We start from the raw sequence: 59,663 nt of genomic DNA, 5'->3' as shown, positions 1-59,663 counted from the left end.
GGATATGGGCAGTTTGCTCCTAAGGGCATGGACCCTTTCTGTAGGTCTCTGCATCTCTAGGGCCCTGCACAGGTGTGTGTTGAATGCATGGATGCCTGCACAGCTGAATGCATGAGCAGTTGTGCAATTGAGTTGTTGGCCACGTTACTGGAGATTGCAAAAAATGTAGGCCCACTCAGGATTTCATCAGTGATGGGGCCTTGTGGGAAGAATGCAGGAAGCAAAAAGGAAAGCAGTTCGTTGACCAGGCCTTGTGGGGACAGGGATGTTGTCTTGGAGATGAACTTGAGGAAGCTATGACAACAAGGTCATTATGTCAATTCCCCTGCAGTGGCACCCACCACCCCCTGACCTGGATATCCCCCTTCACGTCCACTCATCCCCTCTGAATCTCTGCTTCTACAGCTCCTACCAATGTCCTCCAGGTCTGTTTGCTCAGGGCTACTGCTCACTGTTACCTCACATTACACTCTGTCCCCTCTCCTGACCTCAGGCATTCTCTGCACAGTTTCAGTTCAAACTTCCTGAGAGAGAAGGTCTGGTTTGTTGTCTCCATCACCCTCCAGTAGAGATCATCCTTGACCAGGGTGTGGATCTGCACCACTAGTGCTTTTTGGTCTGGGGCCGGCCCTGGACTGCTCAGCTCTGCCCACACCCATGGGGTACAGCAGATCAACCCACATCTCACCCTTCAGAAGGGCACTGTTGGAAGGGCAGTCTTCTGAAGTAGGTCCTCGTAACTGCAGGCCCTGCCCAGAGCTTCACCAGGTCAGTTTAGGAGGTGACAGACTGAATGAGGGAGTGGACGGTTAGCTCAGGATCAGTGAACATGGTCCTGTCCGTTCAGTCCTTGTGGCCAGCAGCTTCCTCTGTACATTAGCACCAGGAATAAAAAGAAAGGCAAGTATGCTAGTGACCAGAGGTTTTTCTATTAGACTGTGGGCTCGTAGGGGTCTGATCAAGGTCAGATTCATTTTCATGGTCCCCTAGAGAGTGCTTGGCAATGACACTAGATGGACGGACAGATGGATCTTTGCAAGGTCGAAGTGGACATCAGCCTTCGGTGACCTGTGGATTGTATCTTTGAACTCTATAGTAATAATAGTAACTAAAAATTATTGAATATTTATTACATGCTTTCATAATAATGTACTTTTTGTATTAATTCAAATAATTTTCACAGTACATTTATTAGACTGACACAAGGCCAAGGAAACTCAACTAACAAGTGACAGAGAAGACCAGCCTCATCCTTGACTGTGCAAAATAGAAATGTGTGATTTGCATTATTTTGTTGTGCGGAATAAAATAACCTCTCATTTCAAAAATTATTAATATTATCAAGGTGGTGACAGCAGAGCGTTAAAGCCGCCGTGGAGCCTGGAGGCCTTCTGAGAACCAGGCTCTGTGTCATTGCACCTGTCCCACGCACATGAAGCAGGCCCGGGAGGCAGAGCTGGGATACGAACTTCGGCAGTCTGCTTGAAGAATGTAAGTTCTTAATTGCAAAGCAATCCTTCCTTCCTACACAGGACATTGTTTAACATCCTTATCTGGACTTTTCCTCATCTCCATCTTCATCTCTTGATTTTGGCCAAAGGAACATATCTGGCTGAGAATTCTCTGTTGCCCTCTTGTGGGCAGTGTCCACGTAGCCACAGCTGCTTCAGGGATGGAGCCAGGACTGCAACCCCAAGACAAGACTCCCCACAATGTCCCAAAATACTGGTGACAATGCCTGAGCTGACACATCCAGGAGCAGCATTCAGACTGGTCCCCTGGCTCTTGCAGCCTCTAGATGCTATCCATGCAGGGGGTGCTTGGTGGGAGGTTCCAGAATTTCACTCCTTGCTTCAAATTGAGATTAAAAGCCTTCTGGCCCAGGTGGTCTCCCCAACATCTAAGACAGAACTAAACCAATGCCTGGCACCTCAGAAAGTGCTCAGGAAGCTCCACTCACATAGCATTGCAATGCAAAGCATCTAAATTTGTCTCTCACCTGGGCTGGTCTAAGACTCCAAACTAGTCTCCCTGTCACTATACTCCACCTTACAGAGCCAGAGTGATGCATCTTAACGGCCACAACTGTTTTCACCTCTCTATATATGTACCCTTTGCTAAGCGATTCTGCAAGTTCACTCTTTCAGAGTCCAGGCTGGCCTCTTGACTTGCTTTGACAGTAAAATACAGCAGAAGCGATGGTCTGCCAGTTCTCAGCTCAGGACTCAAGAGGCCATGCACGTGTCCACACGTTCTCTTGAGTCCACGTGACGCTTAAGTGAACAAGCCCTGGCTAGCCTGCTGGAGAAAGAGATACCACATGGAAGGTTCCAGGACAGGCTATGAAAGGCCAGCCACCTCCAGCTGACCCACAGATGTAGACACATGGGTGAGCCTGATCAACATCAGCTGAGCCTGGTCCAGATGAGCAGAACTGTGGGAGACAGGTGGTCCACAGTTTCATGAGCTGCACATATGGTTATTGTTTAAGACCTAGGGTGATTTGTTACCCAGCAATCACTCCCTGATACACTATATAACAACCAAGTACTATCACATCACTGTACCAATTGAACACTTACAACCTACGCCCCAGGGCCCCTGGAAAAACTACTATATCCTTATCCCAGCATAGAAAGTCTCTCGTCTTCTGGTTTACTTTCCTCTATAGCTGGTCCACTTGAACCCTGCAAATTTCTGCAGTTCCTTGTAATGCTTGTACTACTTCATGCCTCCGTACTCTCACTTTTGCTATCTCATAACCTGGAATTTCCCTCATGATTCAGCTCAAGGGCCACCTGTTATGGGAACCCGTTCTGATGTCCCTAGGTGGGTTCTGTGCATGATTTCTCTGCCAGGCTGTGATATGGCCTTGTCACATCCATCTCTGTATCCCAACCATCCACTGAGGGCCTAGGATGTGCCAAATACTCATCTAGACACCTGAGACATAAAGAGAAGAAAGTGGTTGTGCCTCCTTTCCCAAGTTGCTGGCCCCACGAAAGATCATGACAATAAACTCTGGTAAGTGTGGTAACAGAGAAAGGTTAGGAAAGGCTTTTTTTAGAGGTGACGTCTTAAGGGACAGATAGCATTTTTCAAGTTTCAGAGAGAGAAGGAATGGCCCAGGGATGAGGCCCAGGGGGACAGGGTGTGCTTGGGGACACACCTGTAGCTAGTCTAGAGTGATTGGAGCAGAGAGGTGGGGTGAGATGAGGACGGGGAGGCTGAGGTACTTGGATTCACAGTGAAGGCAATGGAGAGCCACTGGAGGGCTTCAAATAAGCATGCAGTAGGTGCTCAATTTATGTTCCCTGCTCAGCATACCAGCTGTCTCCCCCATCAGACTGACAGTTCTCTGAGGTCACAGTTATTTGATCTTTATATTCTCTAGCTCCTTCCTGGTACATAGCAGGATTGGGTATGACTCTGATCATTGAATGATTGAATGAGTGAGTGAATCCATCCAAGATACAACAGTACAAAATCAAATAGATCTTTTATTCAGACAAGAACCACTTTTTATCCCCTGGTTTATCCCCTGGTTCAGTGTTGAGGGTTCAAATAGGCTCTGAGACTGGTCCAGAGACAAAAATCCTTAGTCCTTCTGTCTGCCCTCAGCGTCTGCTGTCAGCAAGAGCCTGTGTTGGTGCCAATTGGGTACCACAGTGCCCATGTTCTATTTTAATCAGCTTCCGCCATTTTAAGGTGCCCTGTCAAGCCAGAGAAGGAGAGAGGGAACCTGGAATGGGGAGAAATGCTCTGCTCAAAGACATAGCCAACCACTCAGCCAGCTTAGAGGTGCATCTGTCAATGCCAACCCTAGGTCTGGCTGTCCTCACCCTGGAAGATCGACTCCTGAGTCCCCATAACTTGAGCGCAAGAGAATAATGATCTCAGCCCATGGGACAGAGAAGCCCTTATCTATGGCTGCTCAGACCATGGTGCTTTCCACAACACCCCTCCCCACCTTTCTCAGCAGATGATAGAATCCAGGGTGAGGAAGCCATAGGGAAGGAGGCAATGAGCAGCATCCTCCCTATATCCTTCTTCTCTTCTTCCTAAGAGACCCAGATTCTGTCCAGAGAAGCAACGTACTCAGGTACAAATTCTTGCCCTGCCCACCAGACTCCATTACAGCTAGAAGTTACCAGGTTATGTGGATATGGCCAATGAAATGTAGGCAGACATCTGGGTGGGGTTCTAGAAAAGTCTCTCCTTCTCCAGAGTAAAGAGGCACAGAGTGGCTTCTGCCTTTTGCCCTCTTCTTTTTTTCCCTTCCTCCTGCCTGAAAGGTTGGCAAGATGTCCGCGGGGGGATTAGCCATTTTTTCTCCGTGAGCATGAGAACCGCATGTTATGGATGGTGGAACAGGAAGCTAGAAGGAGTTCAAATCTTTGATGACTTTCTTAAACATCTCCAGAGCCTTCCCTGGTTTTTGGGCATGTCCATGTGAAGAAAGTTCAATTCTGGAAGTAAGGATTCTTCTCCCTCTTCTCCCTCTGAAAAACGTCTCTCTCCCTGACCCATTGCCTCTTTGTTACAAGAGAATAAGAAAACCCCATTTGTTAAGAGACCATAGTTAGATGTGTCACATGAAGCCATTCGTCCTCCTAGAGAATAAGAAAACCCCATTTGTTAAGAGACCATAGTTAGATGTGTCACATGAAGCCATTAGTCCTCCTAACACGTATACACTGTATGATAATCTTTTTGCTTCTTGGTAATGTGCCCAGATGGAACCTGTATCTGGCATAAAGAACCAGAGAACATGAGCCTGGGAGTGCTTGGAGAAAGCCAGCAAAGGTATTTTCCCCAGGAGACAGGAGACTCTGTTCACAATGACTTCTCTCTTACTATGTGACCTGGGGAACCTATTTCTTCCAAGCACATTTCAGGCACTAAAATATATATGTATTCATGTATAAATTATATATACTTAAGTATGTACATTCATATAAATTACATATATCTGTACATTTACATATATGTGTACATACATACATATATATTTATACTTATGTGTATTGTTTGTATTATTTGTAATGAAAATGGTTTTGGGATCCTAGTTAACGACCCATGTCCCTACAATCTGGACCACGTTATTCCTGTACGGCTGAGGACCAGGGGAGATTGCATATCAGAGTGGTTAAGAGCACAGACTGCAGCCCAACTTCCTGTGTTCAAACCCCACTCTCACCACAGTAATTCATTTCATCTCATTATGCCTCAGTTTCCCTGACTTGTAAATGGGGTTAATAATACTACTTCATAGACTCATTAGGAGCATTCAATAAGCTGCAATTTATAAAGCATTAAGTAGCGTAACCAGCACAGGATAAGCCAACCTGTTTACTAATTAAAGGTCAGGTCAGTGCATTGGCCTCGTCCATGGTCTGATGCTCCTAAGGTCTCAGTCCTCCTGGGAATCCATGGCTTGTGAGTCTGGGATGGACCCTTTCTCTCTTTTAACAAAGCCAGGAACTCCTTGTGCCATGTTTCCCTTCCAATTCCAAAATTCGGGTGGGGACCTCTACAAATTTAATTTCCCAGCTAATAATTCTAATCTTGGCTCTGTATCTGACTCTGCATCTCATTTGAAATATCAGAGTTGCAAGGTCCTTCCTTATCTCAAATATTGGCCCTGCCCTCTCAGAACCCCTATCCATTGGTGGAGTATTGTTAGTACTAAGTGACTGGAGATGGGGGTCAGCGTTCAATGGCAACTTCCAGGGGAGTTTGCGAGTTTGTTGTATAAGAATGAAATTTAGCTGGGAACTGGGAATGAGCTCCAGGTGGGCAGCCGGCAGGTATCTTCTTGTTGGGCTGAATATGGTCTTCACGTCTGCACAGGCCCACTGTGGCCAGGGGCTGGGCTTGCTCCAGGCCCCTCCTCTTCTGTCTCTGAGTCAGCTATTCCTATGTTGGGACTCTGGACTGGAGCCTGAAGCTGCAGGAGGTGTGGGGCCTGCTGCCTGTGTAACAGTCTTTCTCTGCTGCAGAAACAATGCATCTGTGGTTCCTGGTTGTATCCATGCCTTGGCCCTTGCTAGGGCCTTCTCTCGAGACAGAGATGGTCCACCTTGATTTCTTTAAGCCCAACCCCTTACCTTCAGAAGCTGCTGGTCTGTCCCAGCACAGCCACTCCCGGGCCTGAGGCTGACAGAGCCAGTAGCAGATAAGCAGGACACCAGAAGACAGTTAGTTGCCAGCTATTTCAGGATGCTCTGGTCACCACACTTCTGACTTGAACATTCATGGATTTTGGTATCTGCAAGGGGCATGGAACCCATCCCGCATGGATACCATGGGATGATTATATTTGGGTAGATTTTTCTAAATTGTCCCCAAAGGAAGTGTGCTAGTTTATCTCCCACATCAGTTGTGAAAGTTCCTGTTTTTCAATACTCTTTCCAATACTTGGCATGACCACTGAAACAGTAGTGGTACAAGTCCTTGCCAATTTAATAGGGGCAATTTGAGTGTCTGGTTTGACTTTGCACATCTTGATGTTCACGCTTATTGTCATGTTGAAGTGACATTTCATATGTGTGTAGTGGGAAAGGCCCTTGGAACCTGAGAGATGGAATGGGGTCTGTGGACTGACTCATCCTCCCACGCACACTCCTGTGCCCTCCCCAATGTGCTCCCAACCTGCTTCCACAGAAGGACATGTAGGACAGAACAGACAATGACTGGGGGATGTCAGAGGGGTACAACTTCCCTGTGGCTTCTGTGAGCACCTAAAGTGAGAACTGAGGGGCAGCATCAATGGATGCTAGGATTTGGAAACCTTAGTGCAGTTCAGCTCTTTGGAGATGCTTATGTTATTATTCTTGCTGAGGCCTGTGGGAGCCCAAAGGCCAAGCTTCACATGCAGAGAACTCAGCCATATTTGGAGAGGAGAGCTCACCTTCCACCCTCCCAGTGAGTGCTTGGCTGGTTGCTTTTCAGAGTAACCCTCTTGGCCTCTCTAATGGTTTGCCTGCTTCTGCCAGCTTCTACTTTCAGAAATGCCCTTTTATCTTGTCATTCCCTGGATTAAGAATGTTAATGGCCCTGCATTGTCCAGGGTGAAAGCCGGGTCTCCTTCACTTGACATTCAAGCCCTCCATCCTATATTTACACTTCCAGCCCAAATCACGTCTCCAAGAGGTCTCCAAACACACCTTGCACCATTGCTAATGCCCTGTCTTCTCTGCTCCTTCAAATCTTGTTCGCCTGTTAATGCCCAGTATAATCAGGAGAAGTCATGGATGGTTCAGGACATTAATATATATATAAACTTTCAGGATAAGAAAACACACAAAACACTTCTCTATTTGAGGTAACTGTATTCACCCAGAGGTCTATAATAAAATGTATAATAGTAATTTGAGTTTGCTGAGCCCTTTCCAGAATATGATTCTATTTTAACTTTTCTGGGCCTGAATTTTTAGGTGTCTTTCTGATTTACCCATTTACCACTTTTATTCATTAAAGGTTGAAGGAAACCTTCATATTTAGCCCTAGCAATCAGGGACTGGGTTTAACTCAGGTGCTTGGAATTTAAATCAAAGCAATACAAAAGCTTGTTGTTTACCAAAGTGTAGTACACTTCTTCTCAAAGTTAAGCAAGATCATTTTAGACGGTGTGCAAACAAACTTTAAAGCATTTATATAATGGTCATGCATTTATATTGCCATGTATTAGGAAAAAAATCCTAATATCAAACCTCTAGTTTAATGGATGTTATTTGTGGCAGAAATTGCTATCTGTACGTTAAATTTTCTCCTACCTTCTTTGACGCACAACCAGACCACATTTCCAAGCCATGCATGCAATCAGATTGGCCGTGTGGCTAAGTTCTTTCCAGTGGAATGTGAGTGATAGTGAGGAGTGCCACATCCCGGGATGGTCCACAATGCCCCCCTGCACCATGTTCACTTCATTCTCCTCCCCACTGTAGCTGACTGGAGTCAACACCCGTAATAACGTTAGAGACCATGAGTGAAAATGGCAAAGCCACCATGGTCTAGACCAGCGATCTGCAAACTCAGCTCTGTGGGCCAAATTTGGCCCGCCATCTGTTTTAAAATAAAATTTTATTGAAACACGGCCATGCCCATTTGCCTAGGCATTGTCTATGCTGCTTTTGCTACAACAGCAGAGCTGAGTAGTTGCCACAGAGACAATAGGACCCAGAAAGCCTAAAATATTTTCTATCTGGCCCTTTAAATAACAAGTTTGCTGACCCTTTGGTTATATACCTGAATGGCCATATGGAGAACAACCACTTTGTTGACCTGAATAGCACCCTAGTTCATTACATAAGCAAGGAATAAGACCCTGAAATTCTGGGCCTATTTGCTACCATCATTTCCCCTACCCTCACAATACATTCTTACTCAGCAGGAGCTAAACTAGTCAGTGCCACATGATTGACCAATGTAGATGGCCTGATCACCAGTTGGTAGTGCCATGCAGGATGACCACTATGCTGATGGCGCAGTACTTCCCCCCAGGACTCACCCTCAGGCCATAATTTCCCACAGGTGCTCTCTCTTACTCAGTCCTCTGAACAAATTGAGCCCAGGGAGTCTGACCACCTAATTACAGCTCAGCATCAAGGGCCTTGAGAGGTGTGAACATAATGAAATTTCTCCCCTGCAATCTGAATGTAAAGAGAAGGTCTCTGAAACTCAGGGTAATGGCTGCAGGAACAGTGACCCTCAATGAAGCCAGTTCCTGGTGAATTACCTGCTGGTAATGATCGTGGACAAGGTTGTCTCTGCCCTTATGAAACTAACTGACCATCATTGGTCTACTTTTCCCATTGAGTGACTTATTTTTCGGGTATACACTTCTGTAAATCAATGAGAGGAGACATTCCTTATATTTTCTAATTGACTTTTTAATTTTGCCATCATTTTAATTTTTAAAAATACAACGTCACATTTTCCATGCTTAGCTTTAATTCATGGCAAGTTTTTCAGGTCTTCCATTTACGAAAATGGTGTAAAATTTCCTTTTTAAATGAGTGTGTTAAAGTAAAGGATTAACTCATTTAAGAAAACTGACAATAATAATACAGATGGTATGCTGATATGGCAAAAACTTGATGTTATAATGAGAATAACCTAGGTTCCAGAAACACTACCTATGTCTAGGCTGCATTGGAAAATGTCATAGCATTCTGTATTCACAGGACATTGATCCAGGTTGGATGGTGCATTAGAGGTTACCTCACCCTAAGACACCCCTGCATCTCACCTCCTTGTATTCAGAAAGGATCCCTGAATGTGACCCAATGGGGTTCCCAGACTTCTGGTGTCCCAGTGCCATGTTCCCCACCATGAAGTTTCTGCCTCACCAATCCCGTGATTAATAGACCAAGTCAAGTGAAGGGCCCAGTAGGACAGGGGCTCCTACTAGTTCAGAGATTGTTCTAGCATGTGCTCTCCATGTATCTGTTGAGTAAACTGACGGAGATGGAGAGGTTTGGGGGGCTAATTTGGAGCCCCCAGAGGCGTCTTCTCTCCTGAGACCTGCACAACCACTTGGGAGTTAAGGCCAGTTCCTAGGAGTTTACTCTTCAGACCATGTAGTTCCACACGGGAAACCTCAGGGAGTTCCCCAAGGGAACAGCGATAATCCCAGTCAACTGCCACTGAAACGAGAAGAGCTGGATCTCTTACAGCTAATGTGACGCAGGGAGATTGTACATGTTAAGTAAAACTGAGGTCTGGCTTTAGGCTTCATGGACTCCAGCCTCACCCGTCACTTCTGCAGAGTCATCATGAGCCAGGAAGGGGCTTCCAGGCTGCAGCCAGACACGGCGAGGTCAGGGAGTGGCTGCCTGTGTTTCCAAAATGGGTTGATATCACAAGCGGGCATGTGATTGGACAAGGGATTGGGAGAATAATTCGTCTCTGCCGTTTATATTGTGTTAAGCTGGCACCCTACAATCTTCACAGGCTAAGAGCCAGGTCTGTGTTCCCAGGTTGCAAAGATCAGCGGGCCAGGGCATGAGACAGGATGGTTATGCCTTAACAGGCGTGTCTGTGTGTGTGTGTGTGTGTGTGTGTGTGTGTGTGTGTGGTGTTCTAAGTTATTAGAAACAGCCTTGTTGTCTGCTGTGAGACCACCCTGATTGCCCCAAGTGGATAAAGATAGGGGTGCTCTTTATTAGGCCTAATATTAACCCTCTTTATGACCCATGTTTCTTTCCTGGAGAAAAGGGAAGATGCCGAGGCCAGGTTAGTCTTTGCAGAAGCAATCACCTCTGGTACCGACACTAATGCTGTCACAATGTCCTCACCCCTCCACAGGGCTCCCCCTCACCCACCTGCCACACTGTCTAGAATTTCTGTAAATGAGCACCGCTTTTTGAATTTTGAGTCTCCAGAAGCTTGATCCAGCTATAACCTATGGCCTTGGCCAAGATCCCAAGAGCTTTTCTAAGATTGTCATGTGTCTTATGGCTTCCGGTGGCACAGTTCTCCCTGATGTCAATATTGGTCTGGCCTGGACAAAGGCAGGCTTTCCAATGACACTGAGAAAACAGTGTGAGCGTGGAGAAGGCGCAGCTGCCTCTTTACTGCCCTGGCCTGGAGACAACCCTGCTTCACATCTGTCCCCTCTGCACTGACAAGAACAAATCTCATGACTCCAGCTAATTTGATGGGGTCTGGGGCATGTGTTCCTGGCTGGGCAGCACCTTCTCAGTGAGAAGTCCACACTGGGAGAGGGGACCATGAAGTGAGAGCCATCAGCACACATCTCCACCACCTGGTCACTACCTCTCCCAGGAGCCCCAGCACCCCTGTTTCCAATCCTCCTTCCAGGCAGCCTGAGGATCCAGGAGGGGTCAGCAGGAAGGTGCGGCATGTTGAAGGGGCTGATTGGAGGAGAAGCCAGGAGAGAGGCCACCTGAGCTCACCCACAGGGGAACCAGGCATGGGCTTAGGGCACAAGGAAAGTCAGTTTGTCAGAAAGTTTTTGACATCACAGCAGCGTGGTTGTGAGTATGGGCTGTAATGTTATGCAGCTTTTGTTCAATCCTCAGCTCTTCCTCATACTTGCTGTGTGACTGAGAGCCAGTTGCTTAACCACACTGAGCCCTGAGAGATAACAGTTTCAATTAATGGGTTTATTTTGAGCACTAAGTGAGATCCTGCAAACAAAATACTCAGCACAGTGTCTGCCACACAGTGAGCTCTCAGTAAATATTTGTCAAATGAATGTCTGAATGGATAAAAGTGGAAAATACTAATAACTATAAACACTCACAATACTACAGCCTGGAAATGGCAGTTTTAATACCAATTAGATATATAACCTTTCAGAATTTTTCCTATGTGAATAAAGATATATATTTTTACTAAAGTGGAATATTATAGATGACTGGATTTTTTTAAAAAAGCGTTTTTTATTTCACTGAAATATAATTCACATACAATAAAATTCACCTTTGTGAAGTATAATTCAGTGGTTTGACTATGTTCACAAATTTGTGTAATCATCAGAGCTATCTAATCCCAGAACATTTCCATCACTCCAAAAAAAATCTCATGCCCATTAGCAGTCCTTCCTCATTCTCGTTTCCCCTAGCCCTTAGCAACCTCTAGTCAACTTTCTGTCTCTACTGATATCCTTACCCGGAACATTTCTCATAAATAGAATCATGCCTTCTGTGGCATTTTTGTATCTGGCTTCTTTCATTGGCATAATATTTTCGAGGTTCATTGACGTTGTAACAAGTATCCATTACCTCATTTCTTTTTTGTGGCTGAATAATATTCCATTGTATGGATAGGTCACATTTTACCTCTCCATGCATCAGTTCGTGGACATTGGTTTTTTTCCACTTTTGACTATTACAAATAGTGTGGCTATTTGCATACAAGTTTTTGTATAGACATGTTTTCAATTACCTTGGGTAATTACATAGGAGTGGAATTGCTGTGAAACGTGGTAACCTTGGGTTTAATTTTTGAGGAAATGCCACACTGTTTCCCAAAGCAGCTGTAACTATTTTATAACTTGTTTTTTGTCCCTTAACAATAGATCATGACTGTCTTTTCTTATCATAAATAGAGGTGTGCATCACTCGTTTGAGTGAATGTATAGTATTTCTTAGCCAGCTGTACCAGAGCGTCTTTAACAAATTTCCTGTTATTGGACATAGAATGACTCTATGAAACAAGCTTTGAGCATCTTTCTCGTGTCCCCAGCAGGTAAAGGACACTTTCCCAGGTACACCCGGAGCATTTTGCATCCCTCTAATTTTGGTGCTTGAACATTGCATTGCAATACAAACCCCCCACTCCCACCCCATCTGTCTTATCTACTACGTGGTGAGCTCCTTGAAGAGACAGAACATGTCTTGATTTCATCTTTATATTATACTACCTAGCCTACGGCCAGGCATTTGGTAAATGGTTGGAGAATGAATGAATCAATAGAATAATGAATAAATGGAAGGATGGTTTGATGGGAGAGTGAATAAATAGAGTCGTGGACTGTGGAGGAATGCAGTTCCTTGCTGTAAGAACATTCTGGCCAAAGAACCCTGCCTCTAGAGGTAGTGAGTTCCCCGACCCTGGAGGAGTGGGACAAAAAAGTGAGTCACTTGACAGGAATATTGTAAAGTCAATTTTGGCATCAGAAGGGAGACTGGATGAAATTTAAGATGATTCCAAACTTGGCAACATGGAGCTCTATGAAGTAGAGCCCAGGGAATCTGAGAGATTTGTCTTCAGTTTCCCAGCTGAGCAGCTGCGGGGCTGGGAGCTGCTCTAACAGTTTTCAAGCTGGTTCTGGGAACCTCACCAAAACCTCTGCAAAGACTTGTCTGAAGGCTTTTGTTTCTTGTGCCTGCCTCTGGGAAGTTCACAGTGCACTAAGGTTAGAGTCTAGGAAGGAAGAAGCCCTTATGTAACAAGAGTCTGTGACTGTCTTAACTGGAGAGTTTAGTCCCTGCTGTTCAGATAAAAGGGGGTAAACTCTGGGAAGTGTGGCTTAGAGGCTCAGACAAAGCCCACAGTGATCTTTGGAAGGGAGAGAACTTTTATCCCTGATTAGGCTATTGGCTGGGGTTTGGGAGCTGGGGGCGGGGTGGGAGCTGGGGCTCTGGGGCCTGACTGCACAGCCCCTCCCAGAGGCTCTGAGACCTACAGGCCCAGGAGCTGCTGTCCTTCCACCATGTGGCACTTCACTCTGGTCCTGGTCTCCCTGACCACTTCCACAGCTTGGGGTGAGTCCTTCTGAAATATAAATTGTGGGGGCACATTTGGAAATCCTTGTCCAGGGACAAATTGAGAGAGTTGTTTATGGGTCAGAGGCGTCAGAGGTCCGGTTCCACAGCAGGCCACCATCCAGTCTTGGAGTGCCCAGCCCCGACAGCCCCATCTGGGGGAGGATAAACACCTGAGACCTCAGCTGCCTCAGCCACGCACAGGAGGGCACCAGCTAACCTCATGCCTCCAGATGAGGTCTTGGAAGAACTCAGTTTATTTCCCCTTGATGTCAGTCCAGATAGGCCAAATCCTGGAGAGCGGCTTAACAGAATATAAATATCAACTCTGGTTCCAGAGTGTGCACGTTCAAGTCCCAGCTCAGTACTTAACTAGCTCTGTGTCCTTAGGCAAGGCATTTCACTTTTCTGTGCCTTGGTTTCCCCCTCTAAAATGTGGATGACAGCAGTACCTACCACACCGGGCTGTTGTGAGGAGGAAATGTAAAGAGCATATTTCCTGCCATGGAGTGCAAATTCAGGGTTCATTAAGAAAAGTGGATGTTTTAAAACATAGTATATTAATAGAAGTTTGAGGCATGGTAAGACCAACAGAGCAGGAGTAGACTGCCATTGGAAGATAGTCTGTTACTCACAGTTCCCAAGGGGAGGGGGCATGTCACCACCGTGGTGGGTCACAAGGTGATGCACCAGTGGTTCAGAATGCAGAGGGAGGAGGAGGAATTGTGGGCAAGAGTCTTTTTCATGGTTGCTGTGGGAGGAAGGGGTAAGCAAGTATTGGGTTGGCAAACTGAACAATTTCAATGAGCTCTGGGGCCTCGGGGCTGTCTGCAGTTGTCAGGTACCTGGCCTTGTGTGATTAGGGCAGAAGCCTGATAAAGAGGGTGATTGGAGTTTGGGCTGTGGCATGCTGGAAGGACAACCTGATTCCCATCTCTAGCAATGGCTGCCTCTGGGAGAGGCAGTCCCTCCAGTGTCGGCAAGGCCCCAGATGTCCAAGCATCAAGCACAGATACTAAAAGACATGGTTAATACAAGGGTGCAGCAGGGGCCCTCTGTGCCATTTGATGGATGGAGAAACTGAGACTCAGACAGGGAAATGGCCTTGTCCAAGGTCAACTGGAAAATCACACTCTGGACTTTCTCTGTGACTCCTGAGTCCAGAGCCAGTGCTCTGGCCATCAATGTCCTGACAGCCCAGGCCCATCTGGAGTCTATCTTCTTTCTAGTGGTATCACAGTGTGAGAGGCCAGGAACTGAGTGTAAGGGCAGAGTAAGAACCAAATTAGAGGGATAAGTCCTTTACCAATGGTTCCCCCTTGCAAGACCATTCCATTTCCATCTTCATAAAGTCCACACTGGCTGCTTCCATTACCTCAGCTTCCTTGTCAGTAAAATGGGCATATGAACAGCTCCCTAGCCAGGCGTTTGAGGAGATTAATTTAAATGACCTGGAATGCACATCCAGCACATAGGAAGTGCTCAGTATACAAACATTACCTATAACATACATGGTAACTGCTGCTCTCACCATTATTGCTGATGTCTCTACCCCATCACCCACTATTCCACTCTTGACAATCTGGCCTCTGTCCACTTCATCTCCCTTGAAGGTTAGCATTGGATATTCTTCTATAGGAACAAATCTGTGGGTATTCTTTCTGTTCTGGCCACACACTTAGAGGGAAATGTTGACCTTATATCTACATATAAAGGAGAGCAATTGGGAGGATGAGAAACTAGAAATCATTTCCTATGAGGAAAGCTTAAAGAAACTGAGGATGGACCAGAGAAGACCTGAGGGATGGGGGGCACGAGGAAGTGTCTGAAAGGCCGCCTGCCCCACGACAGCTCAGGATGGTCCCACAGCAGGTAGAACCAGGGCTGATAGGGAACCTGTAGGGAGGTGAATTTCAGCTCAGTGAGGAAGCACTGTCTGCTCCACAAGAATGGAACAGAGAGGAAGCTGAGCCCCCGTCTCGCCTGCTCTGGATGACCCTGCTCAGAGCCACCAGAAGAACCCTCTTCAAGCTGATTGTGTCACTCTCCCGCACTCCAGAACTGTCCTCTGCTGCTCATTCACCCACTAAATAAAGCCCAAACCCTTAGCCTGGCAATTGAGGTCCTCCCAGACATGAACCTCTCTCACCCCAGGATTCTTTTCCCCTCCCCACAGACTCCCTCTGGCTCAAATGGTCCATCACTCTTCCTCGGGCAGGCCTTGCATTTTGCTGTCTCAGAGCCTCAGCACATTCTCTTCTCTGCTTTATACCCCCTCTTCCGTCTCCCCTTGCTCAGTCCTCCCCCTGCTGCAAGTCCCAGCTCCAAGGTCACCTTCTCCATGATAGCACCAATAGAAGCCCTCGCTCCCTCTTCTAACTCCTATAGGACCTTACTGGTGCCTCTCTCAGGACACTGACCACTTTCTTTCCAGAAGGAGGTTCAAGTATGTATGTGGTTCATTCTTCCTACAAGGTTCAGAGCTTCTGAGGAGAGGGGCCGCCTCTTGTTCGTCCTCCCATCCAGCATGCAGCTCAGAGCCAGGATCCTAGTGGATAATTGTTTCCAGAGGCTCCTGAGAGTGGAAACCCAGTGACTGTTCACTCCCAGCAGCTCTCGTTCTTGCATTTACTTTTCACTGGATGCTATGTTACCTCCTATTCCAATTTGCTCATTTAGATAGCCTTATGATGTAGGAAGGACAGTTAACATCATCTCTCTTTTACATAAGAAGAAACTGAGACCTAGAGAGTTGAGGTCACTCATTCAAGGTCACATGGCGAAAGTGGCAAGACCCACCTGGAATCTAGGTCAAACCTTTCACCTCTGATCTGTCCTCATTTCCTCTCCATGTCGAGCAGGACACCCATCCTCGCCGCCTGTTGTGGACACCGTGCAGGGCAAGGTCCTGGGAAAGTACGTCAGCTTAGAAGGATTTGCACAGCCCATGGCCTTCTTCCTGGGCGTCCCTTTTGCCAAGCCCCCTCTTGGACCCCTGAGGTTCGCTCCGCCGCAGCCTGCAGAACCATGGCACGTTGTGAAGAACACCACCTCCTACCCTCCGATGTAAGCCGGGGGGGGTGCTTTGGCATCTTTCAGTGGGGTGTTTGCCTCAAAGTGATGCAGGAAGGATCCAAGGCTATCCTCTGAGTGGCTAATAATTTGCTCTGGAATTCTCAAGATACTGTAGATCCTTAAAGACATTCCAGAACTCTAGCAACATTCTGGAGCCCTTTATTCCACACGTAGTGATTGATAACCTACTGTGTGCCAGGCATTTCCTCAGTTCCTGGGATCGATTAGTGAACAGAACAAAGATCCCATCTTCATGGAGCTTGCATTTTAAGAGGCGAGACCGATAATAAACAACATGCAAATTAAGATATGAATTATGTAATGTGTTAGAATATGAAAAGTGCTGTGGAAAAAATTAAAAGTTGGGTAAATGTGACTAATCAGGAGTAGTGGTTCTGTTTTCTGCTGTCCTGAACTTTGCCATAGTTGGTGAGTGGGGTGGGCCAGGAAGTGTTGTGTGGGGAGTCCTATGGAGTGTTAACCAGGCAAGTTTTCTACTCCCAGGTCTGCCTAGACACCTAGTCACTTACAACACAGGGGTTGATGTGTCCTTTTCACTCTGGCAATTGGGCAAAGAAGCCCCACAGGACCCCCCAAGACCTCTGGATGCCGTCATGCATCCATTCAGACCTTATTCATCTCAGCAAGGCATTTCCGGAAATTTTCAGGATCCCGCCTCCTGTTGCCTTCTTTTTGTTTGTTTGTTTTTTAATTTCCTCTTCTCTACTCTTCCCCCTTCCTTTCTTCCTTCCTTTAAAAATAATATTCACTTTTTATTTCTTGATTGCAAGTGTAATACATACTTATTACATAAGAGTGAGGAAGCACAGGTAAGGAAAGGTGTGAAAATGAAAAACACATATGATTTCACTCTGGAAAGAACTGCTACTCATGTTTTAGATACTGTTTTTCTAGTCTTTTATCTGTTGCATATTTTCTCTCTAAATAATCACAAATTATTCTGCACCCACTTCAACATGTGTGCATGTGTTTTTTTCCATACCAAAAAGGAAATTCTCAGACACCAACTGGGTGTCCTACGACTCAACTCAATCCTAACACTATTTACCAGGAGATGGTATCAGATACCACAGGTTAAGAGCTTAATCCCAAAAGACTGCCCTCTGCTTCAGATGCCCATCACAAGTCCAGGTTGCTACCTGTGCTGCTGACCGACCAGCTATATATCAGATGTTCCCATGACCCCCTTCTTGGGTTCCATTGATTTTCTAAAGTGGCTCACAGACTCAGGAAATAGTTTACTCACTAGGTTACTGGTTTATTATGAAGGATATAAAAGGATATGAATCAACAGCAAATGAAGAGATTCATAGAGTGAGGTTCTGAAGAAAAGAGCTTCTGTCCTTGTGGAGTTGGGGCCTGTCAGAGTGGCACGTGGAAGCATTCTAGTTCACCAACTGGGAAGCTCTCCAAAGCCCTGTCCTTTTTTTTAATGGAGGTTCATTACATAGGCACGATTGATTTAATCATTGATCATTGACCGTTGATTCAACCTCCAGCCCCTCTCCCTTCCCAAGAGGTCGGGGGAGTGAGACTGAAAGTTCCAACCCTCTAATCACTGGTTGGTTTCCTGGCAAACAGCCCACACCCTTAGCTGAGGGTCAAAAGTCACCTCATTAATATAACAAACACAGCTCTATGGTTCTCATCTCTTAGGAAGTTCCAGGGGTTTTAGGAGTCCTGTGCCAGACACTGGACAAAGAACAAACAGGTATTTCTTATTATAATCACAATATCCCATCACTCTGTACAGATAGCTCGGATGTCTCCTTTGCACATTTATAGCTATATGATGAACATCATTCTATGTCATTAAATATCACAGCCTGACATTTAATAGCTGCATTACCTTGAGTATTGAATCATAATTTAATTACCTGATCTCTTATTTGGGGTCATACTTGTTGTTCTCAATGTTATTGATAATATATATAGCACTCTCATGAACAATCTATAGCTAAATCTTTATGTGCACTCATGAACATTATTGGAGAGTTTCAAAGAAATGACATTTCTGAGTCAAAGAATGTACACATTTCATTAAATTTCCCTCCAGAAGTTTTCCAATTACACTCCTTCCATTAATATTTGAAGACCTCCATTCTCTAGACCTTTGGCAATTCTTGGGGTTTTTAAAATATGTTTTTTTGACAAATGGCTAGGCAAAACAATAGAGACTACTATTATTATTAAAAATGTGTGTATATATACATTTGCTATTTATTTTGCATTCATTTGAATACGAGCAATGTTCCCTCTTTTCCCCTTTTTCTGACATTTGAATTTTTTATTTTATGAATATTGTGCCCCTTGCTCTTGGTTATCTGGGGAATGTTCCTCAAGAATGGAGATCAGCAAGTTGTCTTTGCAGGCTCTAACTCTGACACTTGACAGCTGTGCCATCCAAGCACGTTATCGTCTCTGTTTCCTCATCTACACACTGGAGGCAGTGACGCCTGCCATCTGAGTACATTGAAATCAGAAAATGTGGCTTATGATATCCTTGGAAACATAAGCACTCCATAGTATGGATCTTTCTGGCTGTGTGAAGGAAGGATTTCTAACCTCTCTTTGTCTCAATTTTCTTGTCTATAAAATCTTGATAATAATAGAATCTATGTCGTGGGGCTGATTTGAGGATTAAATGAGTTAATACACCAGGAGTACAACACCCGACATGCTGGGAGGACTCAGGAAATGTTACCAATTATAATCTATCTTGGATCTTTAAGATATAAGTTATTAGAGCAACAAGTAGTGCTTGCCTGGTATGGTGGATGATAGAATATTAATATGTCAGGGCTGCAAGACACTTACAGAAATCACTCCCTCACCTAGACCTGGGAGATTGAATCCTGGAGCAGGGAAAGCATTACCCAAAGGCCACACAGCAAGTTACTGGCTGTGGCAGGACTACAACACAGTTCTTTTAATGTTGCCCCACAAGTATTTCATCCCTGACCTGTTGTATACCCTAAATGCCTGCCAGTTGAGTGACTTCTCATGATTTATGGAAGTCTCCCCTTGACTAGAACTCCTGGTTTACCTGATGGAGGAACACGGTCACACTGCAGCTCACCTACAGATCCCAGTGGAGAGCCAGGCTGTGTCCATGACATGAAGCAACTGGTCCTCTCCCAGGTGTATATGCAGCCTCTTCTCCTTGACCCAGGGCATCCCGAATGCTCTGGGAAGAGGACAGGTACCAGGCCTCCTCCCTATACACAGTCCTGGAAGACGTTAGTGAGCCCCACAGACCCCACCCGGATCCCCAGGCAGCCTCCTACCAATTCCAGTGTCTCAGGTATGGTAAGAGCAACTCTATTACAGGCCTAACGCTCCCAGTTGAAGGTCCAGCCTGATCATAACAGACATCTCCTTGCTTACTTCTGATTGACCATCAGGAGTTGTTCTTTCTCCCTGCTGCTCCCAGGTGCTCCCAGGAGCCAGTGGCGGGGCAGATGCTCTCAGAGCTCTTTACCAACAGAAAGGAGAACATTACCCTCAAGTTTTCTGAAGACTGTCTTTACCTAAATGTTTACACTCCCGCTGACTTGACGAAGAAAAGCAGGCGGCCGGTAAGCAGGGGGACGCACTGGTCACAGCTGGTGAGTTCCAGCCTTCAGGATCTTCTGGTGGAGACTGGAAGAGGATGAAGGCAGTTTTGGGTGGGGACATCACCAGCTAAGGCTGTTTCAGGGGCCTCAGGGGTTTCTTTATCCACCACAGCCAGACCACTTGACCACAGGAAACTGCAGGGGATGAAAATTTTTCCTTTCTTCCCTTCTAGGTTCTTTGGCTGGCCTAATAATTCAATTGACGTAAGATAGATTAACAGGAGAAATACAAATTTAGTTTCGTATATACAGGAGCTTACAAAAATTTGAACATCAAAGAAGTGAGCAAAGCAAGCAGCATTTATACCTTTGAGACAAAGAAACAATTATTTTTGAAGATTTGACAAAGCGTAGGGGTTTGGGTTGGAGTAGAAAGTTAAAGAGGAAGTAACAAAGTTTGTTTATACAGCCTTCTCAGCCTTGAACTTCCTAACTGTGGTGATAAGGATGTCTTTTACCCTCCAGGTTCAGGGAGGGTACCCTTCTCTTGGGAGATTTATTTCTTGCTTTCAGGGGAACAAAAGTAGGTTAGAGTGTCCTCCTCACACTGGTTGTTTCCTAGGAATTTTTCTTAAGTATGTTTATTTCAAAATAATCGGTATACCAAAATGACGTATTTTGAGGTGGCTTATCCTGCTCCCCTTCAACCTCAGTTTCCCCGGTGACAGACATAGGATCTTTTGGGGAGTTTGCTGTACATCTGAAATGTACCTTTCAATTTTTCCAAGTTTTCCTATGCTAATAGAGGAAACATGATTACTCTTGGTTGCCAGATTGGGACTCTGACACCCAGGGTAGCTAAGACATAATTTCTAACAAGGTTAGAGCTGAAGGAATCTTACAGGTAAGCCAACAACCCAACCCTACCTTTACAGGTAGAGAAACTGAGGCCCAGAGAGTGGAAACCAAGGTCACACCTAGGGTTGGCAGAATGAAAGCCCGAGTCATCTGATTTTCAAACCAGTGCTCTTTGACGCAGACTAGGAAATTGTGCCTGTGTGTGGTTTTTCCTCAGCACACAAAGATCAGTCTATGATGTTGTCCTTTGATGGAAATCTGGGGGCAGAATGTGGGTCAATACAAGAAGCACTTTCCTTTGCTTTTGCCCAAGTATCTAGGATTATGTTGTAGCTTATTTCCCCCCCTAATTGTCTTTGGCCTGGGCTGATGACACAGTGAATCAGCATTTCGTGAATAAAGGGAGGCCCAGAGATGGGGCAGGCTTCCGGACCATGCTGGAGGGTGGGGAGGGTCTGCTGGAAAATGAGGGGATCCCGGCGGTGGAGAAGGGAGGGGTGTGAGCACCCAGCCATCTCCCAGGACAAAGCTGGCATGATGCCCAGGAGTGGAGGAGGCATCTGTGAACTTGTGACTAGAAGCGGCATTGCACATACTTGGCCCAAAGAGGTAGGGGCAGGGGTTTACGCATTCATTCACTCATTCGTTCATTTTTCCATTATGTACTCAGTGCCCCATATACATAGCTAGACTTGGGTGTTAGAAGAAAAGAGGAACATAAAACCATTACCAAGCAGTCCCTACCTTTAAGGATCTTACCATCTGGGCTGCACAGACAGAGACTAACTTCAGCAAATCACTGCTGACCTGACCTTGGCTCAGCCTTCACTCTGAGATGACTCACATTCAGGGATCAGAAGTGTGGGAGGAACAAGGATGCTGGGAACCTGGAGGCAGGAGAACCTCTAGTTACGACACAGGTTCTGGAAATACATGGTCTCGTTATAAATCCTGGTTTTGCCATTTGCTCTCTAAGAGACCTGGGTCTATTTCCTCACAACTGCAATAATCACATATGAGTATTCAATTGGGAATATCAAGCTTTAACTCAGTGCCTGACAAAGTATACCACCAAGTGTTCCCGACACACCACTTAGAGTTGAAGGGAAGATCTTACTCCTTCTCTAGCAGCCAACCAAGTGCACTTTGGACATCGGCTGCAGTGCGCTAGGCAGCTCAACAGGTGGACTCTGGGTCCACATGACATGGGCTCAATTCCTGCTTCCACCGCTCATTAGCTGTTGCGACCTCAGGCAGGTTAAGTGCCTCAGTTTTCCTGGCTGTTAAATGAACAATAGTAGTCCCTACCTCATGGATGGTTTACTTTTAAATGCTTAGAACAGTACTTGGCACATAGTTTGTGCTGTGAGTTCTTTTTTTTATTAGCAAAATTATTACAGTGTTTTTATTTTAGCCACTCTCACTTCCCTGCTATGCAAGATATTTAAATGCAAGAGCCATGTGTTATAAATTGTTATGTCCACTCTCATCCTTGATTCTTATCACATTCTCTGGCATATAGTAGGTTCTCAGATCACGTTAGTCAAGTGACTGAGGACTTCTTAGAGGAGGGGCCTTTAAGGCTGGGCTTGGGAGGATGGGTAGAATTTGGGGATGCAGTGGAATCAGGAGGAGGCAGAGGGAAGGCATATTAGGAAGACATAACACTGCGGGCATGTGTGCTTCTGGAGATAATCATTCACACGTGAGAGAAGTTTAATTCAGCGCATAAGAGGTGACTAAGGTAAAGCTGAAATACAAGGGTGCAGCATGCAGAGTATGCTGAGCTGGGGGAGGATGACATGAGGATGGTGGGAATGTTGGGGAGATGACACCCTTAGCCTTGAATGTGTCAGTGATGGTGTTCTCAGCATGAAGAGGCCTGGGAAGAGGTGGCATTGAGGCCAGGAAAACAGGCAGGGGCAACCAGGGGTGGTAGCCTGAGCCCCAGCTGACAGAGTGGGGGAGGAGAGAAATTGCCTGCTCCAAATTTAGGGGCACTGGTGGACTTTGTGTAATGGCCTCCTTGGGTCATTGCTAAGAGGTAGGCAACCAAACCAGATGACCTCTTGAGGTCCTTCTCAGATCTGCTTCCTATAACCAGTGATGTTGCTTCCCTCCCTGTCCAGGTGATGGTGTGGATCCACGGAGGTAGTCTGGTTATGGGTGGAGCATCCACCTATGATGGGCTGCCCCTCTCTGCCCATGAAAACGTGGTGGTGGTGACCATTCAGTACCGCCTGGGCATCTGGGGATTCTTCAGGTAAGACATCGGACTCTTCTCACTGCACACTGGTTCCTAAAGCAAGGATGCTAGGTGCCCACTCAGGTCTTGTCGGCCCTCAAGAGGATCTTTGCTAAATTCCCTAGTAAGTCAACCAATTCCTTCATAATTGGGCTCCATCTACCTTCTCCTTCCCCAGCCACACTGGTCCACTTTCTTCTGAGCTTTTGCATGTGCTGTTCCCTAGCCTGGAATGCTCATTCTACCTGACACACTTTTATTCATCCTGCAAGATCCTACTCAAATGTTTGTTGTTAGTGCTGTTGAGTCAATTCTGACTCCTAGCAACCATGTGAGGAAGACTGGAACCCTACTCTGTCTCTTTGCATCATCCTCTCATCTTTTGGCACTGTACCGGACTGTGCTCTGCTTCTATTTATGGGGTTTTCATGGACCATTTTTCCAGAACTGGATGGCTCGGGTTTTTTTCTTGGTCAGCTTTGGTCTGGAAGCTTCGCCGAAAACTGTCCAACATAGGTGACCCTGCTGGTATTTGAAATACTGGTGGCATAGCTTTCAGCATCACAACAACATGCAGCCGCCACAGTATGACAACCAACAGATGGGTGTTGTGGTTCCCTGACCAGGAAACAAGCCTGGGCTGCAATGGTGACAGCACTGAATCTTAACGCCTAGACCACCAGGGCTGGCTAACTCAAATGTTATCTTCTCTGAAATGCTCATCTCCTTTTCACCTGTGCTGCCCCAGCTCATTGCAACCTCTAAAATGCCAGTTAGCATGCAGCACAGCAGTCAGAGGCTTACGGATCTTACCTTGCGGGAAAGTAAGGAAGCAGCAGACTCATGGCAGTGAATGCTTGTGGATGAAGAAAGGGGTGGCTGGAGCTGGGAGGTTGTTGTAGAATCTGATCCCAGTGGACAACCCTCCCAGGAATGTCAGGTCCACTCATCCCATTTCCTTCTGCATCTGGCATATTCATAAGTCAAGGCTAGAGAATTCTCCATCTCCTCTCCGTGGAAACAGGACCAGGTTTCCTGAAGGACAGTTACTATGAGCCTTTTCTGAATGCACCAGCCCCAGGACCTCTGACCCTAGGATTCCTGATGTGTGGAATGGGGGAGGAGTGGGCTCCTCACTGGAAAGACCTATGGAGCTGGGGGATATAACCCCAAGTGAGTCATGTCCCAGGATGTATGTCTTCATTGAGACTGCCATCATTTTTACAAACGGCCCGGTTCTCTGCTCCCTGTTACAGTTAAACAGCTACATTAGGGATCCCCGCCCCTCTCCTCCCAGTCTATCCTCAAACCTATGTCAATCAGGTTTTCACTCCAACCATGCCACCAGACTATTCCGGCTGAGGTCACCAATGACCCCTCAGCTCATGGCCCAACCTTGGCAAACATCCACACACCATCTGGGCAGCATCCACAGACAATTGCTCACACGTTTTTGAAATGCTTCCTTCTCTTGGCTCCTGGCCACCTCCTACCGCGTGGATTGCTCCGTCTCAACCCCTTCAGTGTACCTTCCTGGTCCCCATCCAAGGGCTTCTGTGTATGTCTCCCTCTCCATCTTCACTCCTGCCCTGAGTGACCTCAGAGGTACTTTCATAGCTGCCTATGTTGGCCCCAACTTCTCCTTTGAAACCCAGAAGCACATCATTGTCTACCTCCTTCTACCTCCAGCTGTCACCATGGGATGTCTAAAGGGCACCTCACATTTCACTTGGATAAATATAACCCTTGACTCCCACTGCCCCTCTCCCCAAAACACTCCGAATTTCCCCACAGTGCCCCCTGCTCAGCTGTTGGCAGCTCCATCCTTCCGGTTGCTCAGGATAAAGTCCCTTGTCAGCCTTGACTCTCTTCTTTGTCTCACAACCCACATCCAGTAGGTCAGCAAATCCTCTTGGCTCCACCTTTAGAGAATATTCAGAATCCAGCCCCTTCTCACCTCCTCCCTTGCAGCAACCCTAATCAAAGCCTTCTGTGTCTCTCTCCTGGATTACTATAATAACCTTCACTTTTATAATCCTGCTACTTTTATACTCTCTATGATCCACACAGTAGTCAGAGTGATCATTTAAGACATAAACAGACTCTTGTCCTTCCCCTGCAGTGGCTTCTCTCCTTGCTTACAGTGACATTGACACCCTTACCAAGGCGCATATGGTCCTCTCTAGCTGCATGTCCTATACTCATACTTTGTTCACTGGACTCCAGGGCCTTTGCACTTCCTGTTTCTTCCACCCGGAATTCCTTTCTTTGGATATTTGCAAGGCTCTGCACTCATTCATTCAGGTCTCTACTCAACTACCATAGCCTCAAAGAGGCCTTCCCTGGTCATGTCATCTGAGATAGGACTCCACTGCCACACCTCTGCCTTTCCCCTTACCAAGTTTTATTGTTCCTGGAAGCACTTTCACTACCTGACATTATATTCTATACTTATCTGTTTCTTTGTTTATGATCCATAGTGTGAGCTCTGTGTACTCAGAGGTTTGCCTGTTTTGTTCTCAGATGGGTTCCTGGCTCTTAGAACAGTGTTTGCACATAGTAGATGCTCAATAGATAGATGCGGATGAAGGACTGTAGAGCCCACAACAGAACAATGCTGCAGGAGAGGAAGGCAGGTGAAGACCCCTGGGTTAGGGCTGTGGAAGCCCCGTCTTATTCCAGAAGGCTCACCTATAGCGCCATCTATGGTCCTGAGAGCCCTGCCATGATGTCTCTGCTCCCATCCCACCCTGTTCCCTTACTCATAGCACAGGGGACAAACACAGCCAGGGACACTGGGGTCACTTGGACCAGGTGGCCGCACTGCGCTGGGTCCAGGAGAACATTGCCAACTTTGGAGGTGACCCAGGCTCCGTGACCATCTTTGGAGAGTCAGCGAGAGGTCTAAGTGTTTCTGTTCTTGTAAGTGTTCCTGGATGTGATGTGGCTATTGATGGGACACCATGGAGACCAGCCAAATCTAGCCATGGGCACCTGTATTTGCAAGATCAGGATTCTAGGCTGATGCTCTTCTGCACAGTATCAGATTGTGGAGAGCTAGTGGCCAAACTCTCTTTATCCCCTAGGAAGCTCAGAGCTCACCTAGCATCCCGGGGCCGTAAAAATATTCAGCCACAGCTGCAACATTGCGCCTCTTCTAACTTGGTTGAGCTCTCTCTCTCCTTCCTAATCATTTTAACATTAGGACTTACCTCACTCTCTTGGGACGTAGGGGTGGGTATAAATTATGAATAACAGGAGGCAACATTGAGGGTTGTGCAGAGTGTCATAGTTTGGCTTGTAGCCATATACATGTCAATGGGACATGAGCACTTAGATCAGGTCAGGGGCCTCCTCTGAGATAGTTTGAATGTTTGTCCACGCCCAGGAAGGAGGGTAGCACTCTCTGGGATGTCTTGCTAGTGGGAATGGGGCTGAGGGAGACTCTGAGGGGAGCAAAGATGGAAAACCAGCTTAGAAGGTGCTGCAATCTGTAAGGAATCCTCCAGCTGCCTCATCGTTGAGCAGAGGGTTGGCTCTTTAACAGTATTATTAAAACATGTGTTGGCTTCAAAGTTGAATACTCAAGGGAGATTGTTTTCATATTTTATAAAGTGAAGAAAAAGGAAAAGTACAAATAACCTTAAAGAAGAAAAAAGTCATCCATAATTCCACTAGCCAGGTATACTCACCATGGACATTTTGACACATATTTTTCTAGGCTTTTTTCCATGACACTCCCTATATATCTACTTATCAGTCTATCTAATCATCTATCATCTATTTATCTTTACGTCTATCTATCTATCTATCTATCTTCTATCTGTCTGTCTGTCTGCTTATCTATCTATCTAGGATTTTTTTAAACAAACAAAAAAAAAACTTTAGCATTATAACAGAACATGAATATTTCCCTAAACATTAAGTACTCTTCCATAATTTTATTTTTGATAGTTGTGTAGTGTTTCACGGTAAGAATGAAAAATAGCATACTTGCCAAATGTCATAATATTGAAAATTGTGTTGTTTGCTACTTTTACTTTTATAAACAGCATGAGCATTCGTAGAAATAATTGTGTGCCTCCATGATCATTTTTCTTAGGATATATTCTGAGAAACTGAAATGCAGAATAGGATCTGTGTCTTTAAAGTGTTGTTAGGAATTTCTTAGCATATTTCAGATACTTTCGATTTTTATAAAACGCACATACCACACACTTCCTGTTCTGTCCCTCGCTCTGTGCTCCTGGTTCCCTCCAGCTGAGGGAGGTTTTCTTGGAGAAGCTGGGTCTCAGAGTCAGCCTAGGGAACAGGCCAGGCCAGGAGAGGACCTGTCATGTCCACTGAGCCACAGGGTCTCCAGGGGAATGGTGCAGGGCAGAGCTGTGGATGGGGCTAGCCCTTGAAGGGCCCTCCCTGTGAGCGAAAAATCTCTTCCTCTCCCTTCCCTCTCAGGTGTTATCTCCACTGGCCAAGAACCTCTTCCACCGGGCCATCTCTGAGAGTGGAGTGGCCCTCGTTGCTGCCCTGGTCAAGAAGGACTCGAAGGCCGCAGCGCAGGTAGGTCTCACACTGGACCACCCCTGAACCCTTTGCTCTGCTCTCCTGGAGTCTTCAGGGGCCTTTCCTGCCATGGGGTCCAGCTGGCAACCTCAAAGAATCACAGAAGTGAGAGTGGCTGAGCGAGAAGGACAAGGAGACCCCTCACCCAACCTCCCAGTTATCCAGCTGAGCAAACTGGGCAGAGAGTGGAGGCAGCTTGTCAAGGTCAGAGAGTGATCAGGGCAGAGCTGGGCCTCAAGCTCATGATTCTGTACTGTCAGCACAGGGCACTGTCCACTGATCACACTGCCCAACGTGTGCCAACGTGGGGGCCGGGCCAGACAGTGGGCAGTGGAGTGTCACCAAGTATTGTCTCTCTCAGGGTCTGAGTTCTGGTGAACCCACTTGCAGGTTGTGGGCCCCATGTGGTCCCTCTCTGAGGACCTTGTGACTGGGGGTCGTTCCTGGAGAATTCATTCATTGATTCATTTATTCATCAATGAATAATTTTGATATATCCAATATCTAGCAACTTTATGAAGTTTCCGTTCTAATTTAGGAGACAGATTAAGGATTACATAATCAAACACATTCTAAAATGTCAACTGTGACAAAAGCAAAAAAGCAGAGGTACCTGATGTCATAACAGAATCCAAAAGGAGCAGTCAGTATGGTGTGCAGCAGGAGGTTATCAAGAAAGACTTACTGGAAAAAAGTGATCAACGAGTTGAGATCAAAAGGATGAGCGGTAATTTACTTGGTGAGAAAAGAATATTCCGGAAAGAGGGAACAATATGTGCAAATGTCCTGATCAGGAGGAATTATCTCCAGTGAGAGAGAATGAGAAAGGCTGATGCAGCCGGAACAGAATAAACACAGGGAACATGGAGTGAGGTGAGGATGGGGACACTGCAGGGGCCGTGCTGCACAGGACCCTGTGATGACTTTGTCTTTATCTGGAGGCTGTTAGGAAGCCAAGGAAGAGTGAGCAACAGACACTCTGCTGAGGAGCACCCACTGGAGTGGGTGTTGTGGAGCATTTTGGTGGCGCTGTGAGTGCTGTTTTTGTGGAGTGGTGGGGGCAGCAGCCAGACATAGAGGGACTGGTAAGCAGGAGAGGAAAGGAAGACACCAGGAAGTTTTAGAACTTTGGAGACTGTTTTTCAGAATTCTTTGGTTACAAACAAGAGAAGCCCACTTGACCAGTCTTACGCGAGAAGGGAGAATTTATTTAAAGGAAAAACGTGGCGGAGATGGGGCTGGATTTTGCTATCAAACAGGAAGCAGAAACAGGGAAAATGAAGAGAATCTAAGACTCTCGTTCTTGCTCTTTCTCTCTCTCTTTATCATTCTCTTTCTCTCCCCTCTACTTCTCTCTGTGCCTTTTTATTTATTCAACAAATACATCCTGAGAGCATTGATTCTGTGTCAGACACTGTACTAGGCTCTGGGGAGCCCTACACACTCTCCATGGCCCCACATTGATGGAGCCTGCCTTCTCTCCATCTGCGTCTTCTCCTCTAGTCACTTTGTAAGTGACCTACCTGAGGCCAAATGGCTAGTAAGTAGATGAGCGAATATTTGAAACCAGATGTGATTTGTAAAATACATTAATTTGTTTCACACTGTGAAACAGTGTAATTCTGGACTCCATGCTCTTACGCCACGCTCCATGCGGTCTCTCCTTAGATGTTCAGCTCTGAGATAACTGTGCCCCTTTTACCACAGACAAGTAACAGAGACAGAGGTTGTGTAATTGGCACGACTGGGACCAGGACCCACAGCTGCTGGTCGGGAGTATTTTCTGCCACCCCCCTGCTACCTTTAGAAATTGAGGTTGGGACAGAACATCTCTTTATTGACTGAGGGAAGGGATGTGGATCTTGCATTCTGCTCTCGCCTGTGATCTCTACAGCAAATTGCGCTGTTTGCTGGGTGTAAAACCACCACCTCAGCTGTCCTTGTTCACTGCCTGTGCCAGAAGACAGAGGAGGAGCTCCTGGAGATGTTGCAGAGGATGGTAGGTGCATCCACTCTCCTGGCCACGCAAGACCCCACCCTGTAAACTTGGCCACAGGTTCACCATTCGGCTGTCCCCTTGCCCCAGAAAAACTACCTGGGACAGTGTCTTGCCTCTCAGGAGAAATGTCAGCCTCTGCATCTGAATGGGGAATTTCTTTTTTTCTTTTCTATTATGAAGTATCTCAATCACAGGAAAGTCAAAAAATAACATAGTGAACAATTGTATAATAATCCCCCAGCTCTATCAAAACTTACTATTTTGCATATCTTATTTTCAGATATATTTTACAAATTAAACATTACATATTCCCAGAGGTAACTACCTTACTGAATTTTGGGGATGGGGCTATTAAGAACAAAGATTTTCAGAAAGGTTGCCACAATGCATTTGGCTAATTTAGAAACTACCTTAATTATAAGGCCCAATCGAGGTAGCTCAAATGAGGTGGCTCAATTTTCCAGATTTTCTAGACTCTACCTCAATTGTGATTCTAGGATAACTACACATCCATCCATTCATCCATCCATTTATTGATTCATCTTCTTATTTTCCATCTATCCATCCACCAATGTATGCAATTCATCAATATCATTTTATCAATTTCATATCAATCTATCTATAACTTTCATTCATGTATTATCAATCATCCATGCATCATCCAGCCACCATATATCTTCACACCATCACCCATCTCTCTAAAATCAATGAGCCACCCATCTCCTATATGCAAGTTATCATCCATATAAGCACTTATCCATCCAATTCACCAATACTCCATGTAGTAACAAACTCCATCCATCCATCCATCTGTCCGTCTATCCATCTACCTGTACTAAATGTGTGGCTGGATAACAGGGAGGGTGATGCACCCATGAATTTGATATAGTCCCTGATCAGAGGAAACTATTCAACGAGAAAAACACTCATATACACCCTGGGATAAGTGTGTTGGGAGTACAGAGATAGGAAGCATTCATTATAGTCACAAGCATACTTCACAGAGAAGATAAAATTTGAGGATTGATGGATGGCTATGGCAGTGGGTCATCACAGGGAAGGTACAACAGGACAGACGCCCAGAGAATACAGCATCTAGGGACAACAGGTACTATTTCCTTCGTGAGAGAAGTGTGTGAATGTGAGCTCAGGAGTAGCCTGAGCCTCTGGACTCCCTGTCTGGACCCTGGGCTCCTGAGAACACTCCTGGACCCCCACGGACAGGCCTCTAGCACTGGACTCTGCTCTATTTCCATGGGTTGAGTCCACCGTGACCCTAAAATTGGATCCTGGGTTTTCAGGCTCAAATGAGGTGAAAAATGTGTTCAAAGAATTAAAACAGAACTTTTTTCTCATGCCTGGAAAGAGGCAAATTTATTACAGCAATTCTCCATGTGGCACAAGAGGACCTAGCATTTAAGGGGAGAATTGGTGACACTGGGAAAATCCAGAGAACCTGAGAGAACATGTTATCCTTCTTGGATTTTCTGATTATGTGGAAGTGTTTCCATGATTATCCATTCTCCCCAGCACACATACACACACATACATATACACACCCAGGGATAGTAGGGCTACAACCCATAACAGAGGGACCCTTTTCAGTCACTTCCTGCATACTGCTCAGACCTGTTGGCTAGAGTGTTCAATCAGTGCAACCTTGTTGAACACACAACATAGAGAAGTGTAAGCTAGGGTCGTTTTCTATGAGCTTGAGTGAGTCAGGACTTTCTATTGCAATATGAGAAAGTTCATCTCAAAGTGCCTAGAGCAGAAAAAGAAATATAACAGCCTCTTCAGGTAGCTAACTGAAAACTAAGCTACAGTTCAGGAGTTGATGGCCTCAGGCATGGCTGAATCCAGAAGCACATATGATACTATTAAGAATCTATCTCCATGCCTCAGCTTTTTACCTCTCAATGTTGGCTTCGCTCTAAGGCAAGTTATTCCACTGAGGAGGTTAAAGGCAAGAGCAGCACTCTAGACTTACATCCTATCTGCTTAGAAACCCTCTTTCCCAATAATTCCTGCAAAAGTTTTGGTAAACTCCATTGGACTGACATGAACATATGTTCACTCCTGAACTAATCTCCATGGTCAGGAAAACAGGTCACATACAGATGCCTGGATTCATGGACAGAGAGTGGAGAAGAGGGAGGTCCCTCAAAGGAAAATTAGGATGTTGTTACCCGGGGAATAAGAAGGGGAAGTGGATGGAGGGTGGGGCAGGCACAACCACAGACACCCTCTCCACAGCTCCCCTCCCCGTCCTACACCCACACCCCGTGCTCGGGCCCAGGGGAGCCAGTATCCAGCTTTTCTCCCAGGGAGCTTCTCACCCACATCCTCTGCTTTTGTCTTCACAGAAATTTCTCACTCTTGATTTACTTGCAGATGCCAGAGAGGTAAGGACCTTTGGTTTCTTGATTAAAAGACTTAGTCTTGACACTTCTAAGCTCCAGTTAAATATGAATGAAAGGATTCTCCCTGTGGACTCAGAGTAACTTCTTGTGTTTATGTTGCTGAGGCCCAGAGAGGGGCAGTGACTTGTCTGCAGAACACAGCCAGAAGGACCAGATGTAGAATGGAACACGTTCCCCTGACTCCCAGTCCAGTGTTCACAGTCATCAACTCTGTGTCCCCTCAGCCTAGCCAGCCTCTTCTTGTTTACATTTCCCGCTACCAAAAATGCCCCCTTTAGAGAAGGCTGGACTGAAACTTCCACTATGGAGAGGTGGGGATAACTGGATAAGAGGTTACTTCAGGAGCCTACATTGAGGAGCCCCAATCGTCTCCTGGAGGCTGCAGGGTTGATTGGCTGTACAAGCTGCACTGTCTGCAGGGCCGTCAGGAAGGGAGCCCAGAATCTCAGTCCTGAGGATACCACCCTCCTCCCAGCTGTGCAGGAAACTCCAGAGGCTTCCTCCCCATCTCTTTCCTCCTCCCCTCCTACCTTCCATCACATTTCCACGTTCCAGTAGCATTAGCATCTTACACTCCTGTTCTCTCTGCTCTTTCCCTGGGGATAGTAGCACTTATCTTGAAAGGTGTTGTGAGGATTAAATGAGATTCATTCCATCAGTCAGCAAAGATTTAATTAGCACTTGCTATGTGCCAGGGCCTGATTCAGGAGCCGGGGATACAGCAGCCAAACAGGCTAAACAGAGGCCATCCCTGCCTCCTGGAGTGAGGGAAGGGTCAATAAACAGACAAGTAAAATACGTAGTGTGTGTTGACAGTCAGCATTAGGGAGAAAAAGTAATTGGGAAATGGGGCTAGAGTTTGCCAGTGGTTTGAATTTACATGGCAGGGTCGGGAATGGTCTGTGAGAAGGTGACATTTGAGATGAGTTCTGGAGGAGGAGAGGAAGCCAGCCATCAGGAACACTGCAGGAAGAGTGTTCCAGGCAGAGGGAAGAGAAACCGCGAAGGCCCTGAGGCAGGAGGCTAGTGTGGCTGGAGTGGAGGCAGTGAGGAACAGGCCTAGGGCTGAAAAGGGAATGGAAGGGGGGAGTGGTCCTTTAAGGACTTGGATTTTGATTCCAAGTGTGATGGGAAATCTTGCGAGGGTTTTGAACTGAGGAATGAGTGCCCTTGGATTTCACAAACAGGCACTTTGACTGCTGTGGTGAAATTGAAGATGGGGAAGGAGACGAGTAGATGCTTGGATAGCAGTGGGTATCTATTGGGCTTCAATAATCCAGGGAAAAGATCATGGCGGCTTGGACTAGCCCACAGCAGAGGGGGTGGTGAGAAGGGGTTGGTGCCTGGATATTCTTGAAGTGACAGCTGACAGGATTTGCTAATGGACAGGATGTGGGGTGTAAGGAAAAGAGAAGGGGTGAAGCAGGCCCCTGGGCTTTTTGACCTGAGCCAGGTGATGCACGAGGCCCCAAGGGGCAGCAACTGGCACCCACTCTGAACAGCGGCGACTCCTGCCATTCTCACTGTTGCTGGTGTCACTCAGCCCCCACTGGACGCAGCTCTGATCGGGCCCTCGTCGTCTCTCTCCTGGACTTTCACCATCTTCCACCTCTACTGTCCCTCCCACTCCTGTGCCCCACGGTGCTGCCAGACTCACCCTTATTGACCCAGGTCAGGGCATGTAGCCCCTTCTTAAAAGGCTGACCTTCCTGACAAGACGAACCCCCTCACCTCCGTGGAGTTACCCTTCAAAACACATCTGAGTCCCTGCTCTGTGCAGACACTGTGCAGAGAATGTGCTGCACCATCTGCTCTCTCTCTAGTCCACGCCCCAGTGCTTCTTCCAAGACCAGGACTCTCGGGGTCTGAGGTTCCTGGGATTAGTGCTGCACAGTGAAACCTCTGTCTCTCTGTTCATGCTGTTCCCACTCTCTGGAACACTGTTCATTCCCCAGAGCCCACGGGATGGTAGACACCTCCTCCATGTGGCCTTCCCTGTGTCCTCCTTCCAGAAGCAATAGCTCCTTTTGCTGGCTTCCTGCAGCCTCCCTTTCTGAACTGCACAGCCTCTGGAAGAGAGCAGCCATGTCACCGCCATCCTTTGCCCTTGTTGTCAGCTATATTGCATTAGGATTTAGGCCCTTGTCCTGCTGAGTCAGATCACTTGAGAGAACTTCTCCTGTGCAGCCAGAACAGGCCAGTCATTCACTGACCTTGCAGAGCAGATGTAGGTCCTGGGAGCCATAGAATATTAAAACCTGGGGATTGTGCAGTTTCACCTGCCATCGAGGTGGGGAATATGGCACATGGAGCTGGTGTCCATGTGAGGGATCTGTAACAGCACTGCTAGTGAACAATATCCAGTGTGTATCCAACCCTTTCCACATACCAGGTACTGTGCTGAGTATTTTACCTGTGTTTAGTCATTTAATCCCCACAACAACCCTGAGGCACAAACAGGTGAAATTACTTTCCCAGGTTACCAGCTAGTAACTGGTAGACCCAGGTCTCAAGACCGGATTGTCTGGCTCCAAAACCCATGCTCTTAACAATTTCTGTGACCAAATATGAAACATAACTACCCAGAACCAGCTTCCCAGATGGTGACATGTGAATCTGCTGAATCTATGACATGTAAACATTTTTCATCACAGGTAAAGCCTAAAATTAAGACATTTATCAACATGATGTTATCCCATCCCTGGTTTTTTTACTCCTACTCTTCCTCTTGGATAGGGAGCCAAGTCTCAGTTTAAAGCACCTGGAGTGATGAGGAGCTCAGTACTTGCTTAAAGTGAACCACTCATCAAAAATAGCTCATGTTTAAATGTAGATACATAGATACAGTCAATTGTAATTAGTCATGATTCTGTATTTGTGAATTCACCTACTCACTGAAGTTTATTTGTTACCCAAAGTCAATACTCGGGGCACTTTTGTGGTCATTTGGGGACGTGCACAGAGGGACAGAAAGTTTGAGTCACCTGATGACGCATGCGTTCCCATCTGAGATCAAACACAACAATGCGCTGTCTTCTTATTTCCACTCTCAGACTATTAACAAGTGTCCCTTTAATGGTCTAGTTAGTGCCACGTTTTTCACACTTTTGTGCTTTCTGTTGGTGGTTTTGCATTTAAAATGGCCCCCAGCACAGTGCTGAAGTGCTGTCTAGTGTTCCTCAGCACAATAATGCTGCGATGTGCCCAACATGTGAGAAATACGTGTATTAGATGAGCTTCATCCAGATGTGGGTTACAGCGCTGTTAGCTGTGAGTTCAGTGTTAATGCATCAACTGTGCAGCACATCCAGAAAACGGGTAGGAAATTTGCCCTGAGGCCCCTCTGGAAATGCTGAAGTAACGTCTGTAGTTGTGATGAGGCTGTGGAAAAGCGGCTATAGTTGTGGTTTCGTGAGATGATGATGATAAAAATCACAGTGGATGGCACTGTCATGAGGCTGAAGGACATGAATTCACAGTCACATTACCCGAGGCTGGAAAGTGTAAGCCCTTCTCAGCTGGTGTTTTCTTATAAATAAGAACTACAAATAACTAATTATTTGTAAGGAATGTTTATTATATTAGGTGTCTTTAAACACACATAAAACAGGGCTGTTGAAAATGTGACCAGAGTCCCCCAGTACCCTAACCCTGTATTTCCAATGGGGACAGTGGCACAGTTTGACTAATTCAAAGTAACAGTGACTTTATAGAGCTAAACCACCATGAATAATGAGAAGTGATTGTAGAGAGAGAGATACATGTAGATATACATGTGCTTTAATTTGAAATATATGTAAATGTGTAGATATATATCTCAATTATTAAATCTAAACATATATTTATATATTTATACAAATATGAATATATATAAATACATTTGTATGTATATATGTACATATATATATCCCCATTTGAGGGATACCTGCCCCCATCACCTTATGTTTCTAGCCCCTGGTCAAAGTTCTGCCCTCTGGGGTCACAGAGACTTAGCCTCCTTTGTTGGGATCCTGAGTTCTGTGGTCACCATCATGAGTACACAGTCCTGTGGCGCTGGCCTTGAGCTCATCAGGCAGTAAGGAGAGGTGGGTGTTTGCTCTAGAGAGGAAGCAGATACTATCCTCCATATTCCCTAGAACCAGCCTTACCTGCCCACTGTGGTTGATGGAGTGCTGCTGCCAAAGATGCCTGAAGAGATTCTGCTGAAAAGACATTCAACACTGTTCCCTACATCGTCGGAATCAACAAGCAAGAGTTTGGCTGGATAACTCCAAAGGTTTGTGTTGGAATCTTAGACTCACCTCCCCTGCCGTTCATATCATCCTTCCCATCTCTGCTCACAGGAGCTCCTACTTCTCCAGACCCCCTTCAGGGTCCAGGGCGGCTGTCCCCTTCACACAAGTTGACATTTCCGTGGAAACCTTCTCAGCGATGGCCCAACTGTCAACTTGGTGAGCAGCCCTGGTGAGCAGCAAAATACTCTCTAATTGTTTTCCAATTCAAGAATCCTAAAATGTGGATGCTGGGGGGCCTGTAGAGATAATCCTTGGGCAGATGAGAAAGCTGAGGCCTGGAAAGGGGAAGGAGCTTGGGTGTTAAGGAGAGTGAGGTCTTGGGCCCTGCAGCCTCTCCCCTTGGGCTTGGTGCTTTCGTAGATTCTCCATAAATCCCACGTGCGCTCCTAGTCATCTCTAAGTGGAAAGATTCAGAGGAGCTAGCTTTCCATTGGCTTAAAATTGACTGCTAAAAGCTAGGAAGGGCTTTCTCTTCTGCCAAAGATAGACAAAGCTGGCACTAGTTGAAGTGGTGAGGACGGGTTTTATTCAGTTAACCACTGCAGTAGGGAAGAGTCCAGTGTGAACTGAACTCAAGTCCCTGAAACAGCAGGCTGGGTCTTATTTAAAGGTTGGGTGCTCTCAGGGAAAGGCTGTTGTGGAAGCTGGGAGGGGTGTTTGTCCATGTGACTGGTCCACCTGGATTAGGGAATTGGTGCTTATTGGAGGAGAAGCAAACTCTCTTGTCTTTTTTTTTTGGTCTGGAAGACTGTCCCTGAGCTAAGATCTGTGCCAGTTATCCTCTCTTTTTGTATGTGTGACGCCACCACAGCATGGCTGGAAGGGCAGTGTGTAGGTCCATGCCCAGGATCTGAACCAGGGAACCCCAGGCCGCCAAAGCAGAGCAGGGGAACTTAATCGCTAGGCAACCGGTCAGGCCCCAAAGCTCTCTTGTCTTTATGACAGGAGACAGAGGTATAAGTTGGAGCAAGGTTCCCAAAGAAGTTAGGATTCTACACTCCCACAGGGACTGAGAGAGAGCAAGAGTCATCAACTGAATGTCTGCATTTCAAAGAGATGGCTCTCAGGTCATTGAGGAAACAATTTGGGGAGGTGTATTTACATCTCAAGGGCAGAGAAAAGACCTGTAATTACAATATTTCTAAAGTAGCTGCTCTAAGACAGGGTTCAGGGACTACCTACCTGTCACCAGGTTCTGGCTGAACAAACAGTGAATTCTCCTGGCAGCAGGGAGCTTTCTCAGACAGGCATTTTAAGGGAAGCTGGGTCCTCCTAAAGACAGGGCCTTAAGCTGCTAGAAGGCTGATTAGAGTTTGGTTGAGTCCCTTAGCGCAGCTTTGGATGGAGCTGTTATGTGCTGAGTTCTGCAATTCTCACTTCAGAACAATTTCAGAAAGTGAAGGACCAAAGCCATCATGGCAAGATTTGGGGCTTCCTCAGTCAGCTGAAAGAGGGAGGGTATTTGTGAGGTCGGTGTGCTCTGCACAGAGCCCTCCACTTGAACACTAGCCTGGCTTAAGCCAACTCTCTACGTCTTGATGAGCATTGGGGGGACTGTAGCCTGACATATATATACACATACATCCTGCAAGCAACTGAGACAGCTTCTCTTAACATTTACTTTACCCTCTTTGAACTTCTTGAGTTTCTGGATATAATAGTCTATTTGATTAATTAATTTAGCCCAACTCTTCAAAGACCCTGACTGTCAAGACATGACAAGGTGACCTTCAGCCTGCATTGATTTGATCAGTGGGTCAGTTTGGTTCTTCCTGCTAAATCCCAATGATTCACAATTGCTTAACTATTGTTTTAACAGATGATGGGCTTCCCCCTCTCTGAAGGCAAGCTGGACCAGAAGGTAGCCACATCACTCTTACAGAAGTTCTGCCCCATCCTGGTAAGAGTCTAGGGAATCACAGGAACTGGGTGAGAGCCAAAGAGGGGAGGAGTTGGCCCCAAATTGCAGACCAATTAAATTGCAGAATGAAGACTGGGGCCAGAGAATTCTACCCCCATTTTTCTACATTTCTCACCCACCACATAGGGTGGGGAGTGGTTGCACAGGAATCAAGAGGTCTACCATTAACACGAGAAAAGAGCTGTGTCACTCACCAGAGGGTGGTGGTAACTTTCACTCTTGATTCATTTCAGAACATCCCTGAAGAACTGAGTCCAGTGGCCACTGAGAACTATTTAGGAGGCACTGATGACCCTGTCAAAAAGAAAGACCTGTTCCTGGACTTGATGGGAGATGTAATGTTAGGTGTCCCATCTGTGACTTTGGCCCGTCTCCACAGAGGTGAGTCCCAGAGGTTAGGGAAGAAAGGGACACCGAGCCCACCAGCTATACTATCTGTCCTGCCCTCCCTTCAGCATAGACAGATGTGTGGAAAGAGCAGAGTGTCTGTCCTCCCAGGCTGATTTCATCTGGCCCTAGAGTGGGGTATTGTCTTATTTTGGTTTCTTCTGGAAGCTGACTCTGGGAAAAGGATCCAAATGCAAGTGGTGTATTTGGGAGGTGTTCCTGGAAAACACTGGTAAAGGAGTGGAGAAATGACACGGGAAAGAGAAGGAAGCTAATCCATGCTGCCCTGTGAAGCAAGTATCCACAGTGGACAAATGGAGCTGAGGAGCTCTGGGAAACCTGCAGAAGACATGTCTCAGAGTTATAATGAGTAAGCGGTATGGGAGCTGGGGTATTTATTTTCCAACTCGCATGAGTCATTGGTTCAAGGCTGTTCTCAAGGAGTTGTTGATTCTCTGGCGCTCTGACCTGCTGCACAGAGGGGCAGAGTGGTCTCTGGTGTCCAAAGACCTCAGGCAAAGATGCCATAGGTGGAAGTCAGGCTGGCATGCCCCTGAGCTCTAGATATGGTGAGGCATTGATAACGTCTGCTACAACGACTCACCACCTGATGTTTTTGTGTTCTGTGGGAGTAAATAGGAAATCTTAGAAGATGTGTCATAGCAGGTTTCTAAGGTCCAGAGCTAGCTTCAAACTAATTTGCTAACTAGTGTAGCTGAGGGTAGAATAAAGCCAAGCAGAAGATCAGAGGGCTGTCCGGGACCAAGTAAGCTGAGAGAAATGAGTAGTGGGAGATATAAGGCAGGTGGTCTGGAGAACGTCCGTGTCTACAGCTGGCTATTGTCCATTCTGGTATGTGCTGTCTACCATATGACCTTCCAACATTGACCCAAGGCTGTGTCAGTAGGATGTGAGGTCAGGGTGGATGAGCTCAACTAGAGAGGAGGTGTCCCTTCTGGGTGCCTTTTTGAGGTCCTCATAAGACTCTTGCTTTTCTAGGAGCCCTCTTTCACCTAGTCTGCAAGCCAGGCAATGGTTCTCCATTCCAGACCTTTCTCTCTAACTGTGCTGGAAGGGTTGTAAATTCAGGATGTTGTAAGCATGATAAAAGGTATCTACACCTGACCTACTATGTGCCCAAGCACTCAGGACAGTAACATACGGGTGCTGGTTACTATTTCCTCCTCCCGAGGGTCTTGATGAAACTCTTCAGCCAGGGGCTGCCTGGGGTCAATTCTGTTCTTTAATAAACTTGGTCTTGCCTCTTCCTACCTGTCTGCTTTGTGGTACCGCTTTCTGCATCGTCTGCTGGTCCCAGCTGTGCAGACTTGTTTTCGTCTGATATCTCATGATTTTGTGTTCAAGGTCTTTTGACAAGAATACACAGATTTTGTCAATGGTGTTCTTTCATTTTTGTATTTTTCTCACTGTCTTCTTGAGAAAAAAGAACTCTTCTGGATATAAAATTGACATATAATAATATATAACGTCTTACAGTTGTAGAAAGTTTTGAAAATATGGGAACACATAAAGAAGAAACTAGATATCACTCATAACTCCTCCACCTAGAAATGTCTGCTATAAATTTTTGATGTGTTTTCTTCTAATAATCTTTCCATGTCTTACATATAATTTAAAAATTAATTTGTATTGTGTTTTTGTTCATAGAATAATATATTGTTGACGTTTCCTCAATGTTAGTAAAAACTCATCAAAAACATCCATCATTTCATGGATTAGAATTTATTTTAGTATTCCTGTCCTAGTGAATATTTAGGCAGGCTGCTCATATTTTGATGCCAGAAAAACATTCTGCCCAGCCTTATTTGCATAAATCTTTAATCTAGTCTGTAATAATTTTCTTACAATTTGTCTTTAAAAGTGAAATTACGAGGCTGGGATATAGGAGCATTTTAAAGATCTTGATACAGATTGTGAAGTTGGTTTCCAGTGTATAAGAGTGTGGCTTTCTTAATTCTCTCACCTTGGACACTCAGACTAAAAATAAAAATAACACTGCCAATTTCATAAGCCCTTCCTCACACACGCACACACAAAAAAGCATCACTCTGTTTTAATTTGCGTATTTTTGATTACTAGCTGTCTCTTTCCTTCTGCTTCTCTTGTTGTTCCTAATGGTTATTATCCAAATCTCTTCGCTACTTAACTTTGAAGACTTGTGTTGAATTGGTTGTAGGAATTTTATAAATCTTGGTGGTTTAAGGCAGAAAGTTAAAAAGAAGAAAAAAAGAATAACTTTTGGACAGCATTGTGCCAAAAATAAGTTCTCTCATTCACAGAAGTTCTTTCCTCTCTGCTTGTGTTGTGAACTCCTTTCTAAGACCTTTGAGTGGCAGAGACCAGATGAAACACCCCACTTGTAGTGAGTTCTGCTTGACCTTGAAGCAGCTGTTTAACATGTGGATTATGGAACCAGAGAGGACTGCTTCTTCCAAAGAAATCCTCTTGCTAAGCCAAGGGTGCAATGATGGGAGTGAAGGAGGCAATTAAATAAAATATTCTACTTCTTTATGTCAGGATGGAATATATTGTTAAATCATTTTGTGGATGAATATGTAATGATGTGAAGAAATGATTGTAATTTTTACATAATAATATATACAATATTGTCCCAATTTTATATACATTAAAGTGATATGTGCTAAAATAGTACCAGGTTTCTCTGAGTGGTGAGATTATAAGTGATCTTCTTGTTCATTTTCCTTTCTTCTGCATTTTTCAAATCTTTTTCCTAGATCCAAAGGGAAAAAATGTTGTAAAGTGTCTCCACCAACTGACTTGAGGCCTGACCCCTCCCATGTTGGTGTCACTCACTGTGGGCCTCATGATTCATGCAAAGTGCCGATCTCCATGGCCGGGTGGCCCAGGAGTTAGCCCTGAAGGAGCAGCAATGGCAGCTCTGGACAAGCATCAACAGGAAAGCTGACATCTCTGGGGCTTGGAGTGGAAGTGGTGAGAGAGGAGGCAAGGGAGAGGAGGAGAGAGAAGAGAGGCAGCTTTTTCCTTCCTCAGCCCCTCTTCTCTCTTCACTACCTCAACACTCCCCAGGCCAAGCAGGAGGCAAGACTTGTGAGGTGACAGAGAAATAGGAAACACTGAGTTTGTGGTTTCTTGAGACAGAAGAGACCGGTTGTTCCATACTGCATGTATTTGTATTTAAATATTCGCAGTTTCAGACCAGAAACTTGGATTGGCTTCATTCTTCTCAGAAAAGGTGAGAAAAACACTGGAAACACTCAAAACTGTTCACAATAGAGGACATGAACTTGGCTCCAGGGATCCCCCAAAGGAATGAAAACTAGCCTGTTATCAATGAAATACAGTAGTGTACACTGTATGTATGTAGATGTTCTTGAGTGTGAATGCATCAGTAGGCAAAGGGGTTTATGTGAATTGACCTGATGTTCTTATAATGATAGTTATTTTGAGTGGATCTCTCCAGTGTCTCAACAGTCATTCATTCCTTCATTTAATCTTCATTCATTCAACAAACACCTGGCTCAAATCCCATTCCACCTCCACCAGCTATGCGCCCTTAAGCAAGTCACAGAACTTTTCCAAAATACTACTGTTCTATTATGCTGATAACCAGGGGTTTCTGGAAGGGCCACACAGTGTCCAGCACACAGTTGACACTCACAATGGACAGCTGTTATTAATGTTGTTGTTGTGTACTCAGGACCTAGATGTGTCAGCAATTCCCTGAGTGCTCAGGGCCCCCGGAGACCTTGATACCCTCCAGGTGTGTGTCAGGTAAAATGAACTGTGCGTGAACCCATGTCTTCTCAGATGCCAGAGCCTCCACCTACATGTATGAGTTTGAGTATCGCCCAAGCTTCTCATCAGACATGAGACCCAAGACGGTGAAAGGGGACCACGGGGATGGGCTCTACTCAGTCTTCGGGGCCCCATTTCTAAGAGGTGATTGCCCTTTGGTGATTACAAACTTGGGATTAGGAGACCTAGGTTCAAGTCTCAGTTTGGTCACCTTGGGCAAGTTCCTCTTTCTCTCCGGGATTTAGTTTCCCAAATTCTCCATAACAAGGTTGAACTACAAACGTTCCCAACCTTTCTCTTATTCTGACATGCGTGATAGAGATTGTGTATCCATGTGCCCTCATTCACGATCACTACAAGAACCCAAATGTAGGCATTAATGTAACAGGTGGTAGGTGACCTGTCAGGTCCGGCTCAAGGGCTAGGATGCCGCCACCCACTTCCACTCACATGAGCATATCAGGTTGAGTGAGAGTAAGGTTAGAATGGATGTTGACCTTGAGTCACAGCTAATATGTGTCTATTCATCCATCCAACCACCCATCTATCTACAACTCTTGTCTTTTTTAACTTAATATATTTATTAAATATGTTTTTTAAATATCATGTATTTAATATGATACTTTAAAGAAAACCTTTCACAGATGTCTTCAGTGCCTTAACTATCAGCAGTTACAGAGGACTTGCATGTGACCCACTTCAGGGCTGTTTGTGACACTCCAGTGCCTCTGGGCATTCCCTGGTTGGGTGACTCTTTAGAAGCATTGCAGGTCTGTTATTTTTCAGATTCTACGTACATGTGGGTGAGTGAAGGAGATTGAGGAAAGACCCAAAGAAGAGAAATCTTAGAAGGTAGGGTTGTTGTAGTGGAAAACCTGGGGCATGGCATTGTGACTCTGAAGAGGGAGGACGGTGAGGGTGGGCACAAAAGACAAAGGCCACCCACTCATGGATTGACTGCAGCAATTTACTGTGTCCTACATCAGTACCTCTCAAGCTTGAAGTGCTCATACGTTACCTAGGATCTTCTTAAAATGCAGCTTTTGACTCAGTCATTATGGAATAAGCGATTAGATTCTGAATTTGTCATAAGCTCTCAAGAGATGCTGCTGCTGCTGGCCCAAGAACCTCACTTTGAGTAGTAAAGTCTTTTTGTCTCATTCCTACAGAGGGTGCCTCAGAAGAGGAGATCAAACTCAGCAAGATGGTGATGAAATTCTGGGCCAACTTTGCTCGCAATGGGTGAGCCTCATGGCAAAGATGGAGCAAGGATGGGAAGGGGTAGGGCAGCTCTGTTGGGAAGAGGTGTCCTCTAATGTTTCATGGTCAAATTCCTGGCCTTGTGTCCTCTGACATGAGAGCTCTCTAAAAATTGCCAGGCTGCTCAGGAGGTGGTGAGCTCCTTGTCTCAGGAGGCATACGAGCCTCTTGGCAGAGATGACACCAGAAGTCCCTGAAATCTCAGAAGATTGTTGGGGCCACACAGTACCTTTGTGGAATATCCATTTGATTCTGTTCCCAGGAACCCCAATGGGGAGGGGCTTCCCCATTGGCCAGCATATGACCAGAATGAAGGGTACCTGCAGATTGGTATAACCACCCAGGCATCCCAGAAGCTGAAAGATAAGGCAGTGACCTTCTGGACCAAGCTTCTGGCCAAGGAGACAGCAGGGAAGGGACAACAGACAGAACATGTTGAGCTTTGAGTGGTCAGCTGAGACTGTCTCGAAGGCCTAGGGGAACCCAGATGGTCAGATGGTGTATTCTCTAGAAGGCGTTTCTGGGCGAATGAGGCATCTTATTGTGGAGGCTGGGGAATTGTGTGGTGGAAGTGGGCCGAGGCCAGGGAGGGGTTCACTGTCTGTGGCCTCAATTTGAGGAATAAATCTTCTTTTGGAGACCAAGTCAGTGTCTGTGTCTTCAACTGGAGATTAAGCCATCATCCTTAGAAAGAGAAGAATGAAAAGAGAGGGTACTATGTGCAGGAAGGGTCCTCTCACAGTCTGGATTGGCCTCTGGACAAGCAGTGTCCAATTGGCTCGGCCCTGGGACACTCTGCATCTGCTCCTTGTCTCTAGGCCCTCAACAACTTCCAACAACAGGTTGTGGCGTGACCAGATTTCAGTGTCCCTGTCCTCCCTATGCAACTACCTGTAGAGATGGAGGAGGCTCAGACTGAGGATGCACCTGGAGTGGCGGGTCGGGGCGGAAGGGGAACTGCTGAGGTGACCCTGTGGCACTGTTGTGTGGCCCTTACTGACACTTCCACAGGTCTACAATTCTTTCCTCAACATGCACAGTATCCTCTCAGGCCCCTCCCTGAGGTCATCTCTTCCAATACCTTGTCTGAGCCCCTTCTGTAGCCTGGACCATGTCAGTCCAAGATGTGACCACCTTAGAGTGAGTCCCTAATCTGTCACTCTACAACTGCCTCTTGTAGAATCCCTGGGGTGACTTCCGGCTTCTGCTGGGACGGAGAAAGTTCTAAGGAGTGTCACTTCCACCCAACAGCAAGGAACAGCTGGATTATCCTCAAAATCATGACTTTTCCTGAACTATTCGAAGAGCCGAGGCTACAGGTGAACAACTACCCTGAAGTCTCAGGAAGACAGGCACTTTGTAGGAGAGATGGCATGTGGAGGCTGACTTACCATCTTCTCCAAGTGGAAGATGAAATCACCATAGATGTGGGTAGAATGACTCTAAAAGTTCTAATCAAGTGGTAAAGGCCAAGCATTGGCTAGTATGAGAGTATAAAGTGCTCGGGAGCTACTGACCCCCAGAGGAGTTTACACAGACTCTTCTCTCTGGACCTCCAGCAGAGGCTCATGAGAAAGATCGGGAGCAGGTAGTAAAACGAGAGAAAGTCCACTTCAGGGGTGCAGGCATGAAGCCCTGCTAAGACACTTCTCCCTTAAGCCACAAAATCCCTAAACCGTTGGGTAAAGTGCAGCAAACCCACATCCCTCAGGGCTTTGTGGAAGACCTATTGTGGCTGAGAAAAAAGAAAACTTAAAAACTCTTTTCCCTTGGGAGAGGGACAGGAGACCATCCTGAGTCCTGGTTCTTAGAGGTCTGTTACTGCTGGGGAGGGCCAGAATCACTGAGAAAGCCCCCTTTCCAGGACCAAGGGACATAGGGTCTTCCTAAGGCTGACACTGGACCAGGACAAGAGAAATCACCCCTGGAGGCCACCTCGAGTTAGCACACACCAAGTACTGAGCAGCAGAAATGTACCACTGGGAGAGGAGAAAGCTTGGAGAGAGACCTTCTCTGAGGGGTGGGTGCATAGGGCAGGGCTAAAGCTGAAGTTGGAACAGGAACATTGAGGGAAACCTTTCAGCAGCTCTCGCCCTAAGCACAAGGTAGCACTAGAAGAATGTGAATCAGGTGGTGCACTGAAGATGACCATGGCTACATGGAAACCCAAGCCCTGCCCAACTCCTGATGCATTAACTCAATTCTCCCAACACACGCACTCAGACACACACGTTGTCAGTCTAGCCGAAGAGCAATGTCCATTTCCAGTCATAAATACTGTTTAATTCATTTTCTGCTCTCTTACATACACTACCGAGGGTGACTCTGGATCCCTCATCCCAAATTAAAAACAAACAAGAGGAAAAAAATGCCCACTAACACAAGACAAAACAATCAATAGTACCAGAGTCAGAGATAGCCAAGTTGTTAGAAATAACAAACTAGGAATCTAATAAACCATATAGAAAACTTCCATCAATGGATCGATAATTTCAGCTGAAAGAAGCAAATGGAAATGTCAGAAATTTTTAAAAATAGTAACAGAGTGAAGAAAACCTGTAATGGGTTGATTAGTACACTGGACACGGCCGAGGAAAGAATGAGCGAACTTGAAGAGACATCGATATAAATTACCCAACTTAAATAAAAAGAGATGTGGGACAATATGTCATGGTACAACATATGTGTAACTAGAATCCTAGAAGGAGAAGAGAGAAAGAATGAGCAGGAAAAATATTTGAAAGGATAATGGCTGAGAAGTTTCCAAAATAATGAAAGACATCAAAGCACAGATCCAGAGAGGGAACCAGAGGAAAAAGACATGACATAGAAGGGCACCAGGGAGGGGACTCCACCACCCCTACATGTGGACAAAGGGAGGCCCAGAGAGGGGAAGGAACCAGCTCAAAGTCACCCAGAGGACATTGACAAACTATTGGAGTCAAACTGGGGCCTCCTTGCCCCTAAGCTGCTGTCTTTCAGCTGCACTGCCTGGCCACCCCCAGACTGACCCCCTCCACACAGGAATGGCATTTTCCTCTTGACCACACTCTCCACTCCTTGCCCCTCTGCATCTGCCTACAGCTGCTCCCCCTCCTTACCCAGCTCCAAGGCATGAAACTGACGGTGTCAAACACACTTTGCCCCCACATTCAGGGCAACTGTGAGAGGCCTGAGGCTATGAAATTTCCAACAATGGACAATTCCCTTAAATAATTATGACTAACTCATCTCTGGGGAAAATGGTGGCATGAGCTGTCGCCTAGTCTAGACCAAGTCATGAACTAAAATAGAGACAGAGCAAGCAGAAAAAGAAAGGAGAAAAAAACCTTGAAAAAGAAAGACTGGAGATGAATAAAAAATGGAGGAAGGCTTAAAGAAACAAGAACCTGCAGAGGCTGAAAGAAATCCATTAGATGAGAGGTTCTCCATCCTGGCTGCCCATTGGAATCACCTGAGCAAACTTTAAAAAATGCCATTGTGCCGGCCCCGTGGCTTAGTGGTTAAGTGTGCGCACTCCGCTACTGGTGGCCCGGGTTCGGATCCCGGGCACGCACCGACACACCACTTCTCCGGCCATGCTGAGGCCACTTCCCACATACAGCAACTAGAAGAATGTGCAACTATGACATACAACTATCTACTTGGGCTTTGGTGAAAAAAAAAAAATTCCATTGCCCAGGCCCCCTCCTGATTCTGATTCCCTTTACCTGGGGAGACGCCTGGGTATAAGGATTTTTAAAAGCTCCTTATACGAAGTTGGTGTCCAAACAGGGTTTAGAATCACTGATGGTCAATTTGTTCCTGAGGGCACGGATCCTTTTTATACGTCTCTGCATCTCCAAGGTCCTGCACAGAGTGTGTGATGAATGCATGCATTCATGGCTGAATGCATGAGCAGATGAGTAAACAAGTTGTTTTTCAGGTTCATGGAGATTGCAAAAGTGTAGGCCCACCCAGGATTTCTTCAGGGGTTGCAGGATTGTGGTAAGAATGCAGGAAGCAAGAAGGAAAGCAATTCATTGAACAGGCCTTGTGAAGACAGGAATGTTGTCTTTGAGATGAATCCAAGGAAGCTATGACTACAGAGCCATTGTGTGAATTCCCCTGCAGTGGCCCCCACCACCCCCTGACCTGGATATCCCCCTTTACGTCCACTCAGCCCCTCTGAGCCTCTGCTTCTACAGGTCCTGCCAATGTCCTCTGGGTCTGTTTGCTCAGGGCTTCTGCTCACTGTTACCTCGCATTACACTCTGTCCCCTCTCCTGACCTCGGGTTTTCTCTGCACAGTTTCAGTTCAAACTTCCTGAGAGAGATGGTCTGATGGGTTGTCTCAGTCACCCTCCAGTAGAGATCATCCCTGACCAGGGTGTGGATCTGCACCCACTAGTCCTTCTTGGTCTGGGGCCTGCCCTGGACTGCTCAGTTGTGCCCACACCCACGGGGTACAGCAGATCAACCCACATCTCACCCTTCAGAAGGGCACTGTGGGAAGGGCAGCCTTCTGAGGTTGGTCCCTTGTATATGCAGGCCCTGCCCAGAGCTTCCCTTGCTCGGTTCAGGAGGTGAGAGACTGAATGAGGGAGTGGACGGTTAGCCCAGGATCAGCAAACATGGTCCTGTTCATTCAGTCCTTGTGGCCATCAGCTCATTTGTGTTCATTGGTACACAGGCACCAAGAATAAATATGAAGGCAAGACAGCTAGTGACCAGACGTTTTTCTATTAGACTGTGGGCTCGTAGGGGTGAGAACCAAGGTCAGATTCATTTTATGGTCCCCTAGCAAGTGCTTGGTAATGGCACTAGATGGACGGACTGACAGGTGGCCAGACAGATGGATCTTTACAAGGTGGAAGTGGACATCAGCATTCAGTGACCTGTTGACTATATGCTTGAACTCTACAGTAATCATAGTAACTAAAAATTATCGAATATTTATGTGCTTTCATAATAGTGTACTTTTTGTAATAATTCAAATGATCTTCACAGAAACTTTATGAGACCGAGACAAGGCCCAAGGAAACTCAACTAGCAAGTGACAGAGAAGACCAGCTACAGACTTGACTGTGCAAAATAGAAATGTGTAATTTGCATTATTTTGTTGTGCAGAATAAAATAACCCCTCATTTCAAAAATTATTAATGTTATCAAGATGGTGGCAGCAGAGCGTTAAAGCCGCCGTGGAGCCTGGAGGCCTTCTGAGAACCAGGCTCTGTGTGACCGCACAGGTCTCACGCCCATGAAGCAGGCCCTGGTGACAGAGCTAGATATGAAACTCAGCAGTCTGGTTGCAGAATCTGAGTTCTTAAGTGCAAAGCAACCCTTCATTCCTACACAAGACATTGTTTAACATCCTTATCTGGGCTTGTCCTCATCTATACCTTCATCAACTGATTCTGGCCAAGGGAACGTATCTGGCTGAGAATTCTCTGCTGCCCTCCTGTGGGCAGTGTCCATGTAGCCACACCTGCTTCAGGGATGGAGCCATGACTGCAACCCCAGGACAAGACTCCCCACAATGTCCCCAAATAGGGGTGACAGTGCCTGAGCTGACACATCTAGGAACAGCATTCAGACTGGTCACTTGGCTCTTGCAGCTTCTAGATCCTATCCATGCAGGGGGTGCTTGGTGGGAGGTTCCTGAAGCTTACTCCTCCTTCAAACTGAGATTAAATGCCTTCTGGCCCAGGTGGTCTCCCCAGCCTCGAAGACAGAACTCATCCAGATCTTGGCACCTCGGAAGTGCTCAGGAAGCTCCACTCACATAACATTTCTCTGCAAAGGATCTATCATTTGCCTCTCACCTGGGCTTGTCTAAGACTCCAAACTAGTCTCCCTGCCACTATTCTCCACCTTAAAGAGCCAAGTGATGCATCTGAATGGCCACAATTGTTTTCTTCTCTCTATACATGGACCCTTTGTCAAATGACTCTGCTGGTCCACTCATTCAGAGACTGGGCTGGCCTATTGACTTGCCTTGACAGTAAAATACAATAGAGGTGATGGTGTGCCAGTTCTGAGGTCAGCATTTAAGAGGGCTTGCACGTGTCCACTCACTTTCTTGAGTCCATGTGACTGCCACGTGAACAAGTCCCAGCCAGCCTGCTGGAGAATGAGACACTACATGGAAGGGAGCCATCCCAGAACAGGCTACCAAAGGCCAGCCAGCCCCCATATGACCCTCAGCTGCATACACATGGGTGAGCCTGATCCACATCAGTTGAGCCTGGTCCAGAGGAGCAGAACGGTGGGAGACAAGTGGTCCACAGACTCATGAGATGCACATATGGTTATTGTTTTAAGACCTGCGGTGGTTTGTTTCCCAGCAATCGCTCGCTGATACACTATATAACACCCAAGTATGATCACATCACTGCACCAACCTAAATCTTACAATCAACTTCCCAGGGCCCCTGGAAATAGTTCTATCTCCTTATCCCAGCGTAGGAGGGCCCTCATCTTCTGGTTTACTTTCCTCTACAGCCTGTCCATTCTAACCCTGCAAGTTTCTGCAGATTCTTGTAGTGCCTGTACTACTTCAAGCCTCTGTGCTGGCGCTTTTGCTATCTCATGACCAAGAATTTCCCTTGTGATTCAGCTCAAGGGCCACATGTTATGGGAACCCACTCTGATGTCCCTAGGTGGGTTCTGTGCATGATTTCTCTGCCAGGCCGTGAGATGGCCTTGTCACATTCACGTCTGTATTCCAACCATCCACTGGGGTCCAACCATGTGCCACATACTCATCTAGGCACTGGAGATATAAAGAGAAGTAAGTGGTTGTGCCTCCTGTCCCAAAATTTGCTGACCCCACGAAAGGTCATGGCAGTAAACTCTGGCAAGTGTGGTAACAGGGGACTGTTAGGAAAGGCTTTTTTTAGGGGTGACGTCTTGAGGGACAGATAGGACTTTTCCGGTTTCAGAGAGACAGGGAAAGGCCCAGAGATGAGGCCCAGGGGTCCAGGGTGTGCTTGGGGCCACATCTGCAGCTGGTGTAGGGTGATTGGAGCAGAGAGGTGGGGTGAGATGAGGACGGGGAGGCTGAGGAACTTGAATTTATATTGAAGGCAAAGGGGAGCCGCTGGAACACTTCAAATAAGCATGCAGTAGGTGCTCAATATACGTTTCCTGAGCAGCACATCAGCTGTCTCCTCCATCAGACTGAGAGTTCTTTGAGAACAGGGTTATTTTATCTTTGTGTTCTCTAGTTCTTTCCTGGTACATAGTAGGAATGGATATGACTCTAATCAATAAATGAATTAATGAATGAATGAGTGAATCCATCCAAAATACAACAGTATGAAACCAAATAAATCTCTTATTCAGACAAGAACCACATTGCACCCCCTGGTTCAGGGAAGTGTTGAGGGTTTAAATAGGCTCTGAGACTGGTCCAGACACAAAGACCCTTAGCCCTTCTGTCTGCCCTCAGCCTCTGCTTGGCAGCAGGAGCCTGTGTTGGTGCCCCCTGGCAGTCACAGTGCCATATTCTGTTTTAATCAGTTTCCACCGTTGTTAAGGTGCCCTGTCAGGCCAGAGAAGGGGACAGGGAACCTGGAATGGGAAGAAATGCTCTGCGCAAAGACATAGCCACCCACTCAGCCAGCTTAGAGGTGCCTCTGTCAATGTCAACCCCAGGTCTGTCTGTCCTCACCCTGGAAGATCTAGTCCTGAGTCCCTATAACTTGAGCCCAAGAGAACAATGATCTCAGCCCATGGGACAGAGAAGCCCTTATCTATGGCTGCTCAGACCATGGTGCTTTCCACAACACCCCTCCCCACCTTTCTGAGCAGATGATGGAATCCAGGGTGAGGAAGCCATGGAAAGGGAGGCAATGACCAGCATCCTCCCCATATCCTTCTCATCATCTTCCTAAGAGAACCCAGATTCTGTCTGGAGAAGCAACATACTCAGGTACAAATTCTTGCACCACCCACCAGACTCCCTTAGAGCTAGAAGTTACCAGGTTATGTGGATCTGGCCAAGAAAATACAGGCAGACATCCAAGAGGGGTTGTGGAATAATCTACTCTTCTCCAGAGTAAAGAGGCACAGACTCAGATGGCCTCTGCCTTTTACCCTCTCTCTTTATTTCCCTTCCTTCTACCTGAACGGTGGCCAAGATGTCTGCAGGTGGATTAGCCATTTTTTTCTCCATGAGCATGAGAACCACATGCTATGGATGATGGAACAGGAAACTAGAAGGAGTTCAAATCCTTGATGATTTTCCTAATTATCTCCAGGGTGTTCCTGGTTTCTGGGCATGTCCAGGTGAAGAAAGTTCTTCTCCAGAACCAAGGACTCTTCTCCCTCTGAAAAACACCTCTCTCCCTGATCCATTGCCTATTTGTTACAAGAGAATAAGAAAACCTCCTTTGTTAAGAGCCCATAGTCAGATCTGTTACATGTAGCCGATTTTCATCTTAACACATATACATTGTATGGGTACTCTTTTTGCTTTTTGATAGTGACTCTAGATGGAACCTCTATGCAGCATAAATAACCAGAGAACATGAGCCTGGGGTGTGCTTGGAGAAAGCCAGGAAAGGTGTTTTCCCTGGGAGACAGGAGAACTCTGTTCACAATGAATTCTCTCTTACTATGTGACCTGGGGAAGCCATTTCTTCCAAGCACATTGCAGACACTTAAATATATATACATTCACATATAATTTATATATTCTTCAGTATGTACATATATATAAATTACACATATCTGTATAATTACATATATGTGTATATATGTATATATTATTATATGTACTATATATTCATAATGAAAAGGGTTTTGGGATCCTAGTTGAGGATCTATGTCCCTACTAGCTGGGCAATGTTACGCCTGTATGACTGGGGACCAGGGGAGATGGCATATCATAGTAGTTAAGAGCACAGATTGGAGCCAGACTTCCTGGGTTCAATCTCCACTCTCACAAGCCAGTAAGTTATTTCATCTATTTATGTCTCAGTTTCCGCCACTTGTAAATGGGGTTAATAAGCTACCTCAGAACCCCTCAGGAGGATTCAGTGAGCTGCAATTTATAAAGCACTAGGAATGATAAAGGGCACAGGATAAGCCAACATGTTTGCTAATTAAAGGTCATCTCAGTGCATTGACCTTGTCCAAGTTGCTGATGAACCTAAGGTCTCAGTCCTCCTGGGAATCCATGGCTTGTGAGTCTGGGATGGACCCAGCACACTTTTAACAAAACAGGTACTGCGTGTGCTGTGTTTCCCTTCCAATTCCAAAACTTGGATGAGGACCTCTGTAAAGTTAATTGCCCAACTAATAATTCTAATCTTGGCTCTGTATCTAACTCTGCATCTCACTGGAAATATCAGAGTTGCAAGGTCTTTCCTTATCTCAAATATTTGCCTTGCCCCCTCACCCCTCTCCATTGGTGGAATATTGCTAGTACTAAGTGACTGGAGATGGGGGTCAGGGTTCAATGGCACTCTAGGGGAGTTTGCTGCGTTGTGGTGCAAGAACAGAAATTTAGCTGAGACCAGGGAATTGGCTCAGGGTGGGCAGCAGGCAGGTGCCTTTTTGTTGGTCTGACCATGGCCTTCAAGTCTGCAACAGGCCCACTGTGGCCAGGGGCTGGGCTTGCTTCAGGCCTCTTTTGTTCTGACTCTGAGTCAGCCCATCCTATATTGGGACTCTGGACTGCAACCTGAAGCTGCAGGAGGTGTGGGGCTGCTCCCAGTGTAATAGACAATCTCTGCTGCAGAAGCAGTGCATCTGTGGCTCCTGGTTATGTCTATGCCGTGGCCTTTGCTAGGGCCTTCTCTGGGGACAGAGGGCCTCTTCTGCGATTTGTTAGGCCCAACCCCTTACCTTCTGCGATTTGTTAGGCCCAACCCCTTACCTTCTTAAGCTGCTAGTATCTCCCAGCTCAGCCACTCCCAGGCCTGAGGCTGATACAGCCAGTAAGTAGCTGATAAGCACAACACCAAAAGCCAGTTAGTAGCCAGCTCTGTCAGGAGTCTGTGGTCACCACACTTCTGACTTGAGCATTCACGAATTTTGGTATCTGCAAGGGGCCTTGAACCCATCCCGCAAGGATACCATGGGATGATTATATTTGGGTACATTTTGCCAAATTGTCCCCCAAGAAAGTGTGGTAGTTTATCTCCCACATCAGTTGGGAAAGTTCCTGTATTTCCATACTCTTTCCAATACTTGGCATGAACTCTAAAACAGCAGTGGTACAAATCCTTGCCAATTTGACAGGGGCAATTTGAGTATATGGGTTTACTTTGCACGTCTTGGTATTCATGCTTATTGGCATGTTGAAATGACATTTTACATGTGTGGTGCTTGAAAGGCCCTTGGAACCTGAGTGATGGAATTGGGGGACCATGGACTGACTCGTCCTCCCACGCACACTCCTGTGCCCTCCCCAATGCACTCCCAACCTGCTTCCACAGAAGGACATGTAGGGCAGAACAGACAATGACTGGGGGATCTCAGAAGGGTACAACTTCCCTGTGGCTTCTGTGAACCTCTAAAGTGAGAACTGAGGGCCAGCATCAATGGATACTGGGATTTGGCAAACCTTTGTGCAGTCCACCTTTTTGGAGACACTGATGTCATTATTCTTGCTGAAGCCTGTGGGAGCCCAAAAGGCCAAGCTTCACATGCAGAGAACTCAGCCATATTTGGAAAGGAGAGCTCACCCTCCACCCTCCCAGTTAGTGCTTGGAAGGTTGCTTTTCAGAGTAACCCTCTTGGCCTCTCCAATGGTTTGCCTGCTTCTGCCAGATTCTACTTTCAGAAATGCCCTTTTATCTTGTCATTCCCTGGATTAAAGACTTTCAATGGCTCTGCATTGTCCAGAGTGAAAGCTGGTTCTCCTTAACTTGGCATTCAAGCCCTCCATCCTCTATTCACCCTTCCAGACCAAATGACATCCTTGAGAAGCCTCCAAACCCACCTTGCACCATTGCTAATGTCCTGTCTTCTCTGCTCCTCCAAATCATACTCTCCTGTTAATCCCCATTATAATCAGGAGAAGTCATGGACAGTTTGGGGCATTAATATATATAAACTTTCACGGTAAGAAAACGCACAAAATACTTCTCTAGTTGAGGTACCTGTATTCACCTAGAGGTCTATAATAAAATCTATAATATTCATTTGAGTTTGCTGAGTCCTTTCCAGGATATGAGTCAAACTTAAATTTTCTGGGCCTGAGTTTTTAGGTGTCTTTCTGATTCTCTTGTTTACCTTTTTTATTCATAAAAGGTTGAAGGAAACCTTTATAGTTAGCCCTAGGAAGCAGGGTCTGGGTTTAACTCAGGCTTTTGGAATTTATATCAAAGAAATACAAAAGCTCATTGTTTACCAAAGTGTAGTACACTTATTCCCAGAGTTATGCAAGATCCTTTTAGATGGTGTGCAAAGGTTAAAGCATTTCTATAATGGTTATGAATTTGTATTGCCATGTATTAGAAAAAACTCCCTAATAACAAATCAACAAATTTATGGATTTTAACAGGAATTGCTAGCTGTACGTTAAAGGCTCTCCTACCTTCTTTGGTGCATAACTAGACCACATTTCCCAGCCTTCTTTGCAATTAGACTGGTCACGTGGCTAAATTTTTTCCAGTCGAATGTGAACAGAAATGAGGAGTGCCACATCCAGGGCTGGTCCAAAATGCACCCCCTGACCATGTTCACGTCTTCATGCTCCTCCCCACTGGAGCTGACTGGAATCAACGCTCATAACAACATTGCAAACTATGAGTCAAAGATGGCAAAGTCGCCACAGTCTAGATCAGGAGTCAGCAAACTGCTCTATGGGCCACATCTGGCCCACCATCTGCTTTTAAAATAGTTTTCTTGAAACACAGCCATGCCCATTTGCCTAGGCGTTGTCTATGCTGCTTTTGCTACAACAGCCGAGTTGAGTAGTTGCCACAGAGACCCACAAAGCCTGAAATATTTACTATTTAATATAATATTACTTATTAAAGAATAAGTTTGCTGGGGCCGGCCCGGTGGAGCAAGCAGTTATGTGCGCGCGCTCTGCTGCGGCAGCCTGGGGTTTGCTGGTTGGGATCCCGGGTGCGCACCGATGCACTGCTTGGCAAGCCATGCTGTGGCGGCGTCCCATATAAAGTGGAAGAAGAAGGGCACAGATGTTATCACAGGGCCAGTCTTCCTCAGCAAAAAAAGAGGAGGATTGGCAGATGTTAGCACAAGACTGATGTTCCTCACGCACACACAAAAAAAGAATAAGTTTGTTGACCCTCTTGTTAAATACCTGAATGATCATATGGAGGACAGCCACTTTGTTGACCTAAACAGCAACCCAGTTCATTACATAAGAAGAAATAAGCCCCTGGAATTCTGGGCCCATTTGCTGTGATAGTTTGCCCTGTTCTCATGATACATTCTTACTAAGCAAGAGCTAAACTAGGCAGTCCCACATGATTAACTGATGTAGATGACCTGGCTGACAGGTGTTAGAGCCATGCAGGATGACCACTACGCCCATGGGGCAGTACTGCCCCCAAGGACTCACTTCCAGGCCAAAATTGTCCATGGCGCTCTCTCTCAGTCCTAGGACCAGACTGACCCCAGGGAGTCTGACCACCTAATTATAGCCGAGCATCAAGGGCCTTGAGAGGAGTGAACATAATGAGATTTCTCCCCAGTGATCTGAGTGTCAAAGAGAAGAAGGTCCCTGAAACTCAAGGAAATGGCTGCAGTAACAATAACCCTAATGAAGCCAATTCCTGGGGAATTATCTAGTGGTCATGATGGTGGACAAGGTTGTCCCTGCCTTTATATTACTAACTGACGATCAGTGCTCCACTTTTCCCATTAAGTAACGTATTTTGAGGTGTACACTTCTGTAAATCATTTAGAGGTGTTATTACTTATATTTTCTTTTTAATTTTACCATCATTTTAATGTTTAAAAATACAACAACACATTTTCCATGCTTACAATTAATTCATGGCAAGTTATTGAGGTCTTCCATTTACGGAAATGGTGTAAAATTTCCTTTTGAACGAGAGTGCTAAAGTAAAGTATTAACCCATTTAAGAAAATTGACAATAATAGTACGGATGGTATGCTGAGATGGCAAAAACATGAGATTATTGTGAGAACAACTGAAGTTCCAGAAACACTGCTTACGTCTAGGCTGCATTGGGAAATGTGAAGAATTCTAGATTCAGGCAATATTGATCCAGATTTGACGGGACATTAGAGGTCACCTCACCCATAGCCACCCCTGTCTCTCATCTCCTTGATTTCAGATAGGATCCCCGAATATCACCCCGTGGGGTTCCCAGAACTCTGGTCTCCAGTGCCGTGTTCCCCACCGTGAAGGCTCTGCCTGATTAATCCAACGATTAATAGACAAAGTCAAGTGAAGGGCCCAGTAGGACAGGGGCTCCTACTAGTCCAGTACTTGTTCTAGCATGTGCTCTCCATGTATCTGTTGAGTAAACTGATGGAGATGGAGAGGTTTGGGGGGCTAATTTGGAGCCCCCAGAGGTGTCTTCTCTCCTGAGACCTGCCCAACCACTTAGGAATTAAGGCCAGTTCCTAGGAGTTTCCTCTTCAGACCATGTAGTTCCACACGGGAAACCTCAGGGAGTTCCCCGAGGGAACAGCGATAATCCCAGTCAACTGCCACTGAAACTAGAAGAGCTGGATCTCTTACAGCTAATGTGACGCAGGGAGATTATGCACGTCAAGCACAGCTGAGGTCTGGCTTTAGGCTTCATGGACTCCAGCCTCACCCGTCACTTCTGCAGAGTCCTCATGAGCCAGGAATGGGCTTCCAGGCTGCAGCCAGACACGGCGAGGTCAGGGAGTGACTGCCTGTGTTTGTGGAATTAGTTGGTACCACAAGCGGGCATGTGATTAAACAGTAGGGTTGGGAGAATAATTCATCTCTGTCTTTTATATTTTGCTAAGTCAGCACCCTACAGTCTTCATAGGCAAAGAGCCAGGGCTGTGTTCCCAGGTTGCAAAGGCCAGCTGACCAGGGCAAAAGTCAGGATGGTTATGCCTTAACAGGTGTGTGTGTGTGTGTGTGCGTGTGTGTGTGTGTGTGTGTGTGTGGTGTGCTAAGTGATTAGAAACAGCCTTGTTGTCTACTATGTTGTCTACTATGAGGACAACCTAGATTGTCCCATGTGGATAGAGATAAGGTTGCTCTTTATTAGGGTACTCTTTATGACCCATGTTTCTTTCCTGGATAGAAGAGAGGAATCCCAGACCAGGTCAATCTTTGCATAAGCAATGATCTGGAGACTGACCCTAATGCTGCCACAATGTCCTCACCCCACCACAGGGCTCCCCCCACCAGCCGGCCACGATGTCTAGAATTAATGTAAATGAGCATCCTTTTCCTAATTTTGAGTCTCCAGAAGATTCAATCAGCTATAACCTATGGCCTTGGACAAGATCCTGAGAACTTTTCTAGGACTGTCATGTGCTTTATGCTACTGGTTGCCCAGTTCTCCCTGATGTCAATATTGGTCTGGCCTGGACAAGGGCAGGCTTGCCAATGACACTGGGAAAACAGCGTGAGCGTGGAGAAGGCACAGCTGTCTCTTTACTGTGCTGGCCTGGAGACCAGCCTGCTTCACGTTTGCCCCCTCTGCAGTGGCAAGAATGAATCTCATCAATCAGTTAATGTGAGGGGGACTGGGGCATGCGCTCCTTGCTGGGTAGCACCTTTCCAGTGACAAGTCTTCAGTGGGAGAGGGGACCATGGAGAGTGAGCCATGAGCAAGCACCTCCACCACCTACTCACTACCTCTCCCAGGAACCTCAGCACCCCTGTTTCCCACCATCCTTCCCGGCAGCCGGAGGATCCACGAGGGGCTAGCAGGAAGGTGTGGCACTTTGAATGGGTGGAGGCGGAGGAGATCCTAGAAGAGAGAGTCTACGTGAGCTCATCCACAGGGGAACCAAGCATGTGCTTAGGACACAAAGAAAGTCAGTTTGTTAGAAAGTTTTGACACCACAGCAGAGTGGTTGAGAGCATGGGCTGTAACGTTATGCAGATTTTGTTCAATCCTCAGCTCTTCCTCATACTTGCTGTGTGACTGTGCTCCAGTTCCTGGACCACATTGAGCTCCAGGAGATAATAGAATCAATTCAGGGGGTTATTTTGACAACTAAGTGAGATTCTACAAACAAAATGCAACACAGCATTTGCCACACAGTCGAATGAATGTTTGAATGAATAAAAGTGGAAAATACAAATGAGGATAAACACTCACAATACTATAGCCAGGAAATGACTATTGTGATACTAATTAGATGTATAATCTTCCAGAATTTCTCCTATGCAAATAAAAATATATATTTTTACTAAAGTGTGATATTATACATGATTGGATTTTTAAAATAACATTTCTTTGTTTTAATGAAATATAATTCATATACCGTAAAATTCACCTTTTTAAAGTGTACACTCAGTGGTTTTAGTAAATTCACAAAGTTGTGTAACCATCACCACTATCTAAGCCCTGAACATTCCCTCACTCCAAACAGAAACCTCATCCCATTAGCAATTGTTCATCATTCTCTCCTCTCCCAGCCCCTGGTAACCTCTCATCTACTTTCTTTCCCTGTGGATTTGCTTATTCTGGAAGTTTGTTATAAATAGAAACTTACGGTATGTGTCATTTTGTGTCTTGATTATTTCATTAGCTTAGTGTTTTCAAAATTCAACCTTGAAATGAATGAAAACATTCTTTTGGTAACAAATATCTATACTTCATTTCTTTTTATGGCTGAATAATATTCCATTGTTTGGATAGATCACAATTATTTGCCCATTCCTCAGTTGGTGGACATTTGGGTGTTTCTACTTTGGGGTATTATGAAAAATGCTGCTATTTGTGTACAAGTTTTTATATGGACATATTTTCAATTACCTTGGGTAACAACCTAACAGTGGAATTTCTGGGAAATGTGATAACTCTAGTGTTTAATTTTTGAAGAACTGTCAAACCGTTTCCCCAAGCAGCTATAACTATTTTATAACCT

The 59,663-nt window shown here is 46.0% G+C and overlaps 1 pseudogene; it reads left to right on the top strand.

Annotated features, from left to right (window-relative positions):
• Window positions 1-13,186: 13,186 nt before the first annotated feature.
• On the top strand, window positions 13,187-44,086 carry LOC131396009 (liver carboxylesterase 1-like; annotated as a pseudogene).
• The last annotated feature ends 15,577 nt before the right edge of the window (window positions 44,087-59,663 follow it).

This window comes from Diceros bicornis, chromosome 32 (assembly GCF_020826845.1).
Source record: "Diceros bicornis minor isolate mBicDic1 chromosome 32, mDicBic1.mat.cur, whole genome shotgun sequence".
NCBI classification, from domain to species: Eukaryota; Metazoa; Chordata; class Mammalia; order Perissodactyla; family Rhinocerotidae; genus Diceros; species Diceros bicornis.
This window is presented reverse-complemented; position numbering and strand designations above follow the sequence as displayed.